The 56,072-nt window shown below is 34.4% G+C and overlaps 5 protein-coding genes across 11 annotated transcripts in view; 3 read left to right on the top strand and 2 right to left on the bottom strand.

The window, feature by feature from the left end:
- The first annotated feature begins 13,443 nt into the window (after positions 1-13,443).
- Positions 13,444-21,020, top strand: LOC110110375 (pentatricopeptide repeat-containing protein At4g38010). 6 transcript variants are annotated; one of them, XM_020841815.2, is made up of 4 exons: positions 13,444-15,170; positions 15,235-15,319; positions 15,411-15,563; positions 20,979-21,020. In XM_020841815.2, exon 1 carries the CDS (start codon positions 13,477-13,479, stop codon positions 15,001-15,003), a length of 1,527 nt encoding a protein of 508 aa, XP_020697474.1. In that variant the 5' UTR covers positions 13,444-13,476; the 3' UTR covers positions 15,004-15,170; positions 15,235-15,319; positions 15,411-15,563; positions 20,979-21,020. The 6 variants fall into 6 exon arrangements, with proteins under 6 accessions (XP_020697474.1, XP_020697472.1, XP_020697471.1 ...); XM_020841813.2 differs by having other exon boundaries at positions 20,973-21,009; XM_020841812.2 differs by lacking the exon at positions 20,979-21,020 and adding an exon at positions 15,807-15,880.
- Positions 21,021-27,989: 6,969 nt separating this feature from the next.
- Positions 27,990-31,613, top strand: LOC110110374 (NF-X1-type zinc finger protein NFXL1). Its single transcript, XM_020841810.2, has one exon. The coding sequence runs from the start codon at positions 28,174-28,176 to the stop codon at positions 31,270-31,272; it is 3,099 nt and encodes a 1,032-aa protein (XP_020697469.1). The 5' UTR covers positions 27,990-28,173; the 3' UTR covers positions 31,273-31,613.
- A 4,458-nt stretch (positions 31,614-36,071) lies between these two features.
- Positions 36,072-39,789, bottom strand: LOC110110378 (DNA-directed RNA polymerase II subunit RPB7). Its single transcript, XM_020841819.2, has 6 exons — positions 39,596-39,789; positions 39,351-39,516; positions 39,197-39,247; positions 38,991-39,056; positions 37,574-37,642; positions 36,072-36,361 (listed from the first exon to the last, which is right to left on the bottom strand). The coding sequence occupies exons 1-6, from the start codon at positions 39,709-39,711 to the stop codon at positions 36,296-36,298; spliced, it is 534 nt and encodes a 177-aa protein (XP_020697478.1). The 5' UTR covers positions 39,712-39,789; the 3' UTR covers positions 36,072-36,295.
- A 2,354-nt stretch (positions 39,790-42,143) lies between these two features.
- On the bottom strand, positions 42,144-44,737 carry LOC110110377. Its single transcript, XM_020841818.2, has 6 exons — positions 44,447-44,737; positions 44,297-44,358; positions 43,746-44,228; positions 42,462-42,687; positions 42,243-42,376; positions 42,144-42,147 (listed from the first exon to the last, which is right to left on the bottom strand). Exons 1-6 carry the CDS (start codon positions 44,645-44,647, stop codon positions 42,144-42,146), a joined length of 1,110 nt encoding a protein of 369 aa, XP_020697477.2. The 5' UTR covers positions 44,648-44,737.
- A 6,768-nt stretch (positions 44,738-51,505) lies between these two features.
- LOC110110381 (xanthine dehydrogenase-like) overlaps positions 51,506-56,072 on the top strand; it is a 9,878-nt gene continuing 5,311 nt past the window's right edge. Inside the window, exons 1-3 of one of the 2 annotated variants that reach the window (XM_020841824.2) lie at positions 51,506-51,829; positions 52,542-52,641; positions 54,082-54,190. In XM_020841824.2, the coding sequence (XP_020697483.1) occupies positions 51,682-51,829; positions 52,542-52,641; positions 54,082-54,190 (357 nt within the window). In that variant the 5' untranslated portion in view covers positions 51,506-51,681. Of the gene's footprint in view, positions 51,830-52,541; positions 52,701-54,081; positions 54,191-56,072 lie in introns of those variants that run through there. The other variant, XM_020841825.2, reaches the window with a different exon arrangement.

Genomic DNA, 56,072 nt, shown 5'->3' with positions numbered 1-56,072 from the left:
CCACCTTGTGTTTGAACACAAGTAATAGCTCCTGCATACATATCTTTAATGATTTGAATATAAGCTTGACTCCTTTCTTTTCAAGAACTCTCCATAGCACTTCTCTTGGAACTTTATCATATGCTTTTTCTAAATCAATAAAAATCATATGTAGATCCTCCTTATTTTCTCTATATTTCTCCATCAAACCTCTTAATAAATGTATGGCTTCCATAGTCGACCTACCCGGCATGAGTCCAAATTGATTTTGAGAAACAAATGATGGATCCTTAATAATGGTGCTAGTCAAAGTAAGGTTTTTATTTTTTTATTTTTTTTGGGACATTTAGTCCAATTAAGACAGACACACACACATATTGCTTATATAAATACTCGAACCCAAAACCTTTTAGTTGATAGCTTAAGCTCTCAACCAACAGACCAATGTGAGATGATACGAATCTAGCAATACTAAAATTATTCAGATTCAAGTCCAAATGATCTCAAAGAGTTTGCTTAATAGTATAATTTTTAAAAAAAAGTTAAAATTATTTGAAAAAGAACTACAAAATTTGTGTGATTATAATCAAAATGAGCATCACGTTGATTTCATCTTAAAAAGTTCAAGATATATTGAATCTAAGTTCATTTGGGCTCACAAACATTGAAAAAAAATGCATAATAGTACCTATTATTATCTTTTATGAATAAAATCTAATTGCAAATTTACATTTTTTATCATCATTGTTGCCACCCATTTAGCTGGTTGTTAGGTTAGCCAAAAACCTCTTAAAAAATTATTAGTGATTGCATGTAATTTCTTAGGGAAAATTTAGAGATTAGAACTTCTCAAATACATTATGATCTCTACAAAAAGAGGAAAATGTTGGCCATTTGTTGTATTAAATGGCTTCCCAGAAGAACAATTTTTCATAAAAAAAATGTAGGATTTCACAATTTTCTATGACCCTAAATTTGATCTTGCATTTTTTTTTAAATTATAGCTCACATAATCATCTTTTTCTCATATCCATTCAAAAATATTATCATAGATTGTCATCACCACACCACCATCATTCTCTTATCGATTGCTTCAATTGGTCATGATTTATGTGGGCTGATGGAGCCGATGTAGGGACATGATCATATAACCAGCTTTTAGTTAATTGAAGACATAATCAAAATTTTTGCTTTGTGATGCGACAATGATTTACGATGTATATGATTGGAGATCAATCTAAATTTGCATCTCTAAAATTTAGAGATAGATGATGTTTTTACATGTGCAAGTAATGAAAAATGAAAAATTTTAGGCATTGGATCAATTGGTAAGAATTCAATTATAATTGATGAAGTTTTATTAGGTTCTAGTTTAAAGTATAATTGAATATCAATTGGACAATTTTGTGATAAATGATTTCATATTACATTTAATATATATCATATTGTATAAGTAGAGCAAATGATAATACTTTAATTATTGATGATATATATATATATATATATAATATTTTTTTGATTGATCTTCATAATATTGATAATAATAAAAACCTTTTATGTTTAAAATTATGCACAAATGATGCTTAATTAGTTGAATAAGAGCCTATCTCATCTAAGCAAGCGCACACTCAATAAGATTTAAAAAAACTATACATATTAAATGGTTAACCTAGAATTCATTTCATGATTGATCATATGTGTAATGCATTGTTTAGACTAAGCATTCTAGAAAGAGTTTTAAGAATGTGTAATGCATTGTTTAGACTAGCATTCTAGAAAGAGTTTTGAGAATAAAAATATAGTGATAACCACTAGGTTATTAGAATTTCATCACATGAATTTATTTGAACTTATTAGTACTACTAGTTTAGGAGAAGAAAAGTATGATTTTATAATAATTGACAATTATTTGAGGTATTCAATTGTTGATATTGTTTTTAGCAAAAAAAAAAAAAAAATCTAACAATTTGCACTCTACTAAACACATGAATATATTAATTTCTAACAAATTGCACTCTACTGCTCACCTCATCAAAAAAGAAATCTATGTATCATCTGGTTTTATGAAACCCCTCAAGTAAAAAGAAGCTAAATTCTTAAACATTGAATGCCTTTTCATGTAATGGTTAGAATTTCATTAAGAAACTCAGTAGTTAAGCATGCTCATCCCAGAGAAATTTTGAGAAGAGTGACCTCCTAGGAAGTTACACCAACATGATAAAACCGCGAAGCCCTTAGCCTAAAGCAGACAATATCTCAATATTTAAAAATTTTGGATGTTACAAATTCAATGCAATTTCATCACTCTTTTATCTAAGAGTATGCAAAATCTTCATATAAATTAAGATATAACTCTCAATCTCTACCAACTAAGGTTGTATATCTATAAGAGTTAACACTTAAGGACACTTATGTGAATAATACCAAAAAAAAAAAAAAACTATAGTTTTTTTTTGAAACATTTAGGTCATTTAAGGCAAACTCACACACACAACGCATACACAAAGACTCGAACCCAAGACCTCTTAGTTGGAAGCATAAGCTCTCAACCAACAGGCCAAGATGAGCTGTGTAAGAACTATATTCCAATGGTTCCTTTTTTTACAGTGATAAATCAGTACAAAAGACCATTTTTGTTTGTAACAATTCTAAGCAATCAGAAAGCCATCTGTTTGCATTACAAATAACTTATGTGATATAAACTAAAGTAAAAGTTTTTTTCTATATATGAATGCTCTTTATTACAAACAGCTCATAACATCACTAAAAATGTAAAAGAAAGAAGGATTGTCTGCTTCTATAATCATCAATACCATACTGAGGATTGAGGCCTTAAATGCTGAGGGGGCTCACAATAAAGCAAGCAGCAATAAATAGATTGATACTCAATAGGTCATCCATGACCTGTTAATTACCTGTTAGTAACTGCAATAATGGTACTCTTCATGCCAGAAAATTAAGTACCAACTGGGTTGGTATAAGCTATCTCAATCTATGAATTCACTACTGACAGTTCAAATTTTATTGTCAATCCTCCAAAGCTAAATTTGGAGAACTCTGTATTTGGCTTTCCCTTTTTCATGATTTCAAATTTCAGATGCACCCCCTTTATATTTATGTAGGTATTCAATGAAATTTATATGGCTCTATCTCATTCATTTATGGGTGATTTATTTTGTTGAAATTAGGGGTGTTAATAAAGAATTTGACATGATAATCTGATACGAGACAAACTTCTAAAATTAAACTTGGGTCTGGATTGATTTGATTATATTTTGGGTTGAGACCATTATGAAATTTTAATTAAATTGAATTTCGAGTAGGGTTCACTCGGAGATTTGAAATTGACCTGATTGCTATTAGAGTTTGGGTTAAATAGGTCCGGATTGGGTTAAATGAGTCGGATAATAGTTAAACAGTTTATATTTGAAATAATTGGGTAATGTTGATTCAAAAAATTTAATGATCCATATAGCAATTGAGCTAAATAGTAATGTTCAGGATTGGCATGCCCAGGTTGAGACAAATATTTTGATAACTATAATAAATGGGTCAGATTTATGTCAAGCATATTTGGGTCTGGTCTGCATTAGGTCATACTCAAATACAATCTATCAACCTGAATTGATACCCCTGATTATAATTATTTAAAAGTTAATGGATCTCACTCCAAGAAATAATTTCAAGAATTTATTTTATTGAAAGTGGATGAAACCTTGTCCTTATTATTCAAATTCATATAAAAAGTTAAAATTTGTTTCACTATTGGAATTAGAATACTATGAGTCAATTTAATCGTAAATTCATGCACATGACTACATACGCTATGCTTTAAATTAGTGATGTAAACAAATCGAGTCAAGCTCGAGTCTCCTCTAATTTGAACTTAAGCTTAATTAACTAACCTAGTTCAAGGTTGAGCTCAAGCTTAATTCTACGAGTTCGAGTCGATGCACGAGCTGGCTTGTTCAAGAGAAAATGATTTTGATTTAAGTAATTATTACAATAAAATTATAAAAATGAGAAATTAGAAGATAAATAATAATCACTTGAAAAAAAAGTAAGATACAAAAATTTAAATATTTTAATAGCTTTATATTTAAACTCATGAAGCCTAATACATTTCAAATATTTTAATAGCTTTATATTTAAGTATAAGTCTTAATTAGGCCAAACTGTCAATCAATTGCTATCGTTCTACCCCAATTGTCACCCAGTTAGGTATTAGTCTTAATTAGGCCCAAGTGTCGACCAATTGGTATTAGTTTTTATCGTTCATGTTAGCAATCAGTCTTCCATCTAGTCTCCCTTACATGCAAATGCTATATTTTTGTCAATATCATGTATGAATGTAATAATTCATAGAATAGGAAAATCTACTAAATTTATTTACTATGCATTTACTTCAAAAAATTTATGACTTTCAACTTAATCAATGAAAATTCAATATATTCCTGACAAAATGTTCATATTGACGACATCTTTCATATACAAAAAATTATGCGATGAAAGTTTTACCAATACAAAATTATCCTCATTTTTCAATAATGAAAATACAAATTTGATCGAAAAAATATAAAAATATAAAACTATTGAAATCAGAAAAAATATAAAGGTTCCTTACAATGAGAAGAGCAAATTTCTTAACTTGATCAATTGTCAAAAATCACTCCGCAGCTTCTAAATCCTATTTTTTTCTGTCTCCTCACGTTCTCTCTTAATTCCCTTATTATGTTAGCCGATTTAATAAAGAGAAATGGTTAATGGCTTATTTAATGGTTTATATTAGTGACTTAGGATATTTTAAATTAAAATAATAATATAATATTATTTAATTATATAATTCAATCAGTTGTCAAGATAAAATTTATATAAATTTGTTTGGGACTTTAAAAGTTATAGAAAAATATTCATAAAATAGTTTATTTTATTTAAAAAAATGGATAAAATCAGATTGTAAAATGGACACCTGACTGTCCCAAAATTCCTGCTTGTACCGACAAATATCAATTTCTTAAAAATTTACACCATTGCTCAAAATTATGGAAAAATTAATTATAATTAAAACACTATAAAATCTATCTTATAGCGAATACGGTTTTCAAATTAGATTTATAATGATTGCTAAAAATTTATTTGTTTGAGTTCAATTATGGGCTATTATAATAGCTGAGCTGGCTCACGAGCCAGCTTGACGCACAACCTACTTTAAACCAATGAACATATCATTAAAATCAAAGCACGTAAACAGCAGGGCGAGATGATCAGCTATGTAGAGAAAAATTATCATTTTTCTTATATGATCTATTGCAATGTCATGTGACTAAAATGAAAATCAATTTTACATCTCAAACATTTTTATCAGCCCTAATCTCAAAGTAATATTCCCTCTAACACAATAATTAACTATATAAAATTGCACTATTAACTAAATTCAAAACAGCCTTATTAGAGGTAAATTGTGGCCCCTTAAATTGCTTAAATAATTGCCTAAGATCTAAGCTACATTTGATTTTTCTGCTCCATATGCTATGAAGGGGCCAAGCAACATCATTTCACCATCCTCTTTTAAATATCTTACTGAATCTCCAGCTATCATTTCTCTGTTACTCTTAATTAAATAATAATTAATCTCTTAATTATTCTCACTAATTACCTATGATCTCTCTGTTACTCTTATTTAAATAATAATGATTCTCTTAATTATTATCACTAATAACCTATGACTCTAATGAAAGAAACTATAGCTGCCAGTACTTACTCATCATTATGTGCCCTTTCTTTCCTTGCACTCCAAAGTGCAAACTATTTGCATGGCAGCATCACATCATAACTACTAATGCCCATTGACCCCATCAACTTCAATTATTAAAATATATATTAGGATATTGTAATTTATTTTATATTATGATTGTTGTGTGTTGATATGTTTACAATATTCGAGAAAGAATTTATCATCTTAGTGTTATATAAAAATTTCACACACATATATAAGTTGATAGCAAATCATAGGCGATATGAGATTTTTAATTTACGTGAAAAACTCGAGATATAAGTTGCTGATATTGACGTCGGTGGGAGATGGCTTTGTTGATAACGACGATCTTTGTCATTTGTGTCAAAGAACATGCATGCATTGACCATCTTAAGCACAATATTGATGAGCATTCATGTCGTAATTGGCTACAATAAGCCGTATGATTATGTTGGTATTGATGACATACATTTGTATTATGGGCGTTTATGAGTGTAAATGTTGTCATCAACAATAATAGGTAATAACCTTATTGGAGAGATGATGACCAGGAAAAATATGATTAGATAGCTGCAATTACTGGCGATTGATAATCACCAGATAGAGTTTTAGGATTCTTCATATTCACAAGCTCTCTCTAACTCAAGCTCACCTCTATGTTTGTTTAGATTGATGGTTTATTTATAGATATGAAGTTGAATTAATTTTGGTTATTTTCGTCAAACTCTCTAAAACTCTATTAAACAATATATTTGAACCCCTTGATCATGCACGATTCTTTAGATATTATAAATGACTTAGTGATATTGAAATTTAACAATTTTAGGCTCAATATATTCATCTAATTGTGATGCTTCGACTGCAAACACACATGATTCATATATCATTTAGTCTCGTAAATGTCCGATCTCATAGTCTATAACTTTATTTTTGAGTGTTTGATTTAGATCTATTTCTACTCAAATCAAGATACATCTGGTGCTTATATTATCGAAAAATTTGTTTAACTAGAAGTTTGGTGTAAAAATAGTTTAGATGCTTCTTAAAATTTATGGTTGACATTTATTGTCAAGATTCATGCTCTATTTGTTAAGTGTATTTTTGGTTATTTATCAATACTAAAAAGAATAACATAATAAATACAAAAATATCAAAATAAATAATAAAAATATATAGTTATCTTCTTTATTTTATTATTTTATAGGCTTATTATCATAATTGTTTTGTGATCCAATAAAAATGAAAAAAAAAGGCATTAATAAAAGAAAAATATATTTTTAATATATTTAAGATATGAATTAAAGATGAATATATAATTGTATTGCATAAATTTGACAATTACTTAGCTTCACTAAAATCCCATTAACAATGTATGATTTACTAATAAAATTCTAAAATTTTGTCTGAAATTTAATGAAATCTCAATAATGTTCAATATATTTTGACTTTATATATATGGTATAAGGCATTTCTCTTCCACCATCCCTATAAATACACTCACCTCCCATCTCCTCCCACTCCTACATCCTCCACAATGGCAAACCAACAACTCATACTGAGTCTCTCCGGCATCGACAATGATTCGACCGCCCTCTTCCAATCCTCCCCTTACCCCCTCTACTATATACAAAGCCCCTCCACCACCTCCCACTCTACCAATACCATCGTGACCGTCGCCATCCCCCCACCTTCCTCCTCCGACTCCGGCGCCTTCCTCTCTCCCACCTTCCCCCCTCATCATCATCATGACTCCACTCGCGGCCGCCTCACTCTCTCGCCGTATTCCTCTTCCTCTCGGGGCTCGAACAACGACTCATTCATCGAGGAGACGAAGCATGAGATGATTGAATTGAAGCGAGGAAGTAGCTCTAATGGAGTCGAGGACGGAGAGCAGGAGGTGGGTAGTGGAGAGATAGGGAGGAGAAGGAGGAGAACAAAGGGTTTAATGGAGAAGCTAGTGGTTTTGGATTCAAATGAGTCTTTGTTTTGTGTGGTGCTTCAGATTGGTTGGAGGATAACAGTGAGTTTGTTATTGGCTTTGCTTGTTTTCTTCTTGGCTACCAATCCTCCTAAGCCTGAGTTATCCTTCAAGGTTAATTTCATTTAAATATTTTAATTGAATTTTCCTATCAAATTAATTACATTTTTAATTTCAAATGCATGAATTACCGTCGGAACAGTTTTCACCGGAAAGAGGAAAATTTTGACGGATTTCTAGTATTATCAGCTGATTTTGTTCGCTGATAACATAGCATTTTCCTGTAGTGTCTGATATCCATTTTTTTTTATTTCCCTTGCACAGATTGTTAATGTTAGGCACTTCAGCCTTGGCGAAGGATTGGATGAGACTGGAGTTCCTACCAAAGTGCTTTCCTTTAACTGCTCAGTGGTCATGGAGATTGTTAACAAATCTAAGTTCTTTGGTTTGCTCATCTATCCTCCATTTATTACAAAATTAAAATCTAACTATCAATATTTTCAATAATACCACTCATCAGATCACTAAGAGCTCAACAAAGTCCTATTGAAATTTTCTAGCTTTTGCCAAATTCTGATTAAGGCTTTGTTTGGGACGGTTTTTTTCCTGCTTTCTAAAATGGAGTTTTAGTACAATTTTTTTTATTTTTGTACTCAAACTCCGTTTTAGAAAGCAATAAAAAAGCCGTCCCAAACGAAGCCTAAGGCTTCCTTTGGGGTGGTTTTCTTATTGCTTCTTAAAGCAGCTTTTTAATTTAAAACTTTTAAATTTTTTATTAAAAAACAGCTTTAAGAAGTAGTAAGAAAGTCGTCCTAAACGAAAGCTAAGTTGATCTAGTTTTTTTTTTATAGATATTAAATTTATAAATACGCATCATTTTTATGATATCTAAGCAATTCTCCCATAAAAACATAATGATAATTCATTTCATCACAATACGCTTTGTATGATACAAAGGATAAAACTACATGAATCATTTCTTTGTTTTTCAAAATACAACAACAGTTTTTGTTTGATCATTACTTTCAGAAACTTTTTATGTTAGAAAGTTGTTTCTACTGCTGCAGCTTTTAAAAAAATTACTTTCTCCACAATAATTTTATGACTACAACAACAACAACAACAACATCAAGCCTTTATCCCACTACGTGGGGTCGGCTACATCGAATCCTTTTTCTCCATTGTGTCCTATTAAAAGTCAAATTCTCGTTTAAATCTATTTTTATAAAAAATTACAGCCCTCTCAAACGAATCCTAATTCTAGAGATTTTGTTTCTTTCTTTAGAGCCAAGCAGCTTATGTTGAAAGCACAAGCTCTTCAATAAGGCAACTCTTCATTGGCCTGAAGAACAAGCCGATGTACGGTGCAGGGAGGAGCATGGAAGACTTGCTTGAATCAGAGCAAGGTTTATCACTAATGGTTCAAATTCAAACGCGATCATCATATCGAGTTTTTTGGGGTTTGATAAAGATCAAACACAATCATTTTGAAAACTGCGTTGTAATTCTGCAAGCAATGCATAATCCCAAACTTTACACTAAACTGCACAATAGCAGTTGCTCCCAGGCTTGAAGAACTCTACAGGAGAGAGCAGATGAAAGAGTTCTGTTGTTATTGTTTTGAGGAGAATTATGGACAGATTTTGGCTTTGTTTGGGACGGCTTTTTTACAGCTTTGTGAAGCTATTTTTTTAGTAAAAAATTCTCTTGAAAGCAGGATAAAAATAATAGTCTAAAGCTATCCGGCCCAAACGAAGCCTCCTCCTCTACAAAAGAGAGTCATCTGTGTGGTTAAAGGTTATTATTTGTGTGGTTCCTTTGTTTTTTGGAAGGCAATATTCTGTGGTTGAAATGTTGTTGAAATCGTATATATATAGCAATTTGAAGTTATGTGAAACCTCCTTTGATTGTTTGTTGATACAGATTGTTTTGAGAAAATGATGATTTTAATTTATTAGTTTTATTTTTAAAATCATATTAATTATTAAAACCTTAGGTTTATTTTATTGGTATCTAAATCTCACTAATTAAAAATTGAATAAGCATCATATTGAACAAATAATATACAACAACAACAATAACAACATCAAGCCTTTGTTCCACTACGTGGGGTCGGCTACATAATCCTTTTTCGCCATTGTGTCCAGTTAAAAGTCAAATTCTCATTTAAATCTAATAAAGAAAGATCATTTCTAACATTTTCTAACCAAGTCTTTTTAGGTCTACCTCTACCTTTTTTAACATAAGTCAAATATAATTCCTTAACTTTCCTAACCGGGTCATCGGAAGACCTCCGTTTAATGTGATCAAACCATCTATGGTGACTCTCTCTAATCTTATCTTCCACCGGAGCTACTCCAACCTTTTCACGTATATGCTCATTTCGTATCCTATCTCTAAGGGTCAAGCCACTCATCCACCTAAGCATCCTCATCTCTGCAATTAACACTTAACTTAGTATTATGCTTCTCTTTTAATGGCCAACATTCAACACCATAAAGTATTGCAGGTCTCAACACCATCTTATAGAATTTTCTCTTAAGTTTGAGGGGGACTTTTCTATCGCACAATAAGCCTGATGCATTCCTCCACTTCAACCATCCAACTTGAATTATGCTGATAATATCCCCATCAATTTCTCCATCACTCTGAACAATAGATCCAAGATATATGAAACGTGTACTCTTATTAATGACTTGATCGCTCAAAGTCACAATCCCCTCACTAGGTCTATTGCTACTAAAATTACATTCTATATATTCAGTTTTAGATCTACTCAAGAAAAAATCTTTAGACTCTAAAGTTGACCTCCATAATTCAAATTTACCATCAACTCCCTCTATAGTCTTATCAACAAGAAGAATATTATCAGCAAAAAGCATACACCAAAGTACATCCTCTTGCAAATATCTAGTGAGAAAATCCATGACTGAAGCAAAAAGATATGGACTTAAGGATGATCCTTCATGTAAAATTGTAAACCAACCGAAATAGGAAAATATTTGGTCAAACCACCTTGTGTTTGAACAAATAATATATAATAAAAAAATACTCATCTAATTTTTTATAACAAATCTTAAAATTATCAAATTTATTTTAAAATAACTATAATATAAATTTTAATTTATCATTTATATATAATATTCGTCTTAAAATAAATTTGATATCTTCCACATGCATTATAACTATTTTTTTTAATATCATTTTGATGATAATTGATACGTCACTAAAAATTGGTTTGATCGGGAACAAATCTTTAGGTATGTCTCAATTGGAAACTTCCAAAATCAAGTATGGACCATCTAAACTTTAATTTCAACAAACACATAGTCGAACTGAACGACTTGACGAGACAAACCCAATAACATCGAAATTGGTCCAATCCGAGACTATATGACTTAAAACATATTTGGAAGTTTTAGAATAGTAATTAAAAGATTAAATTATCTATAAATATGGTATGCTTATAGTCGAATAGTGCTGCTTGACAATATGAATCCAACAAGCCCAAGATTGCTTAGTTTTGGCATCATTAAGGCACTTAAATGCTTGATGAATGCTCCATGATCGAGGGAATCATTATGCGTTGTTCGATAGAGAACTCCAAATTTCCTTTGGATTTCCTCCATATTTACGAATCATGTCAGTCTCAAAAAATATAAATAGAGTCACTCTCCCTACATGAAGTGGACCTTTGGGACTCGAAGGCTTGAACCTTGGACTAGAGATTTACGAGAGCTCTGAGGCTTAAAGAATTTTGGAGCCCCTACCGAGCATCACCATCACATGAACCCTTACCGTTGTCTGACCCGACTAAGGTCCTCAGACTACCATTGCCCGACTATAGTCCCTGAACCACCATCGCCTGACCACGCTCCTAACATTTCTCCCGCTAACTATGGTCGTCGAAATACCATTATCAAACTATGTTGCTTCTAAATTTATTCTCCCACCAACTACGATCCTTTTGATAGGACTATAAAGAAACATAGTGTTCGATGAGCTGCTCATCGCTCGGCTAGATAAGAGCTCGTTTATGTTCATTTGATAAGCTAAATGATCAAACTTGAACACTTTTGATAAACACTCATTCGCCCATCAACTATGGTTCTTCTTACCACCATCACCCAACTATGGTCCCATCAACCTTTGTAGCCCAATTACGATCCTCGGACCATCATCACCCAACTACAATCATTTCGATCTACCCCACTCGTCAACAACAATCCTTGGAGCACCACACCCCATGATGGTCATTCTGACCTCTATCATCTATCGACTATAGTCCTTCAACCTCAGTCTCTCGAATACGGTTCTTCTGACCCTCATTGCCCACAAACAACGATCCTTCTAACCTCATTGACCGTCGTCTATAATCCTTCGACCTTAGTCACCTACCTATGATCTTTCTAAACCTCATTGTGTAACAACCCTAGTTTTGAATAATATGAATTTTCATATTTTTTTTTAAAAGCTGCATGGATAGTGATGCTAAGAATCTATAGAAAGTGGAGCCTCAGTGTTATAACTCTCTATTATACAACAAATCTTGAATCACATGCAACACAACAGTGACGGGTCACTTAGGCGCAGTGGTGTCAGTCACTGAAATGAGTTTATATATATATATTTTTCTCTCCACTCACCTCACCCATTAGCTACGATCCTTCCAACCTCTTTCATCCGTCAAGTATTGTCCTTCGAACCTTTGTCACCAGTCCACTACAGTCCTTCTTACCTTCGTCGCCCGCCAACTACAGTCCATTGAGCTCATTCGCCCACTCGCTCGACTACTATCATTGATCTTAGTCGTCCAACTATGATCCCTCTGACCCCCAGTCATCCGATTACACTCCCTCGGATCTCCGTCTGACCTACATCACTTGACTACAACCTCTCTTATCTATCTCCCACATATTATTGTCCTTCTGATATTCGTTGCTAGCCGACTATAATCCTCGAACCACTGTTGCCTGATTGCGATCCTCGGACCATTATTACCTGATTAAGATCCTCATACCATCGTTGGCCATACGATCTTATCGACCAAATTAACATGCCAACATTCTCTTTAGAACAACTCTCATGCCATTTAATTCTTCCAATTCCAAATATATAATATATTTTATATGCTACATGCGGCAATGCATCATTTGTAACCAATGACAAACACTAGTGATATTATTTCAACTGGGTAATGCCCCATGATTTTTTCTCTTTTTAGGATTTCTAGGTAAAAATTTGATATCTCATATGAGTCATGCACCTCCTTTTATTTGTTTGTGTGTTGAATATTCATACAAAACTAAAATGCTAAACTCTCTATTTCTCTACCTCCGCAAATGTTTCAGCTTGCAATAATAATATTGTTATAATGATATTAATATCAAAATAATATTTAAGGAAATAGTTATACTTTTAAGTTATCTTCTTTATAGTTTTAATAGTGATAAGAATCAAAATGATCCCTTGATTCTCTAAGAAAAACTAAAATAATCTTTGAATATTCAAAAGTCTTTTTAGTTTCTTGAGTTTTGAAATAAAAACCTAGATGATCAATAAAATGACTCATATGATTCCTATTGAAAGAGTTAATATGCCAAATAGATAATTTTATAGAGTCAATGATTATTGTGATCCCTCATAAAAAATTTGTGAGCAATTCTTTCCTTTTTTTTCTTCTCATTTGTAATATCCATCAATATACTAATGCTTTTCAAGGAGGGGAAAATATGATGAGCTTTCCCTGAGTTTTCTTTTAGAGATGTTCATCCATCCTCGGGAACTCTCCCAAATCCAAGCCCACATTACAAAAACCATAAAGCCCAATTTTATTAACACCCTCCTAAGAACGTTAACTCTCTCCAAAACCCCACAAAAAGTCCTTCCAATCTACAACCTGATGCTCCTCTCCCCTTCCCACCACGACCACTTCACCTTCACATTCGCCCTCAAAGCCTGCACTTTTCTGACCTCCTCCCTCATCCAAAAGGGCCGCGAGGTGCACGCTTACGCTCTCAAATCCGGCCACCACTCCGACCTCTTCGTCCAGAATGCCCTCCTCGCGTTCTACTCCGCCACCTTCGATCCCGACGCTTGCCGTACAGTCTTCTCTGAGACCTCATCACCGGACGTTGTCTCTTGGACCTCCCTCGTGTCGGCATTCGCGAAGAATGGTTTCCCAGCTGAGGCGCTCCTCGCCTTTGCTTCTATGGATGTTGATCCGAATGAAATGACGCTTGTGAGCGCTTTGTCGGCGTGTTCCCGGCTTAAAGATGGCAACTTGGGGAAAATCCTGCATGGGATTTGCGTTAGAAGGTTTGGTGGACATGGACGAAATGTTATTTTGGACAATGCGTTGTTGGATGTGTGTTTGAACTGTGGTGCCTTCACTGATGCAGTTCAGCTGTTCAACGTTATGCCCCATAGAGATGTTGTGTCTGTAACTACTATGATTTGTGGCTATGTGCAGCATGGAAAGTACGAAGAAGCTATAGCTATCTTTGTAGAACTAGTAAGGGGTGGAGAAATAGTACCTAATGAATTGACTGTGGCTTGTGTCTTGGGAGCTTGTGCTTCCGCAGGGATTTTGAGGCTAGGAAAGTGTGTGCATTCCTACTCGCTTAGGAGTGGCATTGATGTAGATGGTATTGTAGGTAATGCTCTCATCCACATGTATTCGAAGTGTGGCTCCATAGGGGTGGCTCTTTGGATCTTTGGTGGACTTCTATGCAGGGATTTGGTTTCCTGGTGCACAATTATAAAGGGAATGGCGACAAATGGAAAGCCTAAGCATGCCTTGCAATTGTTTGCTTTAATGTTGTGTTACGGTGTTCAACCAGACAATGTAGCCTTTCTTGCAGTGATGACTGCCTGCTGTCACGCTGGCTTAATTGAAGAAGGCTTGATGTTCTTCAGGGCGATGCGCGAGGTTTATGGCGTCCTTCCAGAAAAGGAGCACTTTACGTGCATAATTGACGCTTATGGTCGAGCTTCTTGTTTAAAGGAAGCAGAGGATTTTTTTCTTGGTATGCCAATGATGCCTGACAAATGTGTGTGGGGAGCTTTAGTGAGTGCTTGCAAGATACATGGCGCAGGTGAGGTTGTGTATGAGCGAATTCAAAAGAGGGCGCTACATGCTGGAATGACTTTAGGGGGAGGAACTTATGCACTTCTATCCAACATGCTGGCTAATGCTGAGAAATGGGATGAGTCTAACAATGCTAGGAAACAATTGCGCACAAAGAGGATTAGTAAGCTGGCTGGCTATAGTTGGACTGAACTTGCTTGATCAAGGAAGTTTGATTTTTCTAATGTTGGAATATCAAGTTGCTAGAGCTTCCATTGTAATGCTCTCATGGTTGACAAGTGTGGCAGCTTGTTTGTATGACAACCTAATTTTGTTGACTTAAAACTATTCAAAGTTACAAAGGTTGGTCTATGAAGCCGAATTTCAAGGTACGAGTTTATGTGCATTAGATGATTTTACATTGCAATCAAAGCTCATAACATTCTATCATAGGAGTTTACTTCGGAACATCAAGAGCAATATGACAGAAGCTGAAGTAATCGGCATTGCATTTTAGCTAACTGATGAACTATTCCAGGTAACTCGAAGCATCTTTCTCGGGCATGTTTTCTCATTAGAAAAGTTTGGATCCTCAGCAGATACCTGAAATCTTTTCTCTGATGTGCCAGCTTATTTTCAGACGAGCATTATTAAGATCCTGGAATATCAATTTTAAAGCAGTGAGAACAGGAGCAATATGACTTGAACTGATGCAATCAGCATTTCATCTTACTTGGCTGGTGAATTATTCCCAGAAGATTGAAGCATCGGTCTTCAAAAAGGTATTTCTCTTTTTCTTGTTGCTGTAGCATGTTTTCTCATTAAAAAAGGGATCCTTAGTAGATACTTGAAATTAGTTCTTGGATGGACCATGTTACTTTCAGATGAACATTATTAAGATCCTGAAATTAGCTAGGAAATTGAACCAAATCAAAATTTCTATGTGAAAGGAACAGGTTCAATTTACTTAATTGTATACTCACCTGCTATTAGCAACATGTATTAGATAATTTGAATATACTCAGGAAAGGTGTTAGGGATGGAGGGTTGACCACTGTTAAGTCGGTTCAGGAGGAACTGACTCAACCGGCCCAACAAGTGGGGGAAGGGGGGGGGGGCTTTTAAGCCTTAAAGGGATTTTTTTATTAGAATATTTAGGCTATAAATAGGGATGAGAGGGGAGGGTTAGGGTATGCTTGATTATTGTTATCTCTTGAAATCTTTTTGGGTCTTGGGCTCTAGGCTTATTGTCTAGAGATTAGGAGAGAACGATCCTCCTCTCGAATTGAGGATCAATTGTATCTTTGCTTTATGTTTGCTTGCTTTGTTCTATATAATAAAAACTATTGTTTTGAGTTGATTTCATTGATGATTTTGTGTATTTTATTGCTGTTTTTACCAATGTATTGTTAGGGTTGCTTGCGAACTCAAGTATTTCTGGATTACTTGCAAACTCAAGTATTTCCTATCAACCACCTATATTTTCTAATAGTTGATAAAACCTATTCTAAGTAGTCTGGATAACTTTAATAATGTTGTTGACATGGTTCCATTCAAAACTTTCAATTGAAATTTACTAGGTGGAAAACTTGCTTTTCTCTGTTTATCATCAATGAATTTATTTAATTTTATAGCTTTTTGACTAATAAACATTGGCAATACAGAAAGCATCTATAAGGTTGATACTGTTTGTTGTCATAAATGGTCTAAATACACATGCTTATCTTGTGACTGCTAAAAGTTTTTTAAATATGAAATGCTCAAGTATTGTAAGCACCTTGATATTGCCCTTGGCTTACATTTAGTTAACATAAAAAATGTAAATGAGGAAGAATAAGATTTTTTTTTTTTTCACACAATGGAGAAAAAGGATTCATGTAGCCGACCCCACGTAGTGGGATAAAAGCTTGATGTTGTTGTTGTTGTTGTTTTCTTAGAAATCAATTATTCTCTCCTTAGAAATTAGAGCTTCTTCTCACATCCTCTTATCAGCATCCTACTTCAAAATTAGACTATTTGAAATAAGAGTTCCTTTTGAAATCGCTCTGTTTCACGAACATTTCTTTCTTTTTAAAATCTTTACCGTTAGCTTTTGAAATCTATAGATCTCTACAACAGCAAATTGTGTTGATATATTGCCCATAGAAAGAGTTTTTAACAACTTCATCTTCAATCACATGCTTTGATATAAGAAACTTTGACACTAAATTTTACCTCTATGCACCTTTTATTTTGTTTGCGTTTGAAGTTTAGTTGGCGACTTGCTATTGGGATTATGCAATGACAAATAATGTTTGGTGTCCTCATCCCATTATTGCATTGTCGAAAAAAATTAAATAAATAGGAGTAGAAATCATTTTCATAAAAAATTTGGATTCAAGCAAAGATATGCACATGTATGCTGTTATGACCACCAAACTCATATTGGTTGGTGATACATCATCAAATAATTTTTGTGATCGGGCACAAATTTCAAGGCAAGTTTGAATTGGAAACTTCCGAAATTAAATCGGGTACCATCCGAACACCCATTTTAGCAAACTGACAGTCAAACTGAATGTCTTGAAAAGACAGACCCAAACTACACCTAATTCTACCAAATTCGAGCGCAAATGGGTCAAAATCAAGGACCCAAAGTGCATTTGAAAAATTCAGATCATAATTTGGACAGCCAAATGATTTTCAAATGTGACATGCTTATAATCGAATCGAGCAGCTTGATGAGATGAATCCAACGAGACCAAGATCATATAATTTTAATATCATGAAGACACTCTAATACTAGATAAATTGTCCACGATAAAGGAAGTCGATATCTCGGTTGTCCATTCAAAACACTATTCGTAGCTCTTGATCATCTTCCTATTTACTAGTCATGTCACTCCCTGAAGATTATAAATAGACACCTCATTTCTCACTGAGGACCAAAATAAGTAAGTGAGGAAAGGAAGGGAAATCAAAGTTTTCTTGCCACCACTCCTGCTCGACCATCGCTCGGCCTGACCACCAGTTGTCGTCGGACTTTCGCCCAGGCATTAACAAAAGCCAGATTTATGCCTGGCCACCGACCTTAGCCGGACTTCTTAATACAAAATGTTCGTCACTAGATTTCAATTCGACGGTTGACTATTGTAAGTGATTGTTCTCAAGTTTAAGGACGAATCAATCATTTGTAATCTATTCAAACACTAGTGGATTTATTTCAACTGGGTATGACCCTGTGTTCTTTCCCTTTAGAACTTTTCATGTAAAAAATTATGGTGTTTCTACTCTCTCAATTTATGAGATGGATATTCGTGCAATGCTAAGATGTAAAATTTAATACTTTACCGCTGCAAATATTCTAGCCCACAACAGTTGACTTTATATAACTTATTGATAAAATCATCAATTTTCATTCATGTTGGAACATCACTTGAGGCACTATCCATCATTTCATAATCTTCCTTAACCATTCAAAATTAACCTATGAAGTTGGAACATATTCAACCAAGAATGCAATCCTTCTTATGTAAGATTGGGGCAATGATTGGCTTATACAAGTTTCTGGTGCATGCAATAACGTTTCTATAATGTGCTCTTCATAGCAAGTTTTCCTATATGACCTAAAGTCTATTGAACGACAACATTTAATTCTTTTAATTTACATATTCAAAAATAAATTTAAAAAATATACGATCTAATAGGCATACTGATCAATCAATCTATATTATCTTTAATCAATGTAAATAGATATTATGTTGCATCAGTTATATTGTCAGTGTTATATGTCTGTGTGATCTGAGTGGCAATATATTCATGTTGTGGTCATTAAAGTGAATTACATATGCTTCTCAATACATAACTAATATATCCTATTTTCAAGGTTGTGAAAACTGAATCAGATATTGAACTGGAAGAAGAGGTTCAAGATTCAATAGTTAGACAGGAGGAATGCATCGGGCTTGTTGTGTGATAGAAAGTCCCCCTCAAACTTAAGGGAAAATTCTATAAGATGGTGGTAAGACCTGTAATGTTTTATGGTGTCGAATGTTGGCCATTAAAAGAGAAGCATAATACTAAGTTAAGTGTTGCAAATGATGAGGATGCTCGGGTGGATGAGTGGCTTTACCCTTAGAGATAGGATACGAAATGAGCATATACATGAAAAAGTTGGATTAGCGCCAGTGGAAGATAAGATTAGAGAGTCGCCTTAGATGGTTTGGTCATATAAAACGGCAGCCTTCTGATGACCCAGTTAGGAAAGTAAAGGTGTTAGATTTGACTTATGTTAAGAAAGATAGAGATAGACATAAAAATACTTTGTTAGAAAATATTAGAAATGATCTTTTTTTATTAGATTTAAACGAGAATTTGGTTTTTAATAGGACACAATGTAGAAAAAGGATTCATGTAGCCGACCCCACATAGTGGGTCTTAATGTTGTTGTTGTATTGTGTCCTATGAAGAGTTAAATTCTCATTTAAATCTAATAAACATAAGTCATTTTTATTTATTTATTTATTTATTTTGACATAGGTCATTTTTAATACTCTCTAATCAAGTTTTTTTAGGACTATTTCTACATTTCTTAACATAGACCGAATCTAATATATATCTACTCTCTTAATCAGATCATCGACAGACTGACGTTTTATGTGATCAAATCATCTAAGATGACTCTCTCAACCACTCTCTTATATCAAAATATATTCATGTAAATATCAAGACATATGATACTATCATTTCAAATGAATATTACTTATTTTATATAATCACTAAATGGGGGTATTTTAGGATTAGAGTATTGATGAATTCTTATGTAGCATTAATGACCTAATAAATATACTTTGTTAAAAATTGACTTGTTTTTAAACTATTCAAAATACATGCAATGAAATGACATAAATTTAGCTTGTCCTAAATGTACATAGGATGAAAAAGTGTGAAAGCTTGCTAGATAATCTGCATAAATATCCTTAATAAATTACAACACAAACATAATTATGGTTTCATTTGGAATGGCTTTTTTACTTCTTAAAGCAGCTTTCTGCTTTCAAAAAATTATTTTAAGAAACAGTAAAAAAGTCATCCCAAACAAAACATATATATATTATGCAACTGCTAAAAAAACTAACTTTGTTGATGGATGTTTGAAAGAGGAGCAATTATTACGTCCGATCAAATCCGAACATATTCGAATGTATACCGAGCAATACTGAGTGTTCAATACCGAGTTTTAGGCGATGTGGCGCGTGGTTATTGGTCGATGAACACATTCGATGACCGGACGTAATAATTGCTCTTGAAAAAGAGTGGGGGAGGAAATTAAGGAGAATGGAGTTATGGAGAGAAATGGAGATTGTTGTTAGGAGAGATTGGTGAGGGTTGATAATGTTAGAAGAGGGTGGATAAATGACATGAGAGAATGAGATTAATATGAGTAGGGAGGAGACATTCAGTTGTTGTAAACCTATTTTAAGGAGCAATGAACACAATTTTTAACCATTGTGTGGCAAGTTTCGTTTGAGATAGTTTTCTTACTGTTTTCTAAAATACTTTTTAGTATAAAAAATTTTATTTCAAAAAGTTTATTTACTACAAAATTGCTTAAGAAAGCGGTAAGAAAACTATCTCAAACGATGCATGAGGTTTTGTTTGTGACGGCTTTCTTAATGCTTAGAGCAGCTTTCTAGTATAATTTTTTTGTACTAAAAAGCTGCTTTAAGAAGCAGTAAGAAAGTTGTCTTAAATAAGGCTTCATTTTTTTGGCTTTTTTCCTGCTTCTTAAAACATCCTTCTAGTACAATATTTAAAATTTTTGTACTAAAAAATCACTTTACGAAGTAGGAAGACAGCAGTTCCAAACGAAGCCTAAGTTTATTCGAATCAACCTTAAGCTATGGTGCAAATTTAATTTTCTTTTAGTTTTAAGTGGGTAATTTTTTATTTTTTATTTTTTTGAATATAATTCAAATTAACTAAATATTATTATGACCATATATTATGTATAGTCTAAAATATAGTTAAGAGGAATGTTTTTTGTTTTCTCAATCTTCGACTCTTCATTAACAAATTTGAGTTTCTAAATTTTAAAATAATTAAAGAACAAAATTTTTATTCTTTTTTATTTATTAATGTCTCTTAATTATTTTAGTTAAATAATAATATATTCATATTCAGTTATATAATTAACAAAGGCCGCGGTGTAGAACCAGGTAAACGAAGAAAGAGAGAGCGATCACGAGAGAGAGAGAGAGAGAGAGAGAGAGATTTCGAGAGAGATCGAGAGAGAATTGGTGGATTGATTTCTGCGTCGGCTTCCTCTATGCTGGAATTGGTCTTCGCAGCGGCGCTATCGGCGGCGCCTCTGACCCTTTACATACCGCCGGTGAGGAGTCTTAACCCCTTCATTGAGAAGATAGAGTTATTCGTCAGGGAAAACTCTGGATTATATACCAATCGTGCCGTTCCCCTACTCCGGTTAGGTTTCCGTCGCATTTTCACCGCTTTCTTCCAAGCACTCTCAGTTAGAGTGCCGATCTATTGAGGGGATTTCACTTCTCCCTGCTACGGATCAAAAATCGATCTGTATTTTATCTTTTCTTGTTCCCTTTTTTCAAATCCCTTTCTACTGCACGAATGGTATTCTATCTTTCAATCTGGGTTGAATTCTAGGTTTTAGTTTCAAGAATGTAAAAGATGAATTTTGTATATTGTTTGTGTATTGTGGATATTCTGTGTGTGAATCTGATCGCATTTTGGGGGATTTAAGATGGTTTCTGTTGAATTTTCTTTTTTTAATGTTTTGTGATTTGGCTCTGGAAAGATTGAAGCTTTATTAAGATTTTTTTTTAGAAATTTGTTGGGTTTTCTTGGTTTGATTGTTGGTAACTTGGTATTGTTGTTCTTCACAAATTCCATTCACAAATTCCATTCACAAATTCCAAGACTTAATGTTCTTTTTTTCCTCTTTGTTCCTTCTCTTTCGGTAAGAAAAATTGCATGAATATATGCAGATGAATTTCTTTTCTAAAATTTGAATTTTTTTTCTTGACAAATTTTGCTCATGACATTTTGAAGATATGCCCAAAGTTAAATTATTTAATGATTTAGTTGGATATTAAACTTTTATCATAGAATGATTTATGTATTAACAATAACAAAAATAGGATAGAATTGGCTCTCTGGAGAAATGAATGTATTGGTCTGTCTTTAAATAAGCTTAAGAACTATCATATTTGGGGGAAAAAATCTATGGTTTGTTTCGGTGATCTTTAACTCATATTGGCAGATGCATTTGATAAGATTGATTAAGGGGTCATTTGATTTGTTGAAAAAGAAATGCATAGTCGAAGGAATATAATGTATGTGAAATATGTTAGAGTTGTTTGGTTGCTTGTAAAATAAAATAAATGCATGAGTTTAGTTTTTAGTGTTTGCTTTGAAGCAAAATGAATGCAATATAAAATCTTGCAGTAGTGGTAGAGATGAGAGTCTGTAAACTTTTAGTTGGTGGCAGTAGTGACCCGCAATTGTGGGTGGCTGGCGACAATAATGATGGGCAAGAGACGGGTGCTTGCAAGGCAGAGATTGGATGGCCGTGACAGGGAGCTATGGATGGTGGCAATGAGGATGGCTTGCGGTGTAGTCGAAACTCGGCTAATGTAGTTGAGTTTTGAATACATCACAAATGACTTCTAGCGCTTGTTTTGACTACATTACATCAAATTTAGCTAATTTATTGCATTCATTTTACTTCAAATCAAACATTAATATTTTCAAAATCCTTGTATTTGGAACATTTTACACCCATTTTAAATCAAATCGACCTTAAGAGTCAATTTTATTTGACTTGAGTCTTGAAATAATTTTGAGCAGGGCTATCTCAAGTTGAGATTATTTATTGGCTCAAAATAGAAGTCAATTTAGAATCAATTTTGAGTTGATTCAAGATAAAGAATTTAAACAAGATTGAATTATTAACAAATTTTGACTTTTATGTACCTATACTTGAAAAGAACAGCTTGTCAAGATAATTCCCAAAAGTCTAAAATCTTATCAAATTGAGTCCGTTTAATCATCAAAAATTAAAGATTGTTAAAAAATTTGCTAAAGTTGCACTGTTAGTCCTACATTTCCTTCATGGAATCTTCACCTGTATGATATTAAGCTCAAACATGTTATATGGCTGAATGCAATCATCATTGCCATTGCCACCCCTTCAATTTTTCCATAATTTGGCCACTCTTTTGATCCTTCAATTGGCTTCTATTGTGGGACGAGCTCGAGCTCGAGTTGCTTTCTGATTAATGAGCCAAGCTCAATAAGGCCTAACTCGATTTGACTCAACTCGTTTACATCACTACACATAACACATACGTGAGACTCGAATCCAAAATCTCTTGATTAGTAGCTAAAGTTCTGTACTAACATATCAAAATGAGCTGTCTTGAGCAAGTTCTTCCGAAGCCTTATGGCATCTCCAATGGAGAACTCCATTTTTCGCGCAAAATACAGCAAAGCTGCAAAATGCCGTGGTGCTGCCAATCAAATTGCATTTTAAGTACTTCTGCGAAGGTAACGATCATTCTCCCTTTCACGTGTTTTTCCGGTTGAGAGAGCAAAATAGCGTAGGTGAACAGTGCAACGCCAATATTGGCGTCGCATTGTTCACTCGCAAGTAAATGACGGAAGATTTGATGTTCGACTGGAGCGACCGAACGATGCCATACACACGTTTGACGTTCGGCTGGAGCGACCGAACGACGCCATACACACATTTGACGTTCGGTTGGAGATGCTCTTAGTGAGTAAGTGCCAAGTTGGATTGATACCACATGAGCGAAGTCAACTTAGAGAAGCCAACGACTTCGCTCAGGTCAGTAAATGTTCAATTACAAAAAATTATTAACAATGCTGACACTATTATATATCATTTTTTGAAATTTTCGTGTAAATATTAAAATTCGAAAAAAAAATCTGAACTGAATTTTTTTTCTCTTTTTTATCAAATTTATAACGGTTAGATCAAGGCACCTGCAAACAAACAATTTATGGTTTTTTTGGCCCTCACAAGCGTAAGGTTTTGTCTCTTAGCGTCCAAAAAATATCGTCAAAGGCCCACATCTGTATTTGTCCTCATTTTGTGTCTTTGATTTTTTTTTTAGCATGAAGCATGACTATTATATATAAAATTATTATAATAAATTTTTATTTTTGAACTTGGAATATAGGTTTCCTTACATGTAAATTAATGGAATAAATAAATATTATAATCGATAAGAAGATAAATATTCTTTGCATTCAGTAAACTAAATGGATTGGAGATAAGTCTAAGGAGATTGATAGTTTATGATTTAAATTATAATATTCTAGTATTAGTCGTATTAAAAATGATGTATGTGTGATTATAAATATAAAGTTTGAAGGATAATATTGTAAAAATTAATAGAATTGGAGATATAGTTATAGCTTTAAAGATTGTTGTTTAGGGTTTAGATTATTAATATTATAAGTTATTATACTTCTCAAGTAGGTAAAGAGGTAGATGATTAATATTATAAGCGCTTACAACTCTTGAAGAAAGAGTTTTTATTTGAGGAGATTTAAATGGACATGCTAGTAGAGAGGTGAATGATTTTAAAAGCATTCATAGTGGCTATGACTTTGGAGCGACTAATGAAGGTGGTAAGATCATATTATATTTTTCTTTAGCTTATAATTTTATAATTGTTAATATCGTATTTAAGAAAAGAGATGAGTTTCTCATCATTACAAGAATGGATGTAGTAAAACTCAGATTGATTATTTTTTTATAAAAAAAAAATAGATCGTTTAAATTGCAAAGATTATAAAATTATTCCAAGTAAAAATTTAGTTTCAGACTTTAAGAAAATTATGAATAAAGTAAATTGTTATTCTAGGATTAAATGTGGGTATTTAAAGAATATTAATAAAAATATTTTTGAAAGTAAGATTACATATCTTAAGATTTTTTCTATGCATGAGGATACTAATGTTATGTTGAAAAAAGTAGCTAGTGATATTAAGAATGTTGCAAAATATATGCTTGGGGTATCAAAGGAAAAAACTACTAATAATAAAAATAGTTGATGGTGGGATCAAAATGTGCATTAAAGGATAAAAAATAAAAAATATATGTTTAAAAATTAATTTTACTGTAAATTTTTTTATAATTGAGAAAGATATAAAGAGACCCTTAAGGAGCCTTAGAAAGCAATTTGCAATGCAAATACTTTAGCTTTCAATGATTTATATAATATATAAGATATTAAGAGGGTGAAAGATATATGTATATGTTAGCTAAACAAAGAGATAGGAGAAGTAATGATTTAGTTCAAGTGAAGTGTATTAAGGATGAAGATCAAAAGGTATTTTTATTAGAAGAGGGTATTCAACAAAGATGGATGAGAAATTTTGCTAAACTTTTCAATAAAAATAATGAGAATGCGATTGAATTTAATGACCTTAGCATCCTAAATGAAAATAAAGATTTTTTTTTTGTATCGGCGTATTGGTTAAATTGAAGTTAAAAGAGGCTTTAAAGAAAATAAAGTGTGAAAAAGCTGTTGGACTTGATGATATTCCAATAAAAGTGTGGAAATGCTTAGGAGATGAAGAAATTTATTAGCTTACTAAACTTTTAATACTATTTTAAAGACTAAAAAGATGTTAGATAAGTGGAGAATGAGTGTGTTGATTCCTATTTTTAAGAGTAATGGTGATCCACAAGATTGTATGAATTATAGAGGAATTAAGTTAATGTGTCATACTTTAAAATTATGTGAGAGTTATGGAGCATAGGTTGCGGCATGTCAATAATGTTTCTCAAAATCAATTTGGATTCATGCCAGGTAGGTCTACTATGGAAGCTATAAATTTATTGAGAGGTTTGATGGAGAAATATAGAGAGAATAAGGAGAAATTGCATTGAGTTTATTGATTTAGAGACTTTGATTAGTCTTTTACTAGAACAAACTTGGGTTAACCTAGTTTGAGTTAACCTATACTTCGATTAGTCTTTTACTAGAACCCTACCTTTAGATGCATGTGCCTAGACCAAATTTTGCCTAATCTTAATTTTTGACCCAAATGGGCCCAATCTACCCCATTTGGCATGTTTAACCAACAACCTAAATTGATAATTAAGCCTATGTAAAGTTGATATCTAGTATCCATAAGGATCTAAACCAAGACCCAAATTGATTAACTTTGTGAACTTAATCCTAATGAACCCAACTTGACCTAATAGCATCTACTTGAAGTAATTAACCCAAATTGACCTTAATGTTAGACCCTTGGCTCCTCTCATTATGTTAGTCCCAATAAAGAGAGCACTCGGGTTTCATTTGGAATGATTTTTTTACTGCTTTCTAAATCTAATTTTTAGTACAAAATTTTTGATTTCAAGAAATAGATGTACTAAAATATTACTTTAGAAAGTTGTATCAAACAAAGCTCCAATCACTTTTTTCACCAAGCCTATTTTGATTAAGGCTTCGTTTGAGAAGACTTTTTTATTGTTGATTAAAATGGAGTTTTAGTATAAATATTTTACGGAGGAGTTTTAGTACAAATATTTTAATTTTTTAATAAAATTCTATTTTAAAAAGCAATAAAAAAACCATCCCAAATAAAATATAAGTCCTTGCATAGCTCTGTTTTATTGTGTTTATTCACATCAATACTTTTGAGGTGCTGATGCAATTTTTTATAAAATATTTATTAAGTTATTGTAGATAAAATAAAATTTTTAAATCTATTATGAGTATTATAAATATATTTTTTAAAGATAAAAAATATGTTTTTTTATATAAATATTTAGGCGCGGATGCAAGTTTTAATGTTTTAGATAATTTTTTTTTTAATAAACCTCTGCTATAAAACTATTTTCAAACTAATTTTTAAATAAACCCTATCATTTTTTATTTTAAACGAAGAGGGATGATATCCTATCTTAGGGGTGTCCATTCTGGTCAACGGGTCGGGTCGAGTCGAATCCGATTTGACCCGCCTATAAACGGGTTGACCCTAATCCGATCCAGTTTTGCAAACGGGTCAGGTTTGTTAACACGAACCCGACCGGTGTGGGTCGCCGGGTTGACACGGCCCGACTCAAATATATGCGGAGCCGAGCGATGCGGACGCGGGACGCCTAGAGCGCAGTTGTGCAGGTTGGATAGCGTGGATGCAAGACACTTGGAGCCTTGGATTGACAGGCAACGGCGGCCACTGATGCATACAGCAGACTCCACCCTATGCCTCACGAGGATGCGACGTCGTGATTTGACGCGGACGTGACCTGGCGAGCACTCGAGCAGCGCGGACACAACCTAACAGGCACTTGGGCAGCGCAGATGCGACCTGAGCACTGAGCAGCAGATTTGCAAAGCAGGTCATTTCGGGTTGACCTGACACCCGACCCACTTTTCAAACGGATCAGAAATTCGAACCCGGACCCGACCCGTTTCACAAACGGGTTGACCCAAACCCAAATTTTTTCGGGTTAAATTCGAGTCTGATCAAAAGTTGACACCCCTATCGTATCTATTCCTTATCAACTTCTTCCATGAAAGAAGAGGGTTTCGAATTCTCTTTTTCTTTATCAAAGTTTGACAATTTTTCTCCGTTGGTGGCTAAGTATTATAGTTGTTTGGAATATTTTTAAATTTACCGTATTTTAAAATATAGACACTTTGAAAATATAAATATTTGATTGTATCAAAGATTCAAAAGTAAGTTAAAAAAAAATGGAGTAATTGAAATTTTGTTTTAAGTGTATTTTAAAATTGATCTAATGTTAAAAAAAAATAAAGCGATGATCTATTTGGTAAAGCTTTAATATTTTATAAAAATAATTATGAAATTGTTATAAAAAATAATTTTTTAAAAATTATTATAGATATTATTAATACGAATATGTGGGCAAATTATTGGGTCAGGTGACCGAACGCAGAGATAGGTTCGGATAATAATAAAATATTATTTTAAAATTAGCGCAACTAAAGCGCAACTAAAGCGCAACCAAAGCGCAACTAAAGCGCAACCAAAGCGCAACTAAAGCGCAACCAAAGCGCAACTAAAGCGCAAGTCAAAAAGCGCAACTAAAGCGCAAGGTGACGCGGCAAATTTTTATTGGTTGTCCGAACTTATCTTTTGGCTCCGGTCACCTGACCCAATAATTTGCCCTTAAATAGGTGATCTTATCCCCTTCAATCTCAATAAAAAAAAAAGCCTCATCATTTCCAATTTTCCATTAGGGTTAGGGTTAGGGTTAGGCACCGTCAAGAGGATTTTACCTTCGAACTCAACCGAACCACGAAGTCTCCAGGCACGGGGGCTCAATCCTCTCTCTCCGATCAGCAACACCCACCATCTCCTTCAAGCTATATGAGCTCCTCCTCCACCAACCGCCGACTGCCCTCCGCCGGCCAGCGACCTCGCGCCGCTGCCACGAACCGACAAGAATGGGTTCCCCGCAGCTCCGCCCCTTTACATCATTACGATCAACCTCAACCCCGACCTTCCAGACGATCGGCGACGGATAACACATCCGTTCCGCAGTTGGTCTACGAAATCCAGGACAAGCTCTCCCGTGGGACTGTGGAGTGTATGATCTGTTATGATATGGTTCGGCGATCTGCCCCGATGTGGTCCTGCCCCGCCTGCTACTCCATCTTTCACCTCCACTGCGTACGTAAGTGGGCACGCTCCCCAACTTCCGCGGCAGATCCTACCCCCACCTCCTCCGGGGATTGGCGCTGCCCTGGGTGCCAGTCCCCTCAGTCCATTCCGGCGGGTCAACTCTCCTACACGTGCTTCTGTGGCAAGCGGCATGATCCGCCCAATGATCTTTATCTCACCCCCCACTCTTGTGGGGAGCCCTGCGGCAAGCCGCTGGATCGAGCCTCCTTGCTGCCACCTGATGGGAGCATAAAGGGTGTTGCTGATAGGGAAGAGGATCTCCGGTGCCCCCATGTTTGTGTCCTCCAATGTCACCCCGGCCCCTGTCCCCCGTGTAAGGCTTTTGCTCCACGTGAAACATGCCCCTGCGGCAAAACAGAGATTGTTCGTCGCTGCTCAGAACGGCGTGTGCCGTTAAGCTGCGGACAGCCATGCAACCGATTACTAACATGTGGCCGTCACCACTGTGAGCGGCCGTGTCATGCTGGATCTTGTGATTCATGCCAAGAGCTTATTACCGCCAGTTGCTTCTGCGGCAAGAAGACTGAAGCGGTTCTATGCGGAGATATGGCGGTGAAAGGGGAGTTTAATGAGAGAATTGGCCTCTTTTCCTGTAATCTGCATTGCGGTAGGAGCCTGTCATGTGGGAACCATCTCTGTAAAGAGAATTGTCACCCGGGTCCTTGCGGTGAATGTGAATTGCTGCCTGCAAAGATTAAAGCGTGTCATTGTGGAAAGATGAGCCTTGTTGGGGAGAGGAAAAGCTGCCTTGACCCAATCCCAACTTGCTCCGACGTGTGTGGGAAGCCTCTTGTTTGCAAGACCCATTTCTGTAAGATACCTTGCCATGAAGGAAACTGCCCTCCTTGCTCTGTCCTCGTTGAGCAGAGATGCAGGTGTGGCTCTTCACGCCAGACTGTGGAGTGTCACCAGCTGTTCGATGACAAGTTCAGCTTTATTTGTGAGAGAACCTGTGGCCGGAAAAAGAATTGCGGTCGACACCGTTGTAGCGAGCGCTGCTGTCCATTGTCCAAGTCAGGCGACGACCAGATTTCCGGTGGCCATTGGGATCCCCATTTTTGCCCAGTGCCCTGTGGCAAGCGGCTGCGGTGTGGGAACCACTCGTGCCAATTGCTATGTCATAGTGGTCATTGCCCGCCATGTCTTGAGACCATATTCACTGATTTGAGCTGTGCTTGTGGAAAGACCACAATTCCACCTCCAATCCCCTGCGGCACGCCAATGCCATCATGCCCACATCCATGCTCAATGCCTCAGCCTTGTGGCCACCCAGCATCCCACTCCTGCCATTTTGGCGATTGCCCTCCCTGCACTATTCCTGTGTTGAAAGAATGCATTGGTGGCCATGTTATGTTGAGAAACATTCCCTGTGGTTCCAAAGACATTCGGTGTAATCAGCTCTGCGGAAAGACCAGGCAGTGTGGAATCCATGCCTGTGCCAGGACTTGCCATCCTCCTCCTTGTGATTCATCTGCTGCGTCGGAGTTAGAAGGAAAGTTTTCTTGTGGGCAGGTCTGCGGAGCTCCTAGAAGGGATTGTAAACACACCTGCATCACTCCCTGCCACCCTTCATCAGCATGTCCTGAGCGAAGGTGTGACTTTGCTACAACAATCTCATGTTCCTGTGGGAGGGTAACAGCAACAGTGCCCTGTGGTGCTGGATCTAGCTCTAGCAGCTTCAGTAATGATGCTTTATTTGAAGCTTCTGTTATACAGAAGCTGCCGGCTTCGCTACAGCCCCTGGATGTTAATGGAAGGAAGGTTCCACTTGGGCAGAGGAAGTTGGCGTGTGACGCCGAATGTGAGAAGGCGGCGAGGAAGAAACAGCTCGCAGATGCGTTTGATGTGACTCAACCAAACCTAGACTCTCTTCATTTTGGAGAGAGTTCAGGAGCATCAGAGGTGCTTTCTGACCTTATGCGGAGGGAGCCTAAGTGGGTTGTGGCCATTGAGGATAGATTCAAATTCATGGTTCTGGGGAAATCCAAACCTGGCAGTGGGAGCAATGTGAAGGTCCATGTCTTTTGCCACATGGTCAAGGAGAAAAGAGATGCGGTGCGATACATAGCCGAGCGGTGGAAGCTCTCGGTCCAGGCTGCTGGCTGGGAGCCAAAGCGTTTCGTTGTAGTTCATGTCACGCCCAAATCAAAGCCACCTGCTCGGATTATTGGCTCAAAGTCTGGTGTTCCAGTGAATTCTTCTCAACCCCCGGCCTACGATCCCTTGATAGATATGGATCCCAGGCTTGTGGTTGCAATGCTGGACCTGCCGAGGGATGCTGATATAAGTGCTCTGGTCCTGAGATTTGGCGGAGAGTGTGAGCTAGTCTGGTTGAATGATAAGAATGCCTTGTCTGTTTTCAGTGATCCTGTGAGGGCAGCAACCGCATTGCGACGCCTAGAACATGGTTCTCCTTATCAGGGTGCAGTTACTATGATGCAGACCGGTGGGGTTTCTGCTGCGACAGCAACCGGCGGCAATGCATGGGGAGGAGCTGCACAAAGCAACTCATGGAAGATGGCTGTTGCTCCACAGGCAGATTCATGGGGACCGGATTGGTCTTCTGGGGCAGATTTAGCCATACCTGTCTGGAAGAGGAATGAGGAGAATCCTATCTCCACGACAGTCAACAGGTGGAATATGCTTGATTTTGATGATGCAATGACGGAGTCTGCAAGTGGCAGAGCAGGGAGTAGCCCGGCTGATGAATCTTTAGTTGATAGAGGAGCTGTGGATGTCGGTGTAGGCCATGAAGTTGATAACTGGGAGGAAGTGTGTGAATGAGATTGGACGAAACTTCATGAATAATCTGAATGGCTGCCTTCATTTTCCTTGTATTCATTTTTTTGTGGACGTTTCTCAGATATAGGAAACACTGAAGTAACAGTGCAATGTGTGTTCGGGATTCTTTTTTGTGCCTGAGAATTATACTATATATGCAGGTTACATTTTTACATCAAAAGAACATTGAAGGAGATTTGGTGAAGGATGCCAAACTCTTTCCTTTTTTTTTGGGTGTGATATCTCTTTCTGGCATTGCAGGATGCAATAAGACTTGCAGCTTATTCACCTCTTGCATTAAGAAAATAAAATGCTGAGATAAAATCAGCAATCTTTTTGTCAAATTTTTCATTAATTTCGACCTAACCTTTTGAGTTATTCTTAGGGCTGCAGCTTTTTCCTTTTCAGGTAAACTATTCTCTCTGAGATTTCTCTGATGACATTGTATTGTTGTTAATTTTGAGAACTTGGCTCTGTGTACTCCTGTTGGTTCTTGTTTGATGAGAAATTCTTTGAAGTTGAAACTGTTGTGGAGTCTCGGAGTATTGTTTGCTTTCATCACATTAAAGGCTTCATTTGATAGTGTGTTTTAATGTTGTTACGATTGCTATTCTCACGTCCATTTCCACAGCTATCAATGATTGGATTTCGTCTCCCTCTGCTCTTTTTCCTGCCAGGTGCTATAAGAATCATCTTCACAACTACAATCACCATATCCAATTGCATCGCAGGTCTCAGGTGCCTCTCTCTCTCTCTCTCTCTCATACATATTTGTAATCTTTAAATTCCATTTTGTTCTACCTGGAAATTCTCATAACTATGAAAGTCGACATATTTTCATCTCATTCTCTGTATGTAGTGCTATGTAAGAGGCGTGTGATGTACGAGAAAAGATTGGTTGAAGGACACAAATCTAAGGTGCACCTCTTTTCTGATTTGCTTCTTCCTCTCTCTACAACAATCTACATTTTGAACTATTTTTCTAAGAGTGCTTGACATAACTACAAAACTCAAACACATTTTCTAAACATGTTTAATCTGTGTTATATGTGGGAGAGGAAGTAAAAAACTACTAGGCCAAGATCGAAACTTTCATATGTTTATTTTCTATTTTTCTACTAAAAGCATATGCAATCCATAAATTTCTTCTTCTTTCTTCTCAAGAAAAATGCTGCTCACATATTTTTTTATTGAAAGGATGGGAAAATTATTCACAAAAACAAGGATGTGAAATTTCTTTTCATTAAGGTTATATAGTTATAAGAACATGAAGGAATACAACAATGCTGAAAATATATGATAAACTATATTTTATAAAATGAGTGATTTGTCTTGAATGTTTGTGGATTCTATTCCTTAAATTTTATTAGGCCGTCTTTATATAACTAAAATTCATCCAAAAGTAAGTTTGATATGATGTGTAGGACCATATTGATTTTTCATCCCATGGAGAATTTGAAAAAGCATATATTGTTCCTTTCTTGTCCAATGTTCCAAAGAGTTGAGAGTAGAAAAATGTCCTAGATGTATTTAGCAAATGGAGGAAAATGAAGAGTTAAGGGGAGAGAGAGAGAGAAGCTACAACTGAGAAATATGTGAGCATTATCATCTAAAAGAGAATTGCACACTAAACACAACAATATCAAATCTTTATCCCACTAAATTGAACAAGGATTCATATAATAATTGTTTGACAAATTTTATATTGATTATCGACTACTAATAAACTCTTCTTTTTTTCATCAAGGGTATGTGATCTAATAATGATAGTGTTTAAATTAGAAGTTTATTTGGGATCTTTCACAGAAAAATGGTCCATCTAAGCTAAGTTTCTTTCCAAGGAACCAAGGCTTCCTATTTTAATTTATAAGATGTATGAACAAAATTGAAGATCATCCATTTCAAAGAGTCAAAATTTGAAATCAAGCTTATTCAAAATCATCAAGTAAAGATCATGAAATTGGTGAAAACGACCGAGATGAAGATGTGAGTCAGTAGAAGAGTATTTAGATTTCACCAAACAAGTAGAGTTCTAAGCTTGAAAATATTAGGGTAAACCTTAGTTGAAGGCAAATTATGAATCCATACATCTTTTCAAAAATCATCTTTTTCAACCATTTTGAATCTTCCAAAAGATTAAATAGCACCATAGGAGAAATAATTTTTCTAATTGAGAATCATGAGAAATTTTGCCCAACCAAAACTAAAAATGGTGAAGTGTTGCTCAACTACTTGCTCTTTATGAGTTTGAAGTCAAAGGATTTTGAGCTACCTCAATCAAAATTAGCTGAGTAAGTTCATTTTCCTATTGCAATTTTATTTTTAAATTTATTTCAAATAATCATAGAAAAGATCTCCTAAATATCGGCAAATCATTAAGATTAAAGATATTGAAAATTTTAATGATTGTATAGAGTTCTTAGAATATAGTATATTCAGAATTATATTATCACAGAAGTCATTGCCCACTAACCGTCAAGAAGATACAAAATTGAGGTTCTTTAGTTTATTTTTCTTGCCATTTTAAAAAGTAATTTTTTTAGTAAAAATAAATAAATTGGCATTCTTTTTACTATATAAAATTGATATAGGGAAAGTAATTTTTAAGGCTATTGTATAAAGCAGCATTTTTGTTCAAAAATGTTTTAAAAATAACAATAAAATAGTGGCCAATCGAATGAAAAATAAAACAGAAAAAATTTTGCTCCAAATAAATTGGGTAATTACGATTACTATTTCTCATGAATAACTTATGTTTCATATTAAACAAGTAATATTTATTATTATTGGGTAATTACGATCAAAATTTGTAATTATAGATCATAAAAAATAAATTAGCAAGAAAGTAGTCTCAAATAAAACCTATTTTTTAACAATTTTGATTTTTTTATGAGTACAGCAACAATAACAACAACATCATCAAGCCTTTATCCCACTACGTGGGGTCGGCTACATGAATCCTTTTTCTCCATTGTGTCCTATTAAAAGTCAAATTTTCGTTTAAATCTAATAAAGAAAGGTCATTCCTAATATTTTTCAACTAAGTCTTTTTAGGTCTACCCCTACCTTTCTTAACGTAAGTCAAATCTAATACCTCTACTATCCTAACCGGGTCATCGGAAGGCTGTCGTTTTATGTGACCAAACCATCTAAGGCAATTCTCTCTAATCTTATCTTCTACTGGAGGTACTCCAACCTTTTTCACGCATATGCTCATTTCGTATCCTATCTCTAAGGGTAAAGCTACTCGTCCACCTGAGCATCCTCATCTCTGCCACACTTAACTTAGTATTATGCTTCTCTTTTAATGGCCAACATTCGGCACCATAAAGCATTGCGTGCCTCACTACCATTTTATAGAATTTTCTCTTAAGTTTGAGGGGTACATTTCTACACATAACAAGCCCGATGCATTCCTCCACTTCAACCATCCAACTTGAATTCTGCTTATAATATCCCCATTTATTTCACTATTATTCTGAACAATAGATCCAAGATATTTAAAATGTGTACTCTTATTAATGACTTGATCGCCGAAAGTCACAATACCCTCACTAGGTCTTTTACTATTAAAATTACACTATATATTCCGTTTTAGATCTACTCAAGCCAAAACCTTTAGACTCTAAGGTTGACCTCCATAATTCAAGTTTACTTTCAACTCACTCTCTAGTCTTATCAACAAGAAGAATATCATCAGCAAAAAGCATACACCAAGTTACATCCTCTTACAAATGTCTAGTGAGAACATTCATGACTAAAGCAAAAAGATATGGGCTTAAATCCTTAATATAACCCAACCGAAATAGGGAAATACTTGATCAATTCATTGTGTGTTTGAACACAAGTAATAGCTCATTCATACATATCTTTAATGATTTGAATATAAGCATTATTGGCTCCTTTTCAAGAACTCTCCATAGCACTTCTTTTGGAACTTTATCATATTCTTTTTCTAAATCAATAAATATCATATCTAGATCATCCTTATTTTCTCTATATTTCTTCATCAAATCTCTTAATAAATGTATAGCTTCCATAGTAAGCAGATTTCAAATATAGATGGAATAGGAAAATTGTAAGATTTCTATTTGTAAGCAAAGATGATTTTAGATTGAAAATTTTGGAATGAGTAGCGTTTTCTCTTTGAACAAGCTATATCTCCATAAAGAGCATGACGTTTATATAAAATCTACAAAATGATAAATTAGCAAGAAATAAGAATTTTATACGTTCATTATTTGATTTAAGCATGTAATTACGTCGATTTCAAGAAATGGCACTCATCAAATTTGAGCCAATCCTAACTCTTAAATAAGCTTATTTAAAAACATTAATATTAAATATATTTTTTATATAAAAAATATAAAAATTAAAAAATTGTACAAAAAATTGTTAAAACATTTAAAAGTAATCTTTATTTTCAATCTCAAATTACTTCTTATTATTTTTTATTTATTTTATTATTTTTCATCATGCTCTTATAATAATGATTTGAATAAGAACGATTCTCTTTTTGGATCAAGTTTAAGCTTGATTATTTAATCAATCTCAAGCTTAAATTTAGGGGGATTTAAATTAGGCTTGACTTATTTACCCCCTAATATAATTTAAACTAAATTACTCTTAAAATAAAGAAAATATGAAAGAGATAAAAGATTGAATATTTTTTTACCCCCTAATTTAATTTGAACTAAATTACTCTTAATAAAGAAAATAGGAAAAAGCTAAAAGAATCAGCATTTTGCAAATGAAACAATCAACTTTAAATAAACTCATCAGAAGAAAGAAAAAAAAAAATCTAATAGGCTAAAACAATCTATTCAAACCAAGCTTTGCTCCTGTTCGTCCTATTTATTCAACAAACAAAATTTAAGTCAAGGTAATTAACAGAGACCTGTTCTTACAATAACAGGAAAGTTTCCAATCAGAAAAAGGTTGGGAAATCAAAATTGAACTTAATGCGATATGGAAGACGAAGAACTTAATATTGTTGTTTGAATGATGCAGAATAACCAAAAGGGTCTCAGGAAGCTGCACCAGGATCATTGATGACGCCTAAGAAATCATCTTTGATAGTGCCAATGGAGAACTGCAAAATTAAAATTTGAAGAGTAAAGATACAGACACAATGAAAAATTACTCGTAAAATTTGGACATGAAATTTAAAATGACAAATAAAGGCAACTATAGAGCAATAAAAAAGCTAAATACTGCTTAGTAATGCAGACCACAATGTGGTATAAGATAGATTTGGGTGCAACATTGCGAATAATATCTCGTAAGATGGAAACGATATTCTACGATGGATTCAGATACAAAAATAAGGTTTTAAAAATCTTTTGCTTTCATAATCAAATACAGATAGAAGAATAACATATTATCTCAAAAGATAGAAATATCATTCTAAAATAATATTTAAAAGACAAAAGTGATGTTTGAAAGCTTTTCAATTTAATTATTAAATACAACGATGATCATATCTCCCTAAAAGGTGAAAAATGATTTTCTACATGAAAAAATGTCTACGTTAGCAAATATTTTTCCCTTTTATCTTATAAGAAAAAGATAAGGTTTATTTTAATATGGAGTTACTAGTCTCTCATAAAGGAAAACACTTATGGTTAATTATATCTCAAGAGAAATAAATTCTCTCAAAAATACTCTCGATTAAAGTAGTGACAAATATTTTCATAGATTTCAAAGATTGAGACAAGGATTAGAGATTTTTAAAATTTTCAAGGAGATAAGTTCAATGTTGAACCGTTTTTTTTTTTAACCAAATGATGAAAAATAGATAGCACTATAATATTCTGAGACCACCCAGAATCACTCCAGTCTATCTTATGTTGAGATTTAATATTATAGAGAGAATTTTTATGTTTGAATTGACATTTTATTAAAAATTTAGGGTTATATTCTCGAAGGGCGGGGACTTATTTGAAATCTGACTCAGTTAAAATTTTAAAACCTTACTTTAATATTTCAAATTCTATTTTAGAATGACATTTCTGTCTTTCGAGACAATATATTATTCTTCTATCTATATTTGATTACGAAAGTGAAAGATTTTTAAAACCCTATTTTTGTATATGAATCCATTATAAAATATTATTTCTATCTTACGAGATAGTACACTATTCTCAATGTTGTATTCAATTAAAAAAATAGGAACACCCCAATTAAAATTTAGAAAAATTAATTAGAATAGAACGAAGTGGATAAATTTATTCATTAACAAATAGTAGCTTTTCCAAATAAAAAAAACAATTGCGAAAACTTCTAAAAAGGAAGAGGGACTTACAATTTCCGTGGCATCAACTCGAGTACCAATGATCTTTAACCGCACCTCACTATCTTTTTGGATTTTGACCTATGAATATTAAAGAGATAAAATATCAGATTTGCATGTACCAAGTGGCTCATTAACACATCTGAACTAAACTCTGAATAAATATAGATCCACATGATGTTCCATGCTAGTGATAGGATTCTAGAGAGAGATTCATTTTAAAGGAATAAATAGAGAACAAGAGAAAATATAGCAGCAAGTAATGTATAAGAAAAAGCAAGGAAAAGGATGATATGACTGACAAAAACAATAGCTGAAATATGAACTATGTGATAGCAAGTGCAAAAATAATTAAATTAGAAGAACAATGAAGAGCAACACGCCAAAAAATCAGGCAAATTACAGAAAAAAGATGTAGAACCAGCAAAAAAAGCTTGCTAGCATCGCAAACAAACATGTCTTTCAAAGTGAATAGCCATATTAAAACCAAATTGACATGGTTGTGGTTAGGAATCACCAAAAATATATTTTAAACTATTATGCAAAGCCATTTACACCACATATCCCTTGCTAAGTGCAAGGCCACCTTTGTTAATCACTCAAGCTTGTTTCCTACAGTATGCCTCTCTTTTCACAACCTCATATTCAAGATATATCACCTCTCTCATGTCCGCCTCGTCAGTAATAATCATCGTTAAGTTCTCCATCATGTTATAATACCACTAAGGCAAACCAAGTATAGCAAAGTCCAATTCACCATGTTTTTCCTCCTCGTTGCACTTCTTCAATAAACTAACTGAGAAGGCCATCATGGTGATAGAGACTGTGCAGAGGAATCTCCAACACTATATTCATAAAGTATAGAATTCATTGCTAAAAGATCCCATTACAGGACAAGAAGGAGGATCACAGAGACTACTGAATGTTTTTTTAAAATAAACTTGCATCCTCTAGTGTGTTTCTGCCATAAATCATCCTGAAAGTAAATAGTGTAAACTAAATAGATAAAGCTTAAAGATAGCAAGAAATCAAATTACTACTAATATATTGTTAGAAAACATTACAAGCCAATAACTGAAAAAAAAAAGAGCAAATGAAATGTAGTTTGAATTCAATTTAGCAAGTTCATCAAAAGTAAATAAAAATTAAAAAAAAGCATGAAAAATGAAATAATCATCCTTTCCATTTGAAATAAGTTTTTTTTTTTTTCTCAATGTAATGGGATGTATCACAAAGAAACTCTCTCCATACCACAGTTCTCAAAAAATTAGTACCAAAGCAAGTAAGTAAAAGTCAACTCAGCTTAATCTAAGGATCACCTCAAAAAATGGGGAAGTTTAGAAAGTTGTTATCTTATTAAGTCATTGTGTCCGCTCACTTGCCAAATACAGATAAAATATGAGCAAAGCCAACAAAGATCAGAGCTCACCGAGCCATCAGAGGTTGTGTAGTTAGACACATCTTCCGACTGAAACTCCATATCATCTGGGATGAGCTGAGAAGGGAACATAAGAAAAACCAACTAAGATTAATAAAGATGTTAATATTTCACTGATCAAAGACACAAGCCCAGCTACTGATCATGATTGGAAACTCAATGCAAAACCATGATCCTAATCAAACAGCAACACTCACGTGATTTGACACGAAGATCTGCACAGGACCAGCCTCAGCAAAGAAACCCATCTGCAGAACGCCAGAACATCAAAAATGCAAATTGTAATCATTTGAACATATGAGGAACAACCAAAATTCCCCACATTCTTTTGAAGGGGAAAAGGAATGCGACCTTATTAACCATAGTGACGACGGCTTCAAGGATCTCCCCCTTGAATGGGCGAAAAACGACGCACTGGTACTTTACAGGGAAAGTGACAAAGCCCGTGCCCTCACGTATCAACCCCTTTCCAATGTCCTCTACGCTTGTTATCGCCACGACGAACCCATGCCTTCCGCTGCTCCGAAGCGAGAGTTTGACACACGTTAGGGTTTAAAGCTTTCGGATTAAAAGGAGGGGAAGTGAGTGGAATAAACCTGCAAGTACCCTCGACGTCCTTCATGAGTTTCGCAACGAGCTTGTCGCGAAGATGAGGGCCAAAATGGCGAGGGTGGAGCTGCATATTCCTCTCCAACGTAATGTGAAAGAACATAGTTACGCAAACTCCTTTCAAAAGCTATGCGATGGTTATCCGCTCTCTACGGGCTTCTTGCCTCTAAAAAAAAACATGAACTGTAAGTGGCAGTTTACTTACAGTATTTAAGCAGGACGTACGCCGGATTCAAGCTAAATACTGCTAAACGGTAGAAAATCAAGTCTTAGATCTTCCTGTTTTTATCGTTTTTACTCCGTTTTACCTGAAATCGTAAATTGAAATTATTTTTAATTTAATTTTTTGTAAATGAGATTTATAATTTCATTAGTTTGAGAAATATTTAATTAATGGTCAAGTTAAATACTTATATTAATTATAATTTAATTATATTAATTAAAGCTAATATAAACTAATTAAATATAATAAACACCACAATCACATGAAGGATCTACATTTGAATTTCTCATCTTCACCATCAACATATTCTATTATTATAAATTTGCAAAGAAAGAGGGTTCTCAATGAAACCGGCCTCGTTTAGAATATCTTTCTTATTGTTTCTTAAAACATCTTTTTAGTACAAAAATTTTAAAAGATGCTTTAAGAACCAACAAGAAAGTTGCCCCAAACAAAACCTTAGGGTAAATATCGTGAATGACACTTTAGTTCCAAATGAAATATCTCTATTACTAAATTGATGATCATTATGTATTTTGGGCATAATCTAGTTTGGTTTTGAGTTTATTAGCTTATCGAAATGGCTTGGGCTAATTTTTCAAGTTTGGGTTTGGACAACATTTGACTTAGGGGTGTCAATTTCGGGTCACGGGTCGGGTTCGGGTCGAACCCGAAACTGACTCGGTACTATTCGGGTCAATCCGAACCCGACCCATTTTTTTGAAAACGGGTCAGTTTTCTTGACCGAACCCAACCCGTTTCGGGTCCGGGTCAACCCGACACGACCCGTTTCCAACAAAAAATTGCTAGTTTTCGGGACAAAACGGGTCTATCTCCTCTTTTTCAGGTCAAAAACGGGCAATTTCGGGTCAAAGGGTTAACCCGAACCCGACCCGATTTTTGAAACGGGTTGAAATGTTGAACCCGAACCCAACCCATTTCGGGTTCGAGTTGACCCTAACCCGAAATTTTCAGGTCGGGTTCGAGTCAGATTTTCGGGACGTGTCAAATATTGACACCCCTAATTTGACTCTAGTTTTATACATAAAGGAAGTCCACACCTATATTTTCTTGTGATGAAGAGACCTCTTGACAATAGTTTCTTAAGGAATCTTGAACTATTAATTTGAGATGCCATATGATTTTGAGTAAAAAAATTATGCAAATTTAAATCACTTTTGAGTCGGAGTTGAATTGACTAAAATCAAATCATTCTCACATTTAAATTGAGCTCCCCTTGGCCTATTGGTTGAAAGCTTAGGCTTACAACTAAGAGGTCCAAGGTTCGAGTCCATGTGTATGCGTTATGTGTGTGAGTTTGCCTTAAATGGCCTAATGTCCCAAAAAAAAAATTTTTTTTTGAGCCATGTAGGAGAGGAGAGCTTAGGTGCTTATATTTTGATCCAAAATTAGATTAGCCAAATGAACATTAAAAAAAATAATCAAATGGTTATTTGAGGCCATAATACATAAAGCTATAGCATTCTTTATCAATACTAATTTTATCAGTAAACTATACTTTATATGAATGAATGAAGCATATATTAAAAAAAAAAAAAATTAATACAAAAATACAACTTAAAGAATATAAAAAATAAATAAGTAGCAAATCAATATAATAACTAATTCTTAAAGAGTTACTTGTGCAAACATACAAGTAAATTCACAAACCTAAATTAACAATATGAATTATGCTTAAATTTGTTTAATTAGATGTTAAGCTTAAGCTATTCAATTAGCTATAAATGACTAAAAACAAACAGTTAGGATTAGTCCAATTTTACGTTAAATCGTTCCACAAGATATCACAATAATGTAAATGTCTATAATATAGGTATTGTAGGCTGATGTATAATTTGGAGAAAATCAAATAAAACTTTAGGTTAATTTTCCTCCTAAAATATGTGATCTCTCCCTCTCCTCCCTCTCTACCCCCTCTCTCTCTCTTGCAAGAAGCTCAAGAAGAGCTCAAATTTCTCTTATGTTCTAACACAAACCTTAGCAATTGTTGGGTTGAAAGTATTATAGGGCACAAAAGCTTGTGTTGATCTTGATTTTTGAAAGTATTTTGTATGCGGTAAAATGAGAGCAAAGTAAAATTTTGAAGTATTTGAAATTCTTCTGACTACACTGTTTCATACAGTGAAGAACTTGATCACCGCGAGGTCGCTCAATTTGAGGTTAAATTAGGTCAAATGAATTAATCTATGATAATAACAAATGTAGATGTAGAATGCTTGACTTTAACATTTTTATTTTCTTCAAAAGCTTGGAAAATAAACAAAATTTTCAAACACATAACTATTAAATAATCACCTATAAATTAAAAAATGAATAAATAAGGCCTGTCAAACTATTAATAATCCCAATGAAATTAAAATCAACCTAAATAAGTGCAAGACTTCAAGAACCAGAACAGATCAACTGTACTCTCCTCTGCTTCAGAAACAACAGAAGCTCTGTTGCATTCTTCTTCACTCTTTGTAATCAATTCAAGCTTCTTTTTCTCCCTTCTTTGATCCAGCTCCTGAAGCGCACCTCTATCCTGCTTCTCATCCAATTTATAAAACATCAAATGTGATGGAAAGCTATAATTATTAGAAGTTAATCCAAACAGGCTTTGAACTTACTGGACTTTTGGATTTAGGAATTTTGCTGAGAGGTGAGGAAGAAGATATAGAATTTGCAAAGGCTTTTGAACTCTTGAGCTGATGATGATGGTGACTGGAAGGCGAAGGAAATCGTTGAGGAGTTGGAGGGCGAGCTCTTGCTTCTTTCAGAATCTTGCTTTTCTTCTCTTCATTGCCCTCAAACTTTACTGCCAGTTTACATTTCTTCTTCAGGCTGGTTGTTTTTCTACAATTCATTACACAGATAGCTAAATACTTTAGACTGGAAAGGAAATTAGATTAAGATGAGATGTATACAGCTTTAGTCACATATAGAGGGCTGTTTGGTAGCACCCAAGATTTGATTTAAGTAGGATTTCGTAAATCTTTTAAATCCGGATTTCGGAAATCATGAGGGGCCTAAATTTTGAAAACTGCTTTCTAACATTCATGATAAATTTTATTAAATCATGTGTGACTGTTTGGCTATAAAAATAATTTAACAAGCGGACTCCTCTCTAGCCACTCGATTACATAAATCAGGCAAAAAATAAGATTTTGGAAATCCGGGATTTAGCACGAAAAGGCAGAATTTTCTGTCTATTGCGGCTTGCATTTGTCGTGAGATCTGGTTTTGCATTTTAGGCCTCACTCAAATCCCACCTTAATCTTTCTACCAAACAGCCCCATAATTCTAGACTTCATTGGGAATAGTTTTCTTACTACTTTCAAGTATAATTTAAATAAAAAAAAGCTAAAAATAGTGATTAAAAGCTGTTCCAAACAAAATCTTAGAGATTTACAGCAGAATTTCTATCATTAAATCTAAATATTTTTACTAATACGTCACTTATTAACTTGTATTATACATTGACTTGGATTCCCAATCAAGAAGTTTCCAATTCAAAGCTTGTATAATATGTGTATGAATTTGTAATTTAATTTGCTCAAAATAAAAAAATAAAATAAAAGTAATAATACAAATGGATTTTTTTTTTTATTGAAAAGGATCAACATGCATAGAAGGATTTTATTTTAGCACTTAAATTTTTTATTTTTAGTAAAAGATAAGGGCAAAAACATTATATGTATTTAAAGTTGTTAAATTTATTTAAAAATATGTGTAATATAAATTTGATTGTTTTTTTATATATTGTATTCAACACAATAAATTAAATGATCGCAAGATTATCAAAATATAATCAAATATCCTAATTCATTTTTTCTTCTCCACAGTTTAAAATCCTTAAAATGATTTTCCCAAAAAAAAATAAAAAATCCTTAAAATGTTTTACCGTTACTTACTTGGTGGAAATCAGTGCCTTCTCTTCCTCCGCATTCTCTTTCGAAGCAGCTTTACCGTCTTCTTCTAATATCTTCCTCATCCTGTCCTTCTTCTCCTCTTCGGTAATGGCAGCTGAATCTTTTCCAGCAGCCAGCTTCTTCAGTTCATGGCAGAACTCAGAAATCTGGCTCAAGATATCCTTCCCGGAGAAAAGATTCCTCGCTGAGAAAGTGCTCTTAAGGCGAGGCCGAGGTGGCGATACTTTCCTTGGGGTTTCTCTCATCTCTTCGTCAGCAACACCCCCCTTCTTTTCTGCGCTAGATTTAATGGGTTCCTTCTTCGCCGCAGCATTTATTTTCTTTGCTTTCATCATCAGCGGAGTAGTTTCCATGTTCGGATTCTGGTTCTCGAGATCTTCACTGACATTTCTAGAATTTAATTTGTGCTTACTCGGCGATGGGAAGAATGAAGCAATTCCACCTCGCATCTTCAAATTAGCATTCCTATGAACAGACCATACAAATGCATCAAGATTAAATCTTGATTGTTTCTTTTGAAATTTAGATCTTACCTCTGATTGTTGCTCTGGTTGCCAGCTTGAATGGCGTCTAAATTGGATCTCAACAGCTTCACCTGAAATCCGAATAAGGCAATGGAGAGCAAGTGAGGAGGAGTTCCGAGTTTAGAACAGGGAATCAGAGAGGAAGAAACAGAGTTGGACCTTGGGGCTAGGGTTCCAACGGTCAAAATCCTCGTATGTGATGGGATGGCGGCAATCAGGGCGGCAAAACCAGGCGACATCATCAACGGCGGCATCGGGGGCGGAGAAATCGATCCATTTGGGGGCGTTGATGCGCTCGTAAACCTCGTCGAGCTCGTAATGGGAGACGATGTTCTTCCAGTCAATTTCGACTTGTTCCATTGGCGTTCTTTGGAGAGATTGGGATGAAAAGTGAGAAGATGAGGCTAGAGAAGGAAAGAAATGGAGATTAGATAGATAAGACGCGTTACGATGGCTGCTGAGAAGTACGAAGTGGCTTCAAGAGGGTTTGTGAACGTTGGAAGGATTTTTCGACCGTTGCAGATTACTTACTGATTACGTGGCGGAGCCCATTTGTTAGATGCTCTTTAAAATGGGGCTTTGCATCCATACCATAAAATTTTATTTACGTAATACTTGAAATTCTAAATTACTCATATATCATCAAAAAAATATCGGGATCAGACACGAATCTCGAGACAAAATAAAATTGAAAACTTCAAAAATTAAATACAGGGTCATCTGAACTCCGATTTCAGCAAACTTATAGTCTAACTGAACGTCTCAGAAATACGAACCCAACGACACAAAATTCAGCTCAATCTGAGCCCAAACGAGTCCAAATCAAAGACCCGACACACATTTGAAAGATTCAATCCATAATTTGGATTACCAAACAGTTTTCAAATATGGCGTGCTTATAATTAAATCGAGCGGCTCGGTGAGACGAATCCAAAGAACCCAAGATCGTCGAATTCTAATATCATTAAGATATTCAAATGCTCAATAAATGGTTCATGATCAAGGGATTCAACGTCGGCCGTCCATTCAAATCACTCATGATTTACTCCTGATCTTCCTCATATTTACTAGTCATACTACTCTAAAAAAATTATAAATAAACCCATCATTTCTCTTGAGGGGGGGCCTCAAGCAAAGAGAGAAGAGAAGGAAGAAAAAAAGAAAGAGAAGGAAGAGACTACTCCTCGACCACAACCGGACTTTCACCCGGCAACGACCAACGTTGGAATTAAGGAAGCAATAACAGAAGGAAGAAAAGGAAAAGAAGGAAGAGACTCTTCCTCGACCACCACCGAACTTCAACCCGACTACCAACTGACGTCGGAATTCTGCCCAACTGTCAACTAAAGCCGAAGTTCTACCCGACAGCCGACAGATGCCGGTATTCTGCCCGACAGTCAATTGAAGCAGGATTTCCACCCGACCGCTAGAACGTCGCCGGATTTCCGATCTCCATTTGTAACTGAATTTCAACCCGAAAGTTAATTATTATAATATGATCGTCCTCAATTTCAGAGACAAGGAACCACTTGTAATCTAAGTAAACACTAGTGAAATCCTTTCAAGTGGGCGTGGCCCCGTGGTTTTTCTCTTTTCCGGGGTTTCCATATAAAAGTTATGGTGTTCCTTTTTTATTATGTTTGTGTGCTAGATATCCGTACAAAGTTAAGATGTAAAATTTTCCAACTCTATTGCCACATATATCTAGTTCCCAATAATTATATTAACTTAATTAATATGACTTTATTTAAGAATAAAATATATATTTTTTCTATGTTATTTATTAGTAAAATAATATATTGATAAATATCAGGGGCGTACTTGTGCTTATGTGAGGGTGGGCACCTCAAAATTTTAATAAAATTGTTTAAGAATATTTTTGTTATTTCCCCACCCATAAAACGTAGAACGACATAAATTTTTTGGCCCACCGTCGCAAACTTTCACTCGCGCTTGCCAGCTGTGGCCAGCTCTAATGTTGAAAATATTTTTGAGTTCGAACGATTAGAGCTGCAGTCGCAAATCTTGTTTGGTGTTTCCCCAGCGCCTGCAATAGCCTGCAATCCATGCCCAGGTCCAAGCCTCCAATCGCTTGCAATATGATGTCTGATCTTAAGAAAGTCGATAAAATCGAGATTTGGCAATTGGCAACCCTATTTTCCTATTTAGTATCCTATTTTAGCTTGTAATAATTTTTAATTTATTTATCATAATAAAATATAAAATTTTACTTTTAATTATGTCCTCTTTTTTTTTTTAAATTTTAATTCATTTATATGAAAATTTTGTCCACCCTAAAATGAAAGGCCGGTTCCGCCCCTAATAAATATAAATTGGAAGTATTAAATATATATTATAAAAAATTTAATGATATATACAAATCCTCTAAGGCTAAGGGAATGAATGTTAGGAAAAAAGTCATGTCAATATATTTTGATTATTATTATAACTTAGTTTAGAATTTTAAAATTTATATTAAAATAACTAAAATATATAAATAATTTATTTTATATTTCTCTCAAAGCTAATTTAATAACTTTAAAATCCATCAAATATATTTTTATAAAACAAACATTTTCAAGAAGATTATTGATCCATTGTCAAAAATCGCCTTGATCCAACACAAATCTTGAGGTATACGCAAGTTGGAATCTTCCGAAATTAATGCAAGACCATTGGCTTAAAAATTATAATTTTAGACTGCTTTCAGGATAATTTACATTTATTTAGCTTTCTTTTACACACTAAAAAATATCAGAATTTACTTATTTCTTTTATTTTTTTGTCCCTAATACAACAAAATAAATAAGCACTTAATCATTTGAACATAATTCATCCTAAATGTAAACTTTTGGAGATTCCATTTGTAAATTAATTTGTTGAGGTAAAAAGGAAAAAAAAGTTTTTTAAACACTTTATTTGTTAAATAGAAATAATATCTACATAATTCTTTTTATCCTACTCCAAAATAACAAATTGAAACATCGCACTGCCTAAATGCTTTGTTTGTAATAATATTTTTATTGTTTTTCAAAATAATTTTTTATGCAATTTTTTTTTTTTTGAAATCAGCAAAACAAATAATAATAAAAGTTATCCCAAATAAAGTCCAGCTCTTTGGACTTTATAAACATGACAAATATGAGAATATTTTTTCTAACTCTTTCTTTTAGGTATCACTAGCACATCAATACTTCTTATGTGTTCTGATTTCTCAATGGGAGCAAAGATAAATTTTCTCTTAAAGTAATTAGTTTAATACAAAATAATTTTTTAGATTGTCTATGATTTGATTGCAGTTGGATGCCCTATTTGATATGTTGGAATATTTTTGGCTGTTAGGGATCTTCTTATTATCCTTTGGTATTAGTTGGTAGATTATATATTGCTCGGTTTTGCGCTTCGTGCCGGTTTTGCACTTTGATAGTTTGTTTGCTTTAGTAATTTTGGTTCATTATTGAACTGAATATTAAGGCTTTATTTGGGATGATTTTCTTACTGCTTCTTAAAATAATTTTTTAGTAAAAAAATTAAATTTTGTTGTACTAAAAGTTATTTTAAGAAGTAATCAGAAAATCATCCCAAATGAAGCCTAATTTTGGCCCACATAGTGGGATAAAAGTTTGATGTTGTTATTGTTGTTGTTGATGTTGGGATGAATATATAATATCTATTTGTGTTGATGTTGCAATTGGTTTTTTTGCTCTTTGTATGTTTTGCAATTGATATCTTTTGGCTGAATCTGCTACATTTTATGATCCATTTTTATTATGTAACAAATTTGATTTTTATTTTAGAGCTGTTTGATAATTACATAAGATATTTTTTATAATCAAATATCTTATTACATTTAGCATTAGTGTTTATGTTCGAAGTTGCAATGTGAAGATGATATATATATATGATTTGCAGGATTGTTGTGTTGTAGATTATTTAAGAGAAAAGGTTTTTTTTTTTATGAAACAAGTTTTTGACGTATTTGACGGCTTATCTGTCGGTAAAGATGATACGACGAATTGTTATAAAGTTTTCAATGGAATAGTTTTGCCGGAAATACCGGCAGCTATTTCGTCGGTGAGGTCCGCTGGTTATCTAGGCAGAATTAACTGGCGGCTTTGTAGAAACAGGGATAGCGAAGAAAGCAAGAAGCATATAGCAGAGATAAAGCTAAGAAAATGTATTGTCTATCTTGTCTTCTTTGTACATATGACATGTCCTTATATAGAGAGAGAACAAGCCTAGAGTAAGTAAATTACAAACAAGCCAGAGAACACGTAACTATGATAGCTTTATGTATTCTAATAGGCTTGACCGTCGATAATTCCGGCGAATATAATATGCAAGAAATACTGACGAAAAATCCGTCGAAAACAATGACTTAGAACTGTCATTTATGAGACTACTTTCTTTCGGAAACCTGCCATAAATAGTTCTTGTGGACATATGTCCGTTAAAAATGTATTTTTAACACACATTTTACCATCGATCCATTTTTTGTCGGAAATTTACAAGAAAGTCAATGCTTCTGACAGATAATGTTCATTTTTGGCGAATTTTGGCCGTTAGAAATACTAGTTTTTCCAGCAGTATTGTCCTAGATAAAAACATATGTTTCATGCTATAATAAAACATTCTAAAATTGACTATCATTTTATTAAGGATTGTATTAAATTCAATAATGTTATTGTTCATCATATTGTCACTCAAAAACAATTAGACAGCCAGTTCATATCTTCATTAAGTCTTTAACGATGAGTGCTCGAATTATTTTCTTTAAAATATTTAATTTTATTTTTAATCAATGCGCTATAATTCAAACACTTTCTTTTCTATATTGCTCTCATCAGCTTTTACTATAATAATAATAATAATAATAACAACAACAACAACAATAACAATAACAACAATAATTGCATCACAAAAATATGTCATGATCGGGCACGAATCTTGAGGCATATCCCAGTTGAAAACTTCTGAAATTAAATTTGTGGCCATCTGAACTCTGATTTCAACAAGTTTATAGTCAAATTGAACATCTCAAGGAGACGAACCAACGACATCAAAACAAGTCCAATCCTAAGCCAACTGACTCCAAATCAAGGATGTTGAAGTGCATTTAGAAGGTTCAAAGCAATAATTGGATGACCAAATGATATCCAAATATGACATGCTTATAGTCGAATCGAGCGGTTTGACGAGACAAATTCAACGACCTCAAGATCTTTTAATTCTGTATCATCAAGCCACATAAATACTCGAAAAAAGTTATATAAACGAGGGGATCAATATGAGTAATCTGATGGAGCACTCCACGTTTACCCTAATATTCTCCATATTTACGGGGCATATCATGCTCAAAATTTATAAATAAACATTCACTCTCTACATGAGGGAGACATTTGGCTGGAGATTGGAGAGAGTTCTAAAGTTTTAAATACCTAGAGCTTTTCCCAAGCATCATCGTCGATGAACCTCCGTCAACCATTGTCAGACCACTGCCCAGCCTCCGACGGGTCGTCGACGACCAACGAATCTTCTCCCGACCATAGTCTGACCACCGTCGAACTTCCACTCGACCATCGACCGTTGTCAGATTTCCACTCGACCGTCGCCAGACTTCCGCTCGACCATCGTTGGACCATCGTTCGGTCGCAGACTACCGTCGGACTTCCATTAGGCCGTTGACCACCATCGAACTTCCTCTCGACCATCGTCGGACTGCCGCCTAACTACTGACAGGTATCAGACTTCCGCTGCAATCACTGTTGAACTTCAACACGACCGCCGTCGAACTTTCGCTCAACAGTCATCAGACCACCACCTAGGTGTCAATCACCGCTTAACTTTCGCCTGTTCGCGATCATTATAAGCTCTCGTGTACCAATATGAAGTTCGACTAACTCTCCAAACTATTGTAGTTTCACTATCTCCAAGTTATGGGACCACTCAAGCTTAATAATTCACTTAAGTATAGTAGAATATTTTCACTTTGGAAAGTCCTTGCATTTTTTCCCTTTTTGGGTTTTCCACGTAAAAATGTTCTTATGCTTTTCGCTCTCTCTTCAACTATCTATTTGTGTGCTGAAAATCCATACATCATTAGAACGAAAAATTCACTTACTCTACCATTGCGAATACCTAGCCTACAATAATAATAATTACTTTTAGAAAAAAAATATTATTTCATTTTTTTCAATATTTGAGTTGGGTCCATATGAGTTGTGGATATGGATATGTTTGAGGTGGGTCCAAATGAGTTGTGGATATGTATATGTTTTGATGATTTTTTAAAGGTATATTATATACTCATAATTGATAATTCTCATAACATTTTTTTAATGTCCCATAATGATAAGGAAAGTATCTAAATAATATTTAGAGCAAGAGAATCAATTAATCAATATTTATAAGATAAAATTTCATCTCTAATCTTAATTAGTTTAGCTAAAGCTTTTGCATTAGTACCACGAGACAAGAAAATCTCGCTCATAAAGATTTAATCATTCTTCTTGATGCTCCTACAAAAATTTTCTCTTTTATCATTGAATCATCATCATTAATATAATATTAATATTAGATATATTGATTACTATTATATATTTTTTTAAATTTTATATTATCAAAAAGTCATGGAAAAAAATCACACTTTCTCGTATTATATTCCTAATTTTATAAAAAAATACCATTTTAAATATATCAAATTTTGAGATGTACAAACTAAATATGAATTGAAATACTCTTGAAAATTAAAAATTTAATTGATTAATTTATTATTTTATTTTAAAAATTGAATATAAATAAGACCATGATCTCCGGGGGACGGATCACTCATTATTCTATTGGGGTCAGGTGCACGGACGACAACTCCAAACGTCACACATCCTAGCTGACCTACCGTTTAGGTGGCACCAACGAGATCAAGCTAAGGTCAGGAACTTCGTGTCGCGGCTGCTCCACTCCGCTGCGATCTCTTGAACTGTACTTCGTTGACTTCTCGCGCACGAAGCGAATGGGTGTTGTGTCATGGGTCCACTTGATAATCAAGATATGCTCCATCCACTAGATAATGTTTTTAAATAGGTGAGCAAGAAAAATAGCATAGAATAATAAAATTTGACAGAATAAAAAGAAATGTGACTGTAAAGTAATTTCATTGATTAAATTTTTAAAAATTATTATCAATATTTTGATGTCAAATCTCGTATATAAAATTTTCTGAAAGTTAGCGAGTCAGGCGTGGGAAGAGATCGCGACTCGGGAAAAGTTAGAACACGAGAGAGAGAGAGAGGGAGGGAGGGACACGGCAGAGCTTCCGAAAGCAATCGGAGGAGTTCATAGTTCAAAAATTTTTTGTTTTAATTTTTTGGTTTGGAGAAGGGGATTAGGATCATTCGATGGGTTCGCTCACGCAGAGGGATGAGTTAGAGGTGTCGGCGATGGCCGACGACGGGTGGTCGTCGGAGGCGATCGTATACGTTAACGGCATCCGTCGTGTTCTTCCGGATGGGTTGGCTCACCTCACTCTACTGCAGTATCTAAGAGGTAGGCGACGCAATGCCAAAATCAATCCGTATTACCCTTTTCTTTTGATGGTTCAACTGTTGGGTTTCTACTTCTTATTTTCAGCTATTTTATCATAAAGCTTTGATTTTTATTTGTTTTTGTTAAGCTTTTAAGAAATTTCTACTTTCATTTTGCTCCATCTCCTATCAGAGCGGGCGATATTTTTCTAGAAAGCTTGCTAAGCTGAACTCATGAGGAGATTCTGCTGCAGTGTTTGTTTGTGGGAATCCCTGTATTGCTTGTAATTCGTCAAAGTTGGTGCTTTCAGCAGCTGATTCTGTTCAACATCATATTGTCACCGTTACAGAAGCATCCAAGCTTTTAAATCCATGGAACAACACACACACATACACACAAACACAAAATGTTAAGTTAAACAAACTAAAACTAATATCTCTCAACTGCATTTTTAGTAATCCCTAAAAATGATTTTAACTGTATAATTTCTGATTGCAACTGCTAATCAATTCCATTAGTAAGACTTTGCAACTTTACTGACTTTTTTTTGTGGTAAATAAAATATTCCATGGACTTGCTTGGGAATTATGGCTCTGCTGATTTTCTTTCATCGAATTTGGTTTGGTTTCACCTAATCCTCCCAACGCCACCCTTACATGTTAGATGTGTATTTGATGTTTATATTGAATCCTTAATCTGATTCTTACTCATAACTTTTTTGCATGATATGCAGAAATAAATCTAACGGGGACTAAGCTTGGATGTGGAGAAGGTGGTTGTGGAGCTTGTACAGTAATGGTTTCAGATTATGATCGATCTGCAAGGAAATCAGTGTGAGTTTCTAATTATTGGAAAAGAATGAGTGGGAACTCTAGTCGAAGAAAGAAACACTGTAAGACTTCTCTGTCTAAAGAATTGTAAGATGGTGATTTTAGATCTGTCAATAAATGAAATTCCCCTTGGAATGTGGGAGGATTTTTGGCTGAATTTTGCAAATGCAACCTTGTTTACAATGCATTGATTAGGAGTGGTAGAATTATATTTTGTAATATCCCTTAGTTTGAAGTACATTTATATGCTAGATTACCATAAATAATATATCTATGATGTTTTAGACTTAGATCACTGTTAATGCTCATTTTAGTTCCTTGATGCTTTTAGTGCGCTTGTTTGGGAACATAGCTTTGCCACTGCTGAGGGATGATGATAGGAAACACTTGAGTTTGCAAGTGACCCTAATGGGAAATACTTGAGTTCGCAAGGAAACCTAACAATAATCGGTAAAACAACAAGAAAATAGAAGAAAATTTGGTGGAAAAACAATCAAACGATAGATAGTCTTATAGAAAGTAAAGTGAAACAAGAACGAAGCAAAGATACAATTGATCCTCAATTCGAGAGGAGGATCGTTCTCTCCCAATCTCTAGACAAGAAGCCTAGAGCCCAAAACACCAAAGAGACTCCAAGAGAAATCCAAAATTTTGCATGCCCTAACCCTAGCCTCTCCTCATCCTTAAGTACAAATCTTCCTAATAAAAAACTTCCTAACATAAACCAATTTCAAAAACTCTCCTTATGCACTAGCCGCTCTTTTCTCTCTCTCTCTCTCTCTCTCTCTCTCTCAGTTGCAGCCTCAAGGGGGGCCCACATGCTGGGATAAATACATTAAGGAGGCGGCTTAGCCTGCCTCCTGTAGAACTGGACTGGCCCCTTCTGGGCCAGTCTGGTTAGTTCTGTAACAGATGATTATAGGCAGTCTGGGACAACTTCATATGTATTAGGCCTTCCGGTTTTAAGTTAGTCCTATTTTCCTTTCTTTTATGCTGTGTCCGAAAGTTTAGTTCACATTTTCTTTAATTTGTTGTGTTTGTTCATTTATATTTTTGGCTTGTAGTCTAGCCATACATCCCACTTATGAAAGGAAACTTGATAGGTCGGTAGGTCATTTCCTCTTAGTGGTTCATGTCACCCCTTTGATGATTTGAATTGTGGTTGAGAGTTGTTTAGCATATTTTTGAAGATTTTTCCTCAGTTCTTTTTTATTGTTGGTTAGTGGCTCCAGTCATGCATCCCCGCTTTTGAAATGTAGGTACGTGGATCTTGCTGTTCTATTCACTCATCCTATCGTTTTTAGTCTCCAAGTACTTTGCCAAGATTTAATATTTTTGTGGAAAGTTGTACTCTAGCTTTTATCTGGATAACTGGATAAATTTTGGATAGTAGTTGTGATAATCTGGCGGTTGTAATATCTTTCAGCCATGTAAAATATGCAGGCATTATGCAGTTAATGCATGCTTGGCTCCATTATATTCCGTTGAAGGAATGCATATTATTACTGTAGAGGGCCTTGGATCTTGTCAGAGTGGCTTGCACCCTGTCCAGGTACGATGTTTGGTTCTTGGGCAAATGTTCCCTCTTTTTTTAATGAAATAGTGAGATTATTAAGTGTTAAAGCGATATTTTTCCTGAATTTTTTTTTTATTTCATCAATTATTTGATTTCGTCATTGATTAGAAGAACACAAGAAAGATTGGTTCTTTTATTATGGGAAATCATGTACAAGCACTGGAAGATTTACACTGGTTTTGGATCCTACTTTTTATTTATAAAAGATTTGAGGTTGGTCTCTATCTTACTGGGTGGATTTGAATCAAAACTTCAATTTGCAGTGTATACATGCTTAGCTAATGCAGTAAATTGTAATTTTTTTGAATTCTGGTTCATTAAGAGATCATAGCAAGTACTCTTAATTAGGTCAGGACTTAGAATTGACCATAAACATTAGTTTGCAGACAGAGCTTTTGATACATTCAGAATATGTTCTGCAGCTGGGTTTGGATATTGTGTTCTGATATGGTATTTTATTTCTGTATAATGTGTGAAAAGAGGCCTCTTTAAGGGCTTTCTCTTAACAACCTAAGACTTTCCATTGAGACAAGCATATCTAGTAAAGTTGAGTGCATTAACAAAAAAATAAGAAAGAAAGAAAAAATGCCTTTTATGCTCGGTTAGGGGAAGAAGATAAATGTAACGTGTGGGGAAACTTTGTAACCAACTTGTTTTAAATCTCTGCATTGGATAGAAATTAGAAGATTTTTATGATATTTGGCTTGTCTCTATCATTTGGTGCATATGACTGTCAAAAATTCTTTCATTTAATAATTAATGTCGATAGCTGCGATCTAATTTACTTTCCTCAACATAATGTATCTGGTTGAGCATATCTAAACATTAGTTTGTGTTTTAATTATTTCCCTTTCCAAACTACATATGATATTTTACCATATCGGAAATCTATTATCTTTTAATATTTCATTTTATTACTGAAATGTATGATCATAATTGAGGATATTATTGTAACACCCCACAAACAATAACTTAACAGTTTATAAAATTTTAACAAAAATTAATATTAACTTTAATTACACATTTTAGATTATATTTAAATAAAATTTTCATTTTCATACCTGAATATTTTGGGTCTTACAATTATCTTGATTAAATTCTTTCTAGTTTGTTCCTTATATTTTCCTATATTTAGGATGCACCCATCTTCTTGTTGAAATATCAGTGCACGTCAAAATAAACTTTATAAGGTCTGTACTGATATTGGTATTCAAAGTAGTTCAGTTGATCACTCTATGTTTAATCGATACTCGTCCTTTTACACGATTATTATATGTGTATGTTGATGGCATTTTCTCATACGAAATGATATTATGAGATTGATGAAATAAAACATCTTTAGATGATGTTTGTTACTAAAAATTTAGGACATCTAGAATATTTTATAGGCATTAAGTATGCTTGTTGAAAAAAAAAAATAAAACGTTTCCCTCTCTTAAAGAAATATGCTACAAACTTGCTTGAGGAAATTGAGCGTCTTGGATGAAGGTGATAGGAAATACTTGATTCCAAGTATTTCCTAATCACTTTAGCCAAAGATCTCACAGCAAACTGCTGTCCACAGCAGGAAATCAGCCAAAACAGTAGGGAAAACACGAGAAAAAACGATAGAAACACGAAGTAAGAACTTGTATTTTACTAGAAGATGAAAGGAAATAGAAAAGATACAATTGATCCTCAATTCGAGAGGAGGATCGATCTCTCCCAAATCTCTAGACGCCGCTAGAGCCCAAAGAAAACCTAAATCTAAGAGATCTCAAATTTCAGCCAAATTCAAGATGATCAAACCCCAAGAAAACCAACTATTTAATGCATACAAATCAAAAGGAAATCCCTAAAAAGTCCCTACATTCAAATT

Source organism: Dendrobium catenatum, unplaced genomic scaffold (assembly GCF_001605985.2).
Source record: "Dendrobium catenatum unplaced genomic scaffold, ASM160598v2 fragScaff_scaffold_853, whole genome shotgun sequence".
NCBI classification, from domain to species: Eukaryota; Viridiplantae; Streptophyta; class Magnoliopsida; order Asparagales; family Orchidaceae; genus Dendrobium; species Dendrobium catenatum.
The sequence above is the reverse complement of the archived record's forward strand: the minus strand, read 5'-3'. Positions and strand labels throughout refer to the sequence as shown.

Excerpts from the sequence above, each read along its gene's own strand:
- LOC110110374 (XM_020841810.2), top strand. The coding sequence starts at position 28,174 with ATGAGCTCCTCCTCCACCAACCGCCGACTGCCCTCCGCCGGCCAGCGA.
- LOC110110375 (XM_020841815.2), top strand. The coding sequence starts at position 13,477 with ATGTTCATCCATCCTCGGGAACTCTCCCAAATCCAAGCCCACATTACA.
- LOC110110377 (XM_020841818.2), bottom strand. The coding sequence starts at position 44,647 with ATGGAACAAGTCGAAATTGACTGGAAGAACATCGTCTCCCATTACGAG. Across the intron at positions 42,688-43,745 it reads AAGGCACTGATTTCCACCAA|AAAAACAACCAGCCTGAAGA; the intron begins GTAAGTAACGGT and ends AATGAATTGTAG. Across the intron at positions 42,377-42,461 it reads TTCCTAAATCCAAAAGTCCA|GATAGAGGTGCGCTTCAGGA; the intron begins GTAAGTTCAAAG and ends GATGAGAAGCAG.
- LOC110110378 (XM_020841819.2), bottom strand. The coding sequence starts at position 39,711 with ATGTTCTTTCACATTACGTTGGAGAGGAATATGCAGCTCCACCCTCGC. Across the intron at positions 39,057-39,196 it reads AGATCTTCGTGTCAAATCAC|CTCATCCCAGATGATATGGA; the intron begins GTGAGTGTTGCT and ends TTCCCTTCTCAG. Across the intron at positions 37,643-38,990 it reads ACACAACCTCTGATGGCTCG|GTCAAAATCCAAAAAGATAG; the intron begins GTGAGCTCTGAT and ends TAATATTCATAG.